The sequence below is a fragment of the Ammodytes marinus genome (assembly GCF_949987685.1).
Source record: "Ammodytes marinus genome assembly, chromosome: 7".
Taxonomy (NCBI): Eukaryota; Metazoa; Chordata; class Actinopteri; order Uranoscopiformes; family Ammodytidae; genus Ammodytes; species Ammodytes marinus.
In genome coordinates this window covers 8,798,417-8,868,687 of record NC_137211.1, presented here as the reverse complement: position 1 = coordinate 8,868,687, position 70,271 = coordinate 8,798,417, and the positions used below count along the sequence as shown (strand labels likewise).

At 40.9% G+C, this 70,271-nt stretch overlaps 5 protein-coding genes across 11 annotated transcripts in view; 2 read left to right on the top strand and 3 right to left on the bottom strand.

The window, feature by feature from the left end:
• LOC307252681 (5-aminolevulinate synthase, erythroid-specific, mitochondrial-like) overlaps window positions 1-7,082 on the top strand; it is an 8,775-nt gene extending 1,693 nt beyond the window's left edge. The window contains exons 2-10 of the mRNA XM_080030418.1: window positions 1-136; window positions 280-375; window positions 814-1,036; window positions 1,440-1,624; window positions 1,806-1,985; window positions 3,846-4,010; window positions 5,064-5,332; window positions 5,932-6,094; window positions 6,477-7,082. The exon at window positions 1-136 is cut by the window's left edge and continues 219 nt beyond it. Of these exons, the coding sequence (XP_079886544.1) occupies window positions 1-136; window positions 280-375; window positions 814-1,036; window positions 1,440-1,624; window positions 1,806-1,985; window positions 3,846-4,010; window positions 5,064-5,332; window positions 5,932-6,094; window positions 6,477-6,640 (1,581 nt within the window). The 3' untranslated portion in view covers window positions 6,641-7,082. The remainder of the gene's footprint in view (window positions 137-279; window positions 376-813; window positions 1,037-1,439; window positions 1,625-1,805; window positions 1,986-3,845; window positions 4,011-5,063; window positions 5,333-5,931; window positions 6,095-6,476) is intronic.
• A 7,572-nt stretch (window positions 7,083-14,654) lies between these two features.
• Window positions 14,655-24,393, bottom strand: LOC307252990 (tumor necrosis factor receptor superfamily member 1A). Its single transcript, XM_080030816.1, has 10 exons — window positions 24,203-24,393; window positions 23,558-23,645; window positions 23,337-23,462; window positions 22,785-22,910; window positions 22,353-22,398; window positions 21,849-21,940; window positions 21,367-21,528; window positions 20,037-20,074; window positions 19,692-19,800; window positions 14,655-16,335 (listed from the first exon to the last, which is right to left on the bottom strand). Exons 1-10 carry the CDS (start codon window positions 24,215-24,217, stop codon window positions 15,959-15,961), a joined length of 1,179 nt encoding a protein of 392 aa, XP_079886942.1. The 5' UTR covers window positions 24,218-24,393; the 3' UTR covers window positions 14,655-15,958.
• Window positions 24,394-31,616: 7,223 nt separating this feature from the next.
• On the bottom strand, window positions 31,617-35,449 carry LOC307252726 (tumor necrosis factor receptor superfamily member 10B-like). Of its 2 annotated transcripts, XM_080030483.1 has the most exons (8): window positions 35,349-35,449; window positions 35,039-35,200; window positions 34,395-34,482; window positions 34,174-34,299; window positions 33,618-33,743; window positions 33,186-33,231; window positions 32,610-32,725; window positions 31,617-32,370 (listed from the first exon to the last, which is right to left on the bottom strand). In XM_080030483.1, the coding sequence occupies exons 2-8, from the start codon at window positions 35,051-35,053 to the stop codon at window positions 32,204-32,206; spliced, it is 684 nt and encodes a 227-aa protein (XP_079886609.1). In that variant the 5' UTR covers window positions 35,054-35,200; window positions 35,349-35,449; the 3' UTR covers window positions 31,617-32,203. The 2 variants fall into 2 exon arrangements, with proteins under 2 accessions (XP_079886609.1, XP_079886608.1); XM_080030482.1 differs by lacking the exon at window positions 35,349-35,449 and having other exon boundaries at window positions 35,039-35,250.
• A 1,435-nt stretch (window positions 35,450-36,884) lies between these two features.
• On the top strand, window positions 36,885-46,716 carry znf362b (zinc finger protein 362b). Of its 3 annotated transcripts, none has more exons than XM_080030424.1 (9): window positions 36,885-36,980; window positions 38,939-39,002; window positions 39,317-39,545; window positions 40,129-40,341; window positions 41,084-41,402; window positions 42,152-42,376; window positions 42,597-42,675; window positions 42,998-43,156; window positions 44,504-46,716. In XM_080030424.1, exons 2-9 carry the CDS (start codon window positions 38,940-38,942, stop codon window positions 44,618-44,620), a joined length of 1,404 nt encoding a protein of 467 aa, XP_079886550.1. In that variant the 5' UTR covers window positions 36,885-36,980; window position 38,939; the 3' UTR covers window positions 44,621-46,716. The 3 variants fall into 3 exon arrangements, with proteins under 3 accessions (XP_079886550.1, XP_079886551.1, XP_079886549.1); XM_080030425.1 differs by having other exon boundaries at window positions 39,290-39,545; window positions 40,129-40,233; XM_080030423.1 differs by having other exon boundaries at window positions 39,290-39,545.
• A 136-nt stretch (window positions 46,717-46,852) lies between these two features.
• ccdc30 (coiled-coil domain containing 30) lies at window positions 46,853-69,983 on the bottom strand. Of its 4 annotated transcripts, none has more exons than XM_080031573.1 (28): window positions 69,918-69,983; window positions 68,944-69,181; window positions 67,703-67,885; window positions 67,439-67,559; window positions 67,018-67,208; window positions 66,599-66,679; window positions 66,365-66,439; window positions 63,490-63,646; window positions 62,925-62,996; window positions 62,240-62,355; window positions 62,026-62,144; window positions 61,501-61,693; window positions 61,174-61,272; window positions 58,874-59,002; window positions 58,531-58,668; window positions 58,115-58,293; window positions 56,420-56,684; window positions 55,708-55,830; window positions 55,107-55,277; window positions 54,702-54,911; window positions 54,167-54,324; window positions 53,908-54,073; window positions 52,674-52,795; window positions 52,132-52,273; window positions 51,883-52,019; window positions 49,043-49,160; window positions 48,681-48,745; window positions 46,853-48,427 (listed from the first exon to the last, which is right to left on the bottom strand). In XM_080031573.1, exons 2-28 carry the CDS (start codon window positions 68,956-68,958, stop codon window positions 48,220-48,222), a joined length of 3,753 nt encoding a protein of 1,250 aa, XP_079887699.1. In that variant the 5' UTR covers window positions 68,959-69,181; window positions 69,918-69,983; the 3' UTR covers window positions 46,853-48,219. The 4 variants fall into 4 exon arrangements, with proteins under 4 accessions (XP_079887699.1, XP_079887702.1, XP_079887701.1 ...); XM_080031576.1 differs by having other exon boundaries at window positions 55,708-55,812; XM_080031575.1 differs by having other exon boundaries at window positions 58,531-58,659.
• Between the last annotated feature and the right edge of the window lie 288 nt (window positions 69,984-70,271).

Sequence of the window (70,271 nt, the reverse complement as noted above, 5' to 3'; positions counted from 1 at the left end):
GTGGACCAAAGGAGGCTGTTTGCTCAAACGGCTACCCAGGTGGCTGTGTCTGCATCCAAGGGCTGCCCTTTTGTCACTAATCAGATTGGGATGGTCCGAGCCAGCCCTGAAGTACAGGAGGACGTCAACGAAGGAGGTAGGAAGATTGAAGCGGCTGTTGGGATGCTGCCTGCAGTGGGCATACACAACACGAGAGTAAATAAATTAAAAAAAACTATGAAAAGGCAGCTAGGACAAAATTAGTACCAACCTACTCTGACATACACTCCTTTTTCACAGGTTTGATGACTTCTCTGTTGAAGGGTTTAAAGGACTCAATCCTCCCAACATCAGTTGAAACCAACCCTGTCACCCACCTTCTCAAAGACAACATGGGTACGTTTTACAGTTAAAGGTAGAGTCAGTGATTCTGGAGAATGCTTCTCATCAAAATAACGTTTCGTCAAAATCAGTGAATATCTCCTCACGATCCGCCACCTGTACTGTGTGTTAACAGAAAAAACAAACAGTATTTATACACAACATGTCACTAGCTTCTGTGTCCTCCTTTTGTTTACATGCCTTTTGTTTACCAGTTTACAGAGATTTATTTTAAGACTTTTATTGGACAGGGAGCGCATTGTTAGGAGATATTCCCTGATGTTGACAACAAGCGTTCTCCAGAATCTCTGCCTCCATCTTTAAACTGAGCTAATTCGATCTATTTGATAGGATGCAGTCTAGTGACACATGTTTCTGTATGAGCCTATTCAGATAGCTATGTTCATTGAGTGCTGCAACTGATTTAAAGTCGAATCATTCCTATTCCCGCAGTTGGCCCCAGCTACGACTATGACAACTTCTTCTCGACGAAGATAGCTGAGAAAAAGGACGACCACACGTACAGAGTCTTCAAGACCGTGAACAGGAACACAGCGTTGTTTCCTTTCGCTGAGGATTACTCCATCTCTGGGCGGGAGGGCTCCCAGGTGTCCGTCTGGTGCAGCAATGACTACCTGGGGATGAGTCGCCACCCACGGGTCCTCAGTGCCATCAGGTAAAATGGTGTTCACGTCAAGTCAGTAAAGATAAGTTTGAGTTAAATCTCAAGGCAAGTGTCAAGAAGGTGATTTGGTCTTCAAGGTGTCTGACACTGCATTTTACTTTCAAAGCTGTGTTGATAGTGGAAGAAGTCCTTTTCATGCATAGGCTGAAACAAGCCAAAGCATTTAGATGTTAGCTATACCTGTACATCTGGGGTCATTCTTCTGTGTTCTTAGATATTTTCTAAATAAAATACCCTTCTATTTTATTTGCTGCTTACTCAAGGTTTTGTAGGACCTGGAGCCATTCTTTTTTGATGTTTTCCAGACTGAATTTGAAAGAAATACATGGATACATTTCATGATATGGTTTTATTGGAGGTGGATGCTTTAACATTTTGTTCTTGGTGATGTCAGAGAGGCCTTGGACAAGCACGGTGCAGGAGCAGGCGGGACCAGGAACATCTCGGGCACCAGTAACTTCCACGTGTCTCTGGAGAAGGAGCTGGCCCACCTCCACCAGAAAGACGCAGCTCTGGTCTTCTCCTCCTGCTTCGTGGCAAATGACTCCACCCTCTTCACTTTGGCCAAGATGCTGCCAGGTAAATACTGACCTCTGGGCCACAGGTCAATGTCCAGCTACAAAATGTCAATGTCACTGTTTATCGATTGCATTTGTAGATGTTATAATCTTGGGATCATATTTCACACAAAGATATTATTATACTGTTTAGAGGGAAGTGATCTCCACTGCCTTCATGGTGTTTTTACTGTCGTGAACAGGTTGCGAGATCTTCTCTGATGCTGGGAACCACGCATCAATGATTCAGGGCATCAGGAACAGCGGAGCCAAGCGCTTCATCTTCCGCCACAATGACAGCCGACACCTGGAGGAACTGCTGAAACGCTCTGACCCCAAGACCCCCAAAATAGTGGCATTTGAGACTGTGCACTCCATGGACGGTGAGTAATATGACATGCAAATGTAGGAGGATTATTTAGTTCTTGTCTTTTTTTTGTTGGTTGTAGATATATTGATTTATTACTCAGACTGATATGAGTAATATGATGTGTAGTGTGTGTGTGTGTTTTAATTATCCTACTTGACAGTAGCCTATATTGTTGGCTGAGTGGATAATAAAATGATCTCCAGCTCACAGTTGAACTGATGTATTTATTGTTTTTAATAATACTAGGAAAAAACTCCCGCACACTCTCTCGTTCATTCGCTGATAGGCCTACATGTATTTAATAAGCAACGTTTCGGTCACAAGGACCTTGTTTTTAAAGATCTCCTATTATACTACTTTTCTGGTCTTAATTTCTTGTTAAAAACTGCCAGAGCAACCTGACACGAATCACATCACAGAAAAACATGTAGATTTTCGGGACCTCTTCCTCTCATCTGAGCGAGCACAGCAGTCTCTCTCTACACTCGGCTTTGTGCTTCTCCGCCCACTCCCCCCACCCCTCCTGCAAACCCCACTCCGTTGTGATTGGTTACCTTCCTTCCGGAATACTTTCAGCAGCGCGCGGGGAGATTTGAGAGCAGGAAGGTGGGGGCATGGCCGGAGCTTGCCTGAGCAGCATTACCATACATGGAAACATCCGCTTTTCGTGACGACAAGAATATCAGGAAATTCTGAACCGATTTGAACACTTGATTTCTCGACCGGCTGCCCTAGTGTTTAGTGCTCTGCACAGCCACCCCAGACGGTCAGCAGGGAATATGTCTAAATGCATGTACGTCATTATTTGATAAGCTAGTATGGTTAAACATGACTATAAATCATTATAACAACGTTTATGGGTCATCAAAGACAAAAAGTATCATAGGTCCTCTTTAATAATAAAATGCACATTAGAGATATAATTCCCAATACTTTTTGATTGTTGTTTTTGAAACAGCAAGAAAAAAAATCATAAATGAGAAGAAATGCCACTTGACATTTGTTATTTCTATACATGTATAATATAAACTCCATCATTCCATCATTCCTTATCACCAAAGCTCATATCATAGCTTACAAAGAGAAAGCCCTGTTTGGAGAATTTATATTTCTATAACTTAATATTATTCAGTCTGCAGTATCTGTCATCCATCACTGTCTCCCATGGGAGGAATCGTTTTCCTCCCCTCAGCTCTATTCTTCTGTGTGATATTACACCACTGACAGCGCCATATAGCACAAACTCAAGTAGTGTTGGAGCCAAATTGCTGTTTATGTTCGTTTTGTTTTGTTTATTTAATTAATGATTGAGAGGTGTGGCCTTGGTGTCTGCACAGGGTGGATATCATAAATACCTGGCAACCTGGGATTAGATTCAGGTGTGTAATGGGGAAGGCCACACAGTTTTTGACTGTGCTCGTGCTCGTGCTAAATGTTTGTATTGGAAAGAGCCTATTTTGTGTTAATACGAAAGAGCAATAACCTTTGGAACAGTATACTTTTTTTGTAGTCAATAAAAGGATTGACACATCCAACTATACGCATCTTTTGGACATTGCATTAATTCACACACGCGTCAGACTTCCGTCTAACCCTTACCCCTCGGAGTAATGCTACAGGAAAAGCCATTACAAGTAGATTGAATAGGTAATCTTGACTAGAGAATAATTCAAACACTAACTCAAAAAGGTTGTTTTAAAATAAAATGTTCTATTATTGATTAGATGTTTGCAAATAGTAAGAAATACTAGTAAGTAACCATTTGCATATCCGTCTCTAACACAGTGATGACATTTGCATTGCAGATTTCCTGCTGCCCAGTTATATTGCACTGCGGTTCTAATTATACCACATGATTCTCTGGGGCTTTCAGGTGCCATATGTCCTCTGGAAGAGCTGTGCGATGTAGCTCACCGTTACGGAGCCCTGACGTTTGTTGACGAAGTTCACGCTGTGGGCCTGTATGGAGCCCATGGAGCTGGAGTAGGAGAGAGGGACAATATTATGCACAAGATTGACATTGTTTCTGGGACCTTAGGTGAGTATCTGTGGAAGAAATAGACACATTTGATTAAAATAGTATTCTATTTCTCTAAAAACCAAAACTAAATGAAAGGCAACGCACACACCGCCAATATGTCATTTTACACTGACATTAAAAGGGCAAGGCAAACGGCTTCAAACCGTCTTAGATTAATTGGCTCCCCTCTTGGCCAAGCTAACATTTACAGCCACTTGCTCTAACTGCCACTGTCATATTGCCAACGCGGCAGTAATAGCTACCACTAATGCTGCTCCAGTGCTGGTTAAATGAGGACAGGAGCAGAGGAAGCAGAAGTTTTATCAGCTGGGTGCCAGCTCTACTCCCTGTCTGGGCGTACTGATTAAAAACCACCGTCATGGTGTCCATGCTGTGTGTTGCCTTGTGACAGCTGTTTGGTTTTGGGAAGAAATCCCTTTCAGGAGAACATAAAGTGTAACATAATCCTGGATTACAACACTGTAAGTGTTCACTTGGCAATACTTAACAATGTATAGGATGTATATTGTATACACACACATTTCTTAACTTTGCACTACATTCAATGAATTAGAGATTTGTATTCAACATTCAGCATAAGTACATCCCTACAAATTGCACAACCATCTAATGTTTCCTATTTGTCAGAAACAAAAATGCCAGAATATGTCATGCATTATTATTGTGGTGGAAATATATCAATCAAGTCTTTATTTTAGTAAAAGTAGAAATGCCATAATGTTAAAAAATAAAAACATAATCAAGAAAAATTACATTACTATCAATTATAAAACTGTTTCTTTATTAAAAGTACTCAATATGCATAATAGCTGTTCCAACTTCAATGTTTATCTGTAACAATGCATATTTCCAATGCTCATCATGTTCAATATATATGCTTATGTGTAAAAAATGTATCTACAGGGTAACATTAGTTGTCAAAAAAGCATGGAGTAAAATCCTCTTAGGAATGTAGTACCACACTAAAAAGTGGAACATACTTCCCATTTCTGATTATTTCCTGTCTCCTGACCTCAGAATACCTCATCTGTCCTGTGTTGCTTGTTTCAGGCAAAGCCTTTGGCTGTGTTGGAGGCTATGTGGCCAGCAGCGCCGCCCTGGTGGACACGGTGCGCTCCTTTGCAGCTGGCTTCATCTTCACCACTGCTCTGCCCCCCATGGCCCTGGCTGGAGCCCTGGAGTCCGTCCGGGTCCTCAAGAGCCCCGAGGGCCAGGTGCTCCGCAGATCCCACCAGAGGAACGTCAAACACATGAGGCAGCTGCTCATGGATAAAGGCCTGCCTGTGATCAACTGCCCCAGCCACATCATCCCCATAAAGGTATGCACTGCTGCTGGCTCTATTATTAGATCTCATCACACCAACAGTCTATGGCTAATCTCTCTTATTGTCACTTATCATCATTGAATAATAGGAACTGGATGAAAACATATTATATGTTACATGATCTGTGACCAACTATGGCAGTTATAATAATATTCTTGATATATGCCCAAACATACCAATTTGTATATGCTGTTTATTAGCATCACTGTATATCCTCTTTTCTTTTTTTTAACATTTGACATGTTATTGTGCCACCGGAATAATACATATTTTTCAGTTATTAATTATGATAAAATTAATACATTTTAACATCAATTCTAAGCCAAGTTGTTATTTAAATAATGATTTTTTATTTGTTTGAATAAAAGATTTAAATTAATTCATCAATTTCTAATCAGTTTATTTTTCTTAATTTGTCATGTGCTTATCAGAAAATAATTCTATAATAATTCCAGTAGCCAAGTCAACCACGGTATTGATTTTTATTCCTACATATTTGACGCGATTGTGCTGTAGAAATATATAAAAAGATGGTATATGCAAAAAAGCAACCACAAAGGGTTCACATCACCTTTCATGATCTATTTTTCTAGGTGGGCAACGCTGAGCTGAACTCCAAGGTGTGTGACATCCTGCTGGAGAATTACAACATCTACGTCCAGGCCATCAACTACCCCACAGTGCCTCGTGGTGAGGAGCTGCTGCGTCTGGCTCCATCGCCTCATCACAACCCTGCCATGATGGAGTACTTTGTGGGTAAGTGTAGAGATCCTCACCGAAACTAGGTCAGAGCTGCTCTAGTAAAAGTCCAATCAAGTAAAGTGGCAACAATGGCCCTGTACAAGTAAGTTATGTTTGTCCTTAGTAAGTCTCTTTGCTTTGTTGGCATTTGTAAGTCCCTTTGCATCCACCTGTCACCTTCTACTCATCTACTGCAATGCAGTGAAAATGACAATACTCTCAGATCTTCGAACTGTTGTACTTCAGCAGCAAATCTAACACCATTACAGTGGTGTGTGCTTGCTAACATGACCAGAGATTTTAAAAAATAAAATAAAATAAAGACAGAGATGTGAAATAGAAATAAATATTGGCATTTAAGTTCATTCTTTTACATTTCTGTGTTTTTCTTTTACAGATAAATTGGTGGAGGTGTGGCAGGAAGCAGGGCTCCCGCTCAACAGCCCGGCAACGGCTTCCTGCACCTTCTGTGACCGTCCACTGCACTTTGACCTCATGAGTGAGTGGGAGAAATCCGTCTTCGGCTGCATGGAACCACAATACATTACTGTGTACGCTTAAGTACATGTAGCGTCTCGACACAAGTTACACATACAGTATATGTATACATGTTATGCTACATTCAACATCCTTTTCATAACGTCCTTCTTCAGGAGAAGCTGACTAAAGTACTGTTTTTGTCCTTGTGCTTTAATATCCTTTAATGTCAGTGGTTTTGACTACATGTCTAGTATTTATTTCTGTTTACCTGTGTTTATGCTCATCAAATTGTTTGCTGTCATGGATAAGATTAAATAAAATTATGCCTCCATTTTAAAAGCATAAAACCTGCACACTGGGCACTTTCTTAAATCTCTTATCTAGGTGTGATGGTTTGAATTAAAATATGCAATTTCATGTAATGTTTGCGTGATTTTCTTTACATTATAATCATCATAACCATGATATTTTGTGTCCATTTTCACTATGATTGAACCACTGACGTTAATTGGTCCATAAAATAAGGGATAAAAAAACATTAAATAAATTTGTGGTGTTGTAAATCTCTACACATGGTCTTCATTTTCAATACACTGCTTTGCTGTTTTTATAAAGACATTGAATACTATAACTAACACTGTTGTTTTTACATGAATTAAGATTGGTTGACATGATATGGACCGAAATATAAATACCAAGTCATTAAGAACCATCAAACTGTCCTATAAAATTGTGGAATGTTCCTCATGAGATGGATCGTTCCTGAGGCACTGACATGGCGGCAATATTATAAAAGCCAGACTGTGTGATTCTGACTATCAGCACTAGTTGACGTTGCAGGGACTGGCCACTTCACGTTTGACCCTTGTTCTCAGTCTGCGGAGCTCAGCATTATCACTGTCCAAAACCAGGCCACATTCAATCAACGTCCAGGCTTTACTGAGCTCCTGCTCCCCATAGTGTTGCAGCGCCCCCCGCAGGAAGCACTCTGCCAGTTGTGGCCTCCCCAGACCCGCCTCCACACACTGGATGGCCTGGTCCCTGTGGAGCTCCAAGGCTTGAGTGAAGTCCTCCAGAGCTGCCCCTTCTCTGGAACACAGCACCAGGCTGCGGCCTCGTCGACACAGGTCCTCTGCACAGACCTGAGGGTCGTCCGAGCAGTTGGAGTTACATCCGCCGCCGTGTCTCCGGATAACCCTGTCCAGGTCAGCTATGGCCCGCTGGTGTAAGCCCAGCTGAGCCAGGCAGGCAGCCCGCTGGCGAAGATACTGGAGTTTGTGATCTCCAACCGCATGTACCGCCACCATTAAGAGTGTGAGGGCCTGATCCCACTGGCCACCAGAGGAGACAATGCTGGCCTCCTGTGCCGCTGCCTGATACAGTATAAAAGGTGCTCAGTCATTTATATGCAACTGAATTAGGGGCAGGGATATATAAGGCACAATTTTATCTGCCTGCTCCTTCTCGGACGCATCCTTTGTTTATTTTTTTTATTCTTCTTGATTTATCAATGTTTGCGTTTTATCTTATTTACTGTGATTTTTTTCTTCTTTTTCTTCTTTTACAGTTTGTTGATTGTTTGAGATAAATACAAATATAAAATAAAATCCACTATCAAAATGCATGAATACTCTTTATCTAAAATAATTTAGCTAGATTAAAGAAAGTTGTGTTGCCCCGTCTTGTGAGTATTCAAATATTCTTTATTAATGTTCTCTATCACCATACATTATGCATAATTACAGATTTTCTGATCTTACTGTCCATTTCAATATGAAATGCTTATTGTGTGATACTTTCATAAAGGACCTCTTTACTTTATTAAGGTGCAAACAACTAAGGCAATTGGTGCTCATTCTACACTGAATCTGGGATCCATGCATGTAGGCTTACCTGTGCCATGCGTTTTCGCTGACCGGATGGGATCAGGGCCAGTAAGAAGTCCAGACTGGATGGATCTTTCTCAGTCAGTTTGCTGAGCCTGCGTGCTGCGCTGCGGTAGTTCTGCTGCCAGGCCTCCACCACACCCACCCTGGCCTGGGCCGCTGCATCTCTCGGCTCCTGACCAAAAACCTGGGACAGATGAGCGCCTGCTGCCTTCATTTCACCTGGAGCAGATGGACAATGAAAGAAGGAATAATGAATACATTAAACAAGGAGCACCAGGTTCAATGGTTCTTTTTTATCAGAGTGGAAAGACCACACAGCCGAAACCTTAAATCTCCCAATGTGGACTCCAACGACAAAGTTTGGCAAAGTTTCCATCTCACCTTTGGCTAAGTGTATGTCTACATAGAGGAGATGCCATCTGGGGTTTCTGCAGTCAGTCTTCATCAGAGCTCCACCAATTACAATAGCCCCTCTGAGCTGCTCTTCGTGGCATGGGACAGGGTTAGCGGCCACAATGTCTGACAGAGTGCTCCGACAGAACTGATGCAGCCAATCACAGACCAGCTTTCGTGCCTGGTCCTTGAGTGACAGGATGTCTTTGGTGACTATGCCAGTGTTAATCTGAAGGGCAGCCAGGATATCATGACTGCATTCCTAAGGGGGATAAGGCATATTTGAAAGGCAAAACACATCTGCCTATCGATCCTTTTGCCCAAATTACTCCTTGGGTGTATTGACCTCTCTAACAACAAGAAATAATTGTTTGGCAATTTTCCTGCCCATTTTAAGCATGATAATGGCGGTGTATTGTGCCTCCTGAAATAAAACGTTCTAAACAGTTAGCCATTCACTGTCAGTTGCAGCCACTAATGAGTAAAGAAAGCCTGATGTAGCCTAAGTCTAGAAACAAATGAGGTAAAGAATAAATAATACTTTACTAGCTCTGAGTTACGGCATTATTTGAAAGTGTTTCAACTCAGAAATACCTTTTGTTGTTTAAGCATGAGATAGGTGAAGCCTCTTCCACAGAGGGCCTGAACATGTTTTGGGTGCTCCTTCAGAATGGCACTGAAATCAAAGATGGCTGTCTTTAGTTGGCCTAGCAATGCATAACACTTAGCCCTCTCCAACAAAGAGTCTGTTGCTTCGCCACCTTTTGGGAAAGAACATTTAATTATTTGATTAGTTACAATATATAATTAATAATGTATCTACAAATTACAGCATGATTATTATTTTAATAATTTTTTCATGTAATCGGCTACTGACGTATTTACCCACAAACAAGCACTGATCTTAATACAAAGTTTATAAGCATGTATTATATGTGGTGAAATGGCTTAAAATTCACAGGCTTCCACTCAGGTTGGCTTTCTTCTTGTTAAATAACACAAAACCAAGCTGTCTGCATTTTGTTTTGAAGGTTATACAACCCCACTGAACAGAAGCCCAAACAGGCTTCTGTTTATCCCTCTAACACATTTCTGCCTACCCATGTTCGTACCTAGATTAAAGTATTACCCACCACTAATTAAGTCAACAATCAGAACCAACAACAAACATTAATATCTCATTCTAATCACCGGAGGCCATGATAGCGATGGAGAGATATGCCACAGCCTCCCTGACAGCGCTCTCCTCTCTGCTGCCATCCAGGATGCGTTTTGCTGCAGAATGGCAGTGCACCTGCAGCAATGCCCGGTCCTTCTGTTTTGCCACTGCCAACAGGGGGCGCAAGCAGCTTGTATCGCTGCACTGAATTAGCTTTTTCAGCAGCTATGGATAAATGAAAAAAATCGTTATCTCTTTCTGTACAATGAAGGAAACAAGTATTAAGCTACCTTTAGAGGAAAAACACATTGAAAATTCTAATTAAATTTAATCAGCTGATTTTTACTATTTTTCTTCACTAGGAAGGATCACAACCCTTATCCCTCTCAAAAAAACATGTTGATGTCTCTATTTCCCCTTTGAACCCAGTGCCACAGTCTAACATACCTGATTGGTGTCATAAAGAAAGCCTCTATGCCGCTGCAGCAGGGCTAGGCGAGCCAGTATGGGGGCCCGAGGACCGGTAGGGCCGATGGAAAGCAGCAGTCGGTAGGCCTCCTCCACTCGGCCTAGCTGGTACAAGGCGTCTGCTGCCAGGATCTGAGGCCCATCTGCACCAGGCTGGAGCTCCATCAGCAGCACAGCAAGGGAATGGACACCAGCGGGAGTCCTAATGCAAATGGAAGGGAATTCAACACTCATTACTTTTATTCATCAGTCCTGTGCTTTTTATTCTGTGACACATCAAACTCGGCCTGTTGCGTAAACTTTATGACAGACATACAACATACCCTGATCTGTGGTTGTCTCTCTTTGATGGGCCCTGGGGCTGATCCCCCTGCTGGGCCTTTTCCTCACTGGAGCTGGACTTTTGGGATTCATGCCCTGCGATCCCCTCCAGCATGACTCGTCCCTGCTCCAGTAGAACAGTAATGAGAAGCCCCCGGTAGTTCCACGGCACCAAGCAGCGAACTGTCAGTGCGGTTTCCTGAGGCTGCAGCCCGCTGGCCGTCACATAGTCTATAGCTGTGAGGTAGTGTGTGCCGCCCATCATGCGCAGGAGCCCCCTGCCACACAGCGCCCGCACACAGCTAGACGGGTGGGGGGCATTGTGTTCAATCACAGCCTGGAAATCTTCTAACGCCCCCTTGTGGTCATCAGAGAGAAGCCGTGAATATCCACGGAGAACCTGCACTGTGTTTTGATAGCTCTGCTGACCTTGGCCGGCAGCTAGCTGGCTACAGATAGAGAGGGCCTCTTTGTGTTCCCCCCTGAGCAGGAGACAGTCAGCCAGTCGTACACGCAGCTTTCTGCCTCCCCCGTCAGGCTGTAGATGGCACAGAGTCCTGAACTGAGCGATCACAGGGTCCAGAACTTCAACTCCTTCAGTGGAGCGCAGGTCTGGACGACTGAGGACCCTTTCTCTGTAAGCAGACAGGCCCCTCTCTGCCTGCTGACTGAGATGGTTGCGAGCGGCCACCCCGGTACCATGATCTGTGAACAGCTTTTGGAAAAGTATTCGGGCAGTGGCAGGGTGAATTTCAAAAGCATCCCCCAGATCCCTGCATGCCTCCGCTGTCCGTCCACTTGCTGACAAGCAGGCGGCTGCTCGACAGGTTAAGAGTTTAGCTCTCCTCTCAGGACTTTGGAATAACTTGTCTGTAGTACTACTCTCTGAAATGTTCTGACAATGATCATGATGCAAGAGAACGGAGTACACATCTGCACTGTCCGCAAACCTGCCTGTCAAAAACAAATATGCTGCTTGAAGTTCCTGCACTTCTCTATGACAAGGTGAGATAGCCAACAAAAAATCAATAATTGTAGAAGATGCCTCTACATCCAGCTCATCATTCTCCTTTGTTGTCACAGTACACTCAATGTCAAAAATCAGTGAGGGATTCATGTGCAATACTTGGTCTGTGAAGGCCTTCACTATCTTGGGTAGGTGCTGAGTTTGTCTGCTTTTAACCAGTGTGACGGTTTCAGATTTGTTTCTCTGGTAAGATTTGAGGTAAAGCTTCAGCCCTTTGATACTGTGAGGCTCTGAGGACAAGCAGGCCAGGGCACGCGTTAGCTCCAACACCATGACATCTTGTGGATGAGAGTGTTGCTTCCCTTCCAGCAGAGCAGTGCAGCGAGCAGAAATCTCCTCAGAGCCATGCCCGCCACTCTGAAGGAGAGACTCCATTTTGAAAATGGTGGCTGACAGATTGTTGGGGCACAGTGTGGACAGGAACACGGCTGCGAGTCCTTTATTAAGACCCTCAGCGGGCTGGTTCTCCATATGATTGTCAAGCCAGCCTTCCAGAGTGGAGACCACCCCACACAGGCTGGACTTCACTTTCCGCATGTGGGACATGGTGGAGGCGGCGTGATTCGTGAAGGCAGACATGTAGAGAGAGGTAGCCCTCTCCATTTCTCCAGCCTCAAGGAACTTGTCTGCTTCCGCACATAGCTCAAAAACATTGACTCCGGGTCGAACCACAGCAGTCATCATCTATGTGTAACCTGATGTTTAAAAACAGTTTAATTTTTTTGTTTTGTTTTTTGCAAATTGTATTTAAAAGCAGAGTTATCAATACTCAGCATATTCTATCAAATGTCTCAAAACGGGCATTTCTAACTAGACACTGACATCTTGGGATGTCAGAGTGTCTAGAATATGAAAACGAATATATGAAAACGAGGCAGCAAAATAGACTTAAGCAGAATGTATTCAATTATTATTTTGTTCAATATTATTTTTTCTGCTGATATTGGCCCATTGTGGAATTGGCATTTTGTGAAATTTAGCTTCTCTAAGTTTGATTAAACTTCTATCCACCACAAATTGCTTATGGTCTTTTATTAAGAAACACATAATTACTTCAAGTCAAGCATGTTTGAAAGTCTGAACCTGCATTGCACGAGCACAAAAAAGAACAGGTTCTAAGCCATTTACGATTTTGGGAGAAGGCCTATTGTCAAATGTAAGGACGTGAAAATGAATGACCAAAGACGTTGCACTACTGTGAAAAAATGTGGTTTACTATACCGCCTTGATAGGCTAAAAAGAAATGACTAATTTTAATAAGATGATATTTTGCAAAGGCTACAGTTGATTTTCCCATATGCATGTCTGGGGGGGATTTCTTGCTTTCTCTGGCCCGTGGTTCACTTACCTGCTCCTTCTGTTGCCAGCAGTCCCACCAAAACTATCACGTTAAAAAACGATCAAAATCCGTGACTTTTTAAGTTTGGTAGCAACACACCGATACGGTCTCTGTCAGTTCATTTGCTGTGACTCAAAGTCCCGACAACAGAAACCCTCGGGCCCATTTTTGTAATTCTATAGCTCTCGGCTCAGAGTTGCCAGGACAACAACACGCTGTGACCGCTCATACAAAGAAAGCTGCAACGAATTTTGTAAGTCTGTAAGTGCAGAGAAAACACAGAAAAAAATATATTTGTTTTAAATGGAAAGCACACAAAAAAGTTTCACTTCCCGATAAACTCCTCTTGGCTATGTCTCTTCCGTTTTCAGAATGGGACATCTGATGCGCGAGCCCGGTTGCCATTGGAAACCACAAACGCTCCGCTCGTGCTCCAAGGGAGACCACGGCTCGTTCATCTGCGATAGCCTATTCTGTTACTTTACGCTAATTTCAGATAGAAGTTGCCGGGTCGAAAGTATAGATAGGTGGAAAATTGAAGGCCACTGTTGTTCACACACATGCCACTAGGGGTAGCACCACTGATTTTGTACCCCCAAGGGTGAGGACTAACATGGGAAAGGATTCCTTTTTTTATACTCGTGCTGCACTTTGGAACAGGTTACCGGGAGCACTCAAGTTGGTCAGGAGTTTGGGCAATTTTAAAAAGGCCCTAAAAAAATGGCTGAGACGTAATTAGGCTTGTCTTAGTGGTGGTCATTGTTGAGTGTGTGTTTTTTATGTATCCTATGTGTAGGCTACTTTTTGTGTAAGTTTTGTTTATAGGGACCACAATGGAAATAAGCCTTCGGGCTTTTTTGTGTTTTTATCCCTGGCTTTTTATAGGCTATATTTTATTGTTACAGAGTGCCGTTCTTGTTTTTATAGCCTATATGCAATGGTCGAATAAAATCAATCAAGGCGAGAGAAACAGATGTGAAAGCGAGATAGCCTAAACCGGTCATTTGAATTAGCCTACATAATTTCCCCCACAGACACGTTTATTTACAAAATGTGCCTAAAGCTGTAATAATTTCAGATGCAATAGCTATCTAGGCCTACATGCCTGAGCATGGTGTAGGCCTAAATGATTAAAAAAAATCTCTTTTAGCTTCTATCAGGGAATATGGATCAAGGATCATGTAGGACAGCTGTTCTTTGTGCTGAAGAAGAATGTGCACTTCCTGAGATTGGTCTAATCCACCTCAAGAATAAAAGCTCCTCACCCTGACTACATTTTCTTTGTAGGCCTACAGTCCCATTTTCTGAACACCAGCTGCTGCTGTTCAAATACTAAGCAAATACTCCCACCTTGTGGCAAATCATTTTATTAATGATACTGTAAGATGACACTTGACGACTTGAGGCTGTTTAATGTAACCATCAATTTACCATTAGGATACCATTCTTAACCCCACCGGTTTCCATATAATAATCCACTCACTGAGTTTTGTAGCCTATAAAAATAATATTCAAGCATCCATTAGTTTCATAAAATTAAAAAAGTATACAGTATATACACACACAAACGGACACACGTCTCAAGGCGCTAAGCCAAAAACCACAGACCTAGATTCACAATAAAACATTCATTAATAAACTCCAATAATTGGAAAGTCCAACTATCAGTAACTGAACTGACACACAAAAAAATCTCAAAGTGAGAAACTTCAACCTGATAACCATCAGTTTTGATGGAATATACGTGTTAAGGAACAAACCCAGCCCACTTCATATTGACACCTTTCATTTGCAGGAAACTGAAAATCTGACGTCCTGGGGGATTTCACTTTTCTTCTCTTGCGAGGTTCTGTAACAAGAAACCGTGGCGGTGTTTCCTTAACAGACTTTCATGAGATGAAAGGAGTTGTCCAACATTGTAAAAGGACATGCAGCAGTGCTGCTAAAACATCATAGATGTACACTGAAAGATTCACACAGTTTGATTAATCAAACTGAACTGTCTAGTTAAATGCTTAAAAAGATCTAGGCTTAACTAACAAAAAGCCAAGCACACATTTTCTTTAGAATTTAAAGAAGGGACTTTCCCTTTCTAAGCACTTACTTCTTTACACACAGTCATACACTAACACACATTTCAGCATTGTTCTGTAAAACCACAGCACTGTAACACTCATGGTCTTTACCCCACACGACAAGCTGGAGGTTAAGTGGTGTGGTTAAAGGGTGTGTTGTGAGTGACAGTATAGGTGACAGTATAGGTAATCGAGGGAGAGTTTTGCCTGTGCGTAGAAATGCCATGATGTCCTTAAAAATGCAACTACTGTTGTTGTTGCATTTGAGGAAGCCTCATTAATAATCCAAGCTCCAGTTCCTCATCTGAGTATGCACTGCAGCAAATCCATTCTTTTCTGTATGTACATTCTGAATTGTCAATTTGGAGGTAAAACCGCAACAAACACTAAATAAATACTTGTACACTTGTCTCGAATGCATTGATGATATAAGAAGAAGTAGGAAAAGAGGAATTACTCAAATTGTAGTTGGGCCTATCAGGATCTTCACAGTGCTCTGTAATGCCATTAAAGCCAGGTTGTAAAATGTGTCTTCATTACTCAGTATGTGTCTTCTGTTAAATCCTTCTTGTTGTCTGTGGTTTGACTACTACCGTGTAGGAGTCACGGTTTGTAATGTCATTTTGAGGAACTTTAAGTTTTTAGCCTACTTGCGCCCAATGCTGGAGCTCACATGTCTCATCTCATTGTATGAAAGTGTGCTACTTGTGTCCCCAGCAGGTGCAGCTTCAGGTATCCTGCATTGCCCCCTTGAAAGCCTGGTATGTGTCATTTGTGCAGGCTGTGGCACCTTGCTTCAGTTCAGGCCTCCACTGCAGCTTCTCCAGGCTTTCCTGCAGCAGCTGGGAACAGCCGCATAAATCCATGTAGCGCAAGGCAGAAAAGACATCATCCAGGCTGGCAGACGAGCACTGGCTCCACAGCCTCAGCATCTGGTACTGCATCTCTATGGAGCCCTGAGCCAAACCGGCTTCCATCTCCACCCGCTCCAGCTGATGGTCGGCCACCGAGAGCAAACGCAAGAACTCTTTCCACCTCCGCAGGGGCACCTCCTTGATAATGGCGTAGAGGACGATGGCGGGCCAGCGCTCATCTTGTCTGGGAGCTGGAAGAAGAGAATCACAGATCATTTTGTATTATTAATTTATTTATTTGTGCAAAATAAACATATACAGTACCCACAAAATGCACAGGTGGGACAAAAGAAACCCCCTGACGGCTTGTAAGAGGTGCCCACCTATAACATTAAGATTAAAACATCTGCAGAAACACTTCACAAATGCAAAATAAAAGCAGATTAAAGTTTTATAGAAAGTCTAAAAGTATGAAGAAAATAATTTACCAAAAAGAAGACAATGAACAAAAAGTCAATGTTTATATACTATTGGGTGAGTGTCTGTGGAGTGAGACAGAAAAACTAGAAGACCAAGACTGGTTCTGTAAAACTGACTTTGAAGGAGATCTACAGAAATGGTCTGATAACAGTGGATCTGAACTAGTAACTAGTAACTACTAGAACTAGTTACAAATAGATTGTTAAGTGTCTCAGTGGACAACGGATGTGCAAGACCCAAAGCTCTGCAATAGAAAGTGTGTTGGCAGCAAAAGTTTTGCGTCAGGCCAATGTGCTACTACTTTGCCACATAAAAATAAAAAATTGTAGTGATTTTCAAATGTCTCAAGACTTTTCCCTTGGTAATTCAATGTACAACTCCATCCTGCTTAATGTAAACCAATATTCAAGCTAAACGAAAGGTCATCAAGACACCGGAAGTGCACAGAGGCATTTGAGCAGACCATATTAGGAAATCAGCCATGTTCTTACTATATTCAGAATTGAATTGGTTATGGTTCACAACAAGAATAAACTATTTTATTGTCAACAAATCAATGGAAAAATGAACTAATCATACTGAACAACTATTGTTTGTGTATGGCTTCTTCTTCTGTCGCCATAGAGCTCCAATGTTATTTAAAAATACATGAAAGAAAGCCACACACACTGTTACACTGAATGACATGTTTGTTTGTGAGTCACTGTTCACTTATTCATTCACATCACACCACGTCCTCCTGATATGAGCTCCAAACTGTTGTAGGAAACTACTTCAAATTAGAATAAAGCTTTATATTTTTCTATAGTTTTTTAAGGTTTACATATTCAGGTGGAACTAAGGGGATGGGTTCGTTTAAGAGAGGGACTAACATTATGTTGGTTTGGGTCTTTCCATGGGATTTGTATTGAGGGAATATAGATTTAATATTGTATAAATGTGTATGAATAGAAACACTTTATGACTCATAAAAACAATATAAAATCTACTGTAAAATATCTAAGCTATAGAGTCAAGTCACTCATCATTATGATACAGAACAACACAACCCACAGGACACTCAACAACACTAAGGTATTAGTATGAAGTTATGTTGTGATTTGTCCACATTATAAAATTCCCCCAATATCAAGTACACATGAAAAGCAAAGCACACAACTGTCATTCTCAACTTTATAAAAAGCAATAGAGAATATCTTTTTCACCACAATGCACACAGCACTGAAACCACAAGGGAGTTTTCAGCTCAGCCACAAATGCCAGACACAACAACATGACATGAGTAATGACAGGAAATGCAGTTGTATTTAGGGTCTTCCTAGAAGCTTCAAGACAGGAGATTGTTTTTTGTAAAAAGCATTTCGGGAAGATGGCCTGACAGCACAAGACAACTTGAAGTGCTATTTCAAGAGTGAAGCATTGGGCTATTGTAATGATGTTGAAAGACTAGAGACCAGTCAAGTTTTATGGACTCAGAGAATTTGCAAGCAAAAATGTGAACAATAACAAAATAACAATAATAATAATAATAATAATAACAGATGAATAAATGAATATTAAAAAGCAGTGGAAAATCTCTGCGGTTTCGTCATCATCATGTTCAAACACGATGCACACGGATGCAAATTGTTCACAGTTGAGAGGCAGTTACTCACTATCTGATTTGCCATTTCCCTTAATGTTGAATTGCTGACTGAAGTGAAAAAGCGAAGGCATCCTGTTTCCCAGTTTCCACCTCCACACCACAGGCCACGTGGCTGATCAGTGATACATAGTATGCTGAACGAGCCGACGTCAAAAAGGCCGTCACTCTGAGCGGGACAACACAGCAGCTTCAGATAATACACCACAACAGTTATCAGATGGGGGAAAGTGCCAACATTATGCATTTTCCACCTCTTCTGCTTCACATGACATTTGGCATAATGACTATGATGCTACATTTTGACCAGAAAACTAGACAAGCTCAAGATCTGCATGCAAGTCTTGACCTCTTGACCTTTTGTCAATTTAAAAATATAAACTGCCAACATCAAGTAGCTTACTCTGGAGTGGTGATGCTTACCATCTAATGTGTACCACAAACATGCTCATGTTATTCAGAATGTATTTTGCTTCATGCTATGCTTATTTATTGTATATATAAATAAATAATAATCCTTTTTGAAAAAAAAGCAATGATTTCGAAGTTTGGATCTTCGGCAAGGCAAGTTTTTGAGATTTATGTTATCATAATAAAGTTTTCATCAAAATCATGCATCAGAGGTTTGTTTGAGAGTTTGTGCAGTTGAGACGGCGACAACAGCAACTTCATACAAATACTTACAGTATAAAAAAATGTGTTAACCCTCAAGTGACTAATTAGGGTTCGATATGGCCCCAGGCCTTTAAATGTATTATTCTCACAAACAAATTATTTTGACCCTTCTTTAAGCTTCTTGAGGTTGTTCATTATCTTATCCTCCATGAAGCCATGTCTTTACTTTCTTTCTTTTTTCTTTACTTTTAGTGATGACATATTTTTAGGTCATCTCTCCCCCTGACCCGTTTACATTGCGCACCTTTGTTTGAGGTTGTTTGTCTTTTCAATGACCAGTTTCTCTGTTTTATTCTCATGCAAATCCAGGCCACCTAAATAATTCTGTTTCATAAACATGCCTGAACACTGAACCCGATGATTATTTTAGACAATTTTATTTATTTATTTTTACAGTTGCAGAGAAAGTAGGCTACGTGCTTGCTTTAATGAGAGCACACTTCCTCTTTGACAATATGAGTCTGGCTTTGCTTCTCACAACAGTACTGAAACTGCTCTGCTTACAGGGTGACAATTTCATTATAGATCATGACACCTCTGGGCTGCCTTTGATACATTGTTTCCTTCTCTATTTGTATCCCATGACTCTATTTACATTGGTATTGGTTGCATTAGCCATTGTAGCAACAGCAGTATCGTTAATGCTATCATGAGATGTCGTTTGACTTCACATTATAATGCAGAACAGTGCAATGTTACATATCTGAGTTCTACCTTGTTCATTTTGATAATAAATAGATGAATAGTTCCCATTCATTAGCTTCCTCAGAGGCTGTGTATTGCAGCCAGGCACCAAACACTACATCTTACCTCTGTGTTCGGTGTGAGGCTGCAGAGGACTGAGGTTGGCCCATGTGGGGTGTTCTGGTGTGGCTGGACTGAGAGTCATCATCGGAGTTTCCTCAGATATTGTAAATGTCTTAGGAGGACAAACAGGAAAGTAGGGGTGAAAACCTTTGTTGCAGTTATTATCTTAAGCATCTTAAACATCACTTGCAATCACACAGTTCACATTTGCTTTTATTGACCTTAATGTGTTTGTCAGTATGTTTTTTCCCCAAAGGGTTTCTCTGACTGCCCACCCACAGCACTGCTCCAATCTACTGTAGATATCTATCTTGACAGAATACAAAATGCATGAAACTGAGCACGAACCTGTGTGGTCGGGCTGCTGCCTTGATGACTGCCTCGTTCTGTTAGGAGGAAAGCAGATAATATCAGTAAGCTTCCTGCTTGCCCACATTCAGCCAAGAAGGCACTTTTTATGAACAAACACACACACACACACACACACAAACTCAATAAAAGTGTTCCAAAAAGACATTTGTTGTGTTCAATAACCAGAAACAATTTATGTGCCAATACATGTCTCTTAATGTTACATTTTAAACATGCACTGTAATTGCATAAGGAATCATACAAGAGGCTTTGTCTCAGTGTATGCTGTGTCACAGCACCTGTCATGTATCTAAAGGAAAACTACACACATTGATTATAAATCTCGCTCAAATACTTTAAAAAAAATAGTGAATTCAAAATGTTACTTAAGCAAATGTGCAGCAAAATGTATTTAAAGTATCAAAAGTAAAAGCACCCATGGGTAGGCACTGGTAGAATGACTCCTGGAGATGTTTAAGAGATAGTTCAGTATTTTAGAAGTAGAGTTGTACGAGGTACATAGGCATATATCCCTTCAATTGTAACTGATATTTTTAAAGCTTTAGTTTGCCGCTAGATAGCCGTTCATTTTTGTATCACTCCGCCAATCAAGCTGCTCGACTCAGAGCTACTGCGGATGGTGGATTACTATTACAGATGATTAGAGTTTAAGCAGCATTCAGTTTGAACTATTTCTACATATTGTTGTATATAGTGATATATAAGACTCATTCATGATCAGAGGCTGATCAAATGTTTTACATGTCAAATATGAATCTGTAAAGTCACTTGAATTTAGCTGTCTAATGAATGTAATATAATTTAAATTTAAAAAAGAAGCATTGTATGTGCTGCTGAAAGACAATGAAGTAAAGTGTCAGGTATCAAGGTATTAGCTGCATTAACTGCAAGGCCTACTTCACCGGTTTGAATATGAAGGTGTATTGAATTCTGAGATCCTATGTAGTATAAATGTGCAAAAAAAATTAAAATCGGTTCATCCTAGCCTGAGAAAAGGCAGAAAGAGTGTTTTTTTAACCCTATATTTCTCTTTCTCGTGACATCACAGAAAGAGAAATATAGGGTTAAAAAAAACGTACTTTGTAAATATTACTGTGATGTCACAGTAAAAGACATCACAGTAATATTTTTTTTTAACCCTATATTTCTCTTTCTGTGATGTCACGAGAAAGAGAACATTTATACTACATAGGATCTCAGAATTCAATACACCTTCATATTCAAACCGGTGAAGTAGGCCTAAGGACACATACAAGCACAAACTTTTTTATCTAATTTAAGTGCAGTACTTCCCCCCTCTGGTTACCGTTGAGTTTGGGGTCTTCGACAGGTGAATCCGGGTCTTTGTTTGCACTCCAGCAGGGAAAGTTCTCAAGGTCTCTGAGTAGATTCTTGGTGAAGAGCAGAAGACAAAAGAGCACCAGAAATGTCACAACCACCCCCACAAGATAGAGCAATTGATTCACCGCTGTGGACACAAGGAAAACACAACATCATTCCACCACTCATCATTTCTGACTTACAGAAATTCTGAAAATCTTTGATGATGACGACATGAATGGCACTCCAGATAACTTGAATAATTTCAAGCCAACCACACTTGCCACAATAAAAGGGGAAACAATTAGGCTCCATTAAAGCCATTAAGCTGCTGATGTGAGTGTACAGTACGTTTGGGCGAATGAGTCATAAAAACTGCAAACCCACAGGCCAGGGAGCCATTATGTCACTTTACTTAAAAGTGTACGTAAAAGTACAGTAAAAGTACAGTACACATTCGAAACTTACAGTTTTTTGGAACTCGATACACAGCAGGATTCAATGTGCCATTTGAAGCAGTGGTTATTGTAGCTGTGGCTGTCGTATTCATGGATACATCCCTGAAAAAAGGAGAAAAACAAGTAGAGGCTATTTGAGACAAGACTGGAATCTGGCAACATCGGTGGCCATATATGAGAGGACAGTGTTACAACCAATCTTAAAACTATATCCTTTATCACTTCTATGAAAATTTAAAGGCAAACACCTTTGCCTAACCAGGATGGTAAAAGCCTCAAATTAGCTTTCTGATGCATTGAAAGGGATCACACTGCTAGGCAGAGGTTGTAAAGGGCCTCAGTTAAACCACAGAGAATCTTGACATTTCTGACAGAATGGCAGAAGTTTCCACCACTCTGCCCACTGACCTGATAATAAGCCTTTGAATGCAGAGACCATTTAAGTCGAGGCTAAGAGGCAGTTGAAAGATTGGTTTAGTGTATGAACTTGTCTCTATAATTTTTGATCTCCCACCTTTGGAATATCTCCTGGCACTTCATGTTGTAGTCACCATTATGCACTGGGAAGAAAAATTAGGGTGTTTATGAGAATACATTAAAAAAAACATAAGGATTTCTCTTGAGAGCATTTTTATTATATTGAAATTCAACATTTATGACTGAATTTGATATAATCAATGCCAGTATATGAATCAATATGGAATCTGTAAATACCAAACTAGGGCTTTAAAGGTGGAGTGAGCAATGTTGGAGAACACTCGTTGCCAAAATCACCATCAGCTAGCTGTAGGCCTGTTGTGTGCGCTTAAACTGTGTTCACCCCCCATAAAATGCGTGCACTCAGTAAGGACTGGTAGCAGAACGTGTGGAGATATTCAATGATTTTGACAACAAGCATTCTCTAGAATCACTGACTCCACTTTTAACTCCCTTTGACTTCACTTACCACAGTTTTTACAGTCGCATTTCCTGCACTCCTTTTCTCCTTCAGTGTATTCATAGTAGAATCCCTCTTTACAGTCACATACCACGTTACTAGTAAAGGAGCAGGGACTTTTTACCACCTCATTATCTGGTAAAAAATCAAAACACAGTGTTTCTGGCGGCCACAGGATTTCATGCCATACAATAACATTTGATTATTTTCATCGATTTCCAAATCCCTTCAGTTTGCACACAGCTCATTTCTCTGACCTCAGATCTACAGTGTGCAGAAGATTCAACATCTCAGACTAAAACATTTCATTGCATTGTTTCCACCAAAATGTTGTCATCTTTACTTTTTTTGCCTTTTTTAACATTTCATACTTCATCAATATGATGTTTAATGTAATTACAAAAACAGGTGTGCTATAAAGGCAACCGATGATATCAGAATTCCATTCAAATAGTCCGAAAATGTCCATCCAATTTATTATTTTGGTAAAATGTTTTACTTTGAATCAAAGGTATTACTTCTTTAACTTTAATCCAACACAATGAACCATAAGATACTTACTGCTGCAAGAGTTACACTTCAGGCATTTCTTTATCGTGTTTTCTATTTCTGTAAACGTATTAGTTTTACATTTCTCACATCTGTGCCTTCGATCGCCACAGTCAGTCCCAGGATATTTATAATATCCTGGGAATAGAGAAGGAGAAAGGGAAATAAGTTAACATGATGATTCCATTGTAACTGTGCAACGCGAGGGCCAATGCATGCTTGTTAGAACTTACCAGCTGGGCAAATGTCATAACAAAAAGTTGGTTCTGCCTTAGCGAAACTCTGTCCAGTGGAAAGGAAGGCAAGTATCAGTGGGAAAACCTGAAGCAGAAGATGAGATTTAATAATCTATGGACTTGTGTGGAAAGGTGCTCACAAACCAGCATGCCTGACACTTTACCACAGCTATCACACAAAATAGGATAGCTCTAGTGGAAACATAGGGCAATGCAACTCTTTAAGCCATCTTAAATGTTCCGACACTGTTTATATAAAGCAGGTCTTTGGGCTATTGAATTTGTTGGCTATATCCAAATATTCTATTGAGCTTTCAGCATACAAATTGTTACCTACATCGTACATACATAAACCTGAACCATCAAGGGAGAATTTTTTTAAAAAAAGGAAAAGAAAAAAAAGAGGGGGATAAAAAGAAATACATTACAATTGCTTACAAATTAGATGGGATTTGTCCAATTTAGAAAATGAAGTGGAATTTTGTTCGTAAGCATTTCAAATGAATCCAACCTTACGTAGCTAATATAGAGACATGGTACCATAAATACTGAGACGACAGTACCTGTAACAATAAAATAGGTACTAAATCACAGCCAACCTGGAACCACTTTAGAATAAGACACCTGAATTGGATAACTTACCAAGACATAGTCCATGTCGGAGGAGCAGACGATAAGGAGGTTTCACCACCAAATTTAGATGAGTGGTAGTTTCACTCATTGGAGAAAAAAATTAAGTTCGATTATCCCCATATATCACCAGACGAAGGCACCACTAAATGCACCCACAGGATAAGGCATTCTCTGTAGATTGATTTTTAAAGTGGAGTCAATTAAAGTGTGAAAGGACGATCTTTTGCATGTTTGTGTGTATGTGGGTCAGAGATGTCAGTTCTTTAGAGTATTCTTCAGAGAAGTGAAGTGCGAGAAACAGGAAACACAGAGAGCTCACGTAGTTGCAGCGTCATCGTCAGCGTCAGATCTTCCAATGATTCCACTGAACCTCTGTGATAATAATGTGGTTCAGACACCTGGGCTGATGACATATACATGCCACTCTTCCATGAGCCCGGATACAGCGGTTGGCTATAGAGGTATACACATATAAGGCTGAGATCAACTTACACACACTAAGAGGAGTGGGCAAGAAAGCAGAAGTGAGGACTTATCAAATATAGAAGAATCCCTGATTAATTTCTCAAACACAAATTGTCTGTCAAAAGCATTTGAACATAGTATGAAGATTATTATTGATTATATAACTTATATATAAGCACTGTACACAATAGATGTTATATATGTCACTGTCTAACAGGATAAATGAATGAATCAGTCATTTAGTCTTCATATCTCAACTGGGTTTCTTAACACTTGTTTCCCATAAATGCTGCCTGAGATCATGTTAAATCAAGTTTGTTGTTGTTTGAAACTCAAGCGGCACTGAAATGATGTGAATAACTGGAGAGTAGAATAATTATATAGCCTAGTATTAGATGTATTAACTGAAGACAATGTTCACATGACATGTTGAGCAGTGATTTGGTCATTTGGGTCCCAAAAGCCATCTGGACATTAAAAAAAAATATGTTAAAATAAAGTTAATGACATAATTTCAATTCAAGTCCTAATATAATAACACTAACCCAGACTTGAGGGGTGTGCCCCACATATTGTTACCAGTCTAATTAACCATCCCTTGTGAATGTCCAGTGCTATAGAGCTGGCTGTGAGAGCTTACTGTATTTACGCTGTTATCGCCAGAATAATAGACAGCAGGGCCGGCGGTAGCCAGGGTGGGTCGTGCCCACCCAAATGTGGGCTGTGGCCACCCAATCTAATTTATTTATTTATTTTAGGTGGAGGTCCAGACTCAAATAAAATTCAGACAATTAATTAATACTAAAGAATATACCATTACCATGCATTGCTTCTAATTGTATTATTGGGTGGGCAGGACAGCCTGCCTCCAAGTTACCCACCCGCTTATAGTGGTCACTGGTCAGCAGAGCCGGCCCGAGGCATAAGCGGAATGAGCGGTTGCTTAGGGTCCCGACTGCCTTTTTAGTTTGTGTGTTTGATATCAACATCATATTATGTAAATGTAAATTATCATACAATAAAAGGAATACAATGTTTTGGTAGATAGTTAATAGCTTAATAATTTAATCAGTTCATCTGGGAGGTAATCCAAGGTTAACTGATCACGTCACGTTCAAGTCCATGGCATGCACAATGTGTATTGAGTTTATTTAAAAATATTTGAAAATGGGGCTGCCCTCAGTTGCCCATGCACTGTGTATACTGTAGTCTATAGCCTATTTCAGCCTCGTCTGTGGAAAAAAAGATAACTGGACAACAGTTATTCTGCTTCGTTCCTCTCACTGCATTTAAATTAATTCATTATATTACAGAAAAATATGTCCCGTAAAAGAAAAAGAGCACCAAGCCCATCCCAGAGGACCCTGCATAATATTTTATTTCAAATTTATATTTCTATGGAAAATCCATGTGTCTTTCTTCAATAGCTTCTAATTCATCCGACCCAGTGTCTCCAAATTATTTGTTCACACAAAATTCCTCAGATTTAGCCTCTTAATTTTCCTCTCAAAGTGCACCAGATTCATGCATTTCACTTAAAAAAGGTAAAAAAAAATCTCCCGGGGGGCATACCCCCGGACCCCCCTAGCAGGGTCGTGACCTCGGCTGGCTACTATTTTCACCCAGCTGGACATCGGAGGCAATAGTGGAAAGACTATGTATCTATATAGTGTGTATAGTATATAGCTCTGGACTACCACCATCCAGGTTGCCCAGTCCCAAAGCTTTCTCTTCAATCAGCTCAGGCTGCCTACAGTTAATACTGCGATTTAAAAAAAAAGATACATTATATGTTGTATATAATGTATATTATATGTTATTCATAAACATTTGAGAAAAAAAACATGCAAGAATCAAATCTCCCACACAGCAACACTCAAAGTTTATTTGCATATTGTGTTCTACACAATTCACAGTAAATGTGCCAAAAAGCAGACGCAGAGATCTTACAAGGGCAAAAAAATTTGGCTCCGTGCGCGCTCGCATCTTCGGTCTCTCTGCCCAGTGTGCCCACCTAAAATTTCTACAGGCCCACCCTAATCTAACTTTCTAGAACCGGGCCTGATAGACAGCAGGTCCATGTCCTCTTCTATAATCACACAACGCATGAGAGAGTACACATATATGGTCTATCTTAACCATCAGCAGTTACACAAATGTGACTTTGAGATTTTCACTTTTGAACCCAATTTCAGCTTCAACTAGCCTATAACACTGTTGAGGTTTTGTGGGGGAAAGACATGTGTCTGGGTGACATGACATCACTGCTTTTTCTTATATCTTTATTGTTTTTACTCTTTTACTCTGTATTTCTGATACAGTTTAATCATCTTGATATCTTTTATACTATTTAATGTTGTGACGATATTTCTTATGACCTGTATCAGATCAATATTGGAGGAAAAGGGGGTTTATACTTTGGAACACCTTCTTCTTGGAATACTGCACTTATTATTTATTCGTGCATGCATTTTTAGACATGTAACAATCCGTAATTGACTTTGGTGACATTTTGAAGGCAGCGCTGTTATTTCAAGGAGTTTAGCTACATTGTGGCGTTGCCATTTCAGGATTCGAGTAGCCTGCTACTTTCACCCCTTGTGGATCTGTTAGCAAAATAAATCCAACCCAAAAGCGCTGAAATATCGTTATTAAATTCATCGTACATGCGCTGCCCAGTAATACGTGGATAAAGTAGGTCATCACGAGGGAGAGAAAAATCCAAAGCAACATTAGTAGAATTATCCCACTGTTTCTGCGTTGTGGAATGGCGCTTTTCCACCGCATGGTATCAGCTCGACTCGACTCGACTCAACTCGCATTTTTGGCTTTTCCACCGCAATTTCATGGTACCTGGTACCACGTAGCGGCTGCTTTTTTGGTATCGCCTCGCTCTAGGTTCCAAGCGAGCTGAGCCGATGCTAAAAGGTGACGTCGGCAGACGGCCGGCCACTGATTGGCCAGAGACTATTGTCTGGCCAATCAGTGGCCAGAGACTACCGGCTTCATTCTGTTGTTTATTCTCCCCAACTCTCCGGGACTTTTGAGTGTATTTACGCCGCGTGCAGCCTTCTCTGGCTCTCTTTCATTTGATTTGCATCACAGATCTGAATTTATTTTCCATATATTCGCTAAGCTCACCCAGTGTTGGTTGTTGGGGAAGTTACTTATCATACGAGAGGAGACATGTAGGGCAGCTAGCAGCTAGGCTAATAGTAGCCAGCTGGGACAGACATGATAGCGAGCAGGGGCGGTTCTACAGGGGGGCAAGGGGGGGCAGCGGCCCCCCCACTGAAGAGCCTTGCCCCCCCAGCTGCCCCCCTAACTTTTGCATTCTCAAAAATGTACTTATAAGAACAAACCGCCACTATGTCAACAAGCCACTCAAATAATTTAAACAAACAATACATTGAACAAAAGTAAATTATTTTAAATCTAATCTTATGCCCTGCCCCTCAAATACTTAGCCACGGCCCTGCATCATATGCGCATATCAGCGATCACACAGTTTGTCACACACAGCGACTCAGCGCGCTGCTGTGCCATGCAGCCCTGCGAAGAGTAACTGACCTGCTCCGAGCATCTTAAGGTGAAGTCAGTTTACCCTTGTGAATTTTAAACACACCAATTTAACTTAAAGTTAAATTTGTAATGAATGTAATGCAATGTAAAAGTAGCTAATTCATCGATAAGAGCACATCCATTCATCGTTGGCCAAAAGGGAAATCACTCGCTTGTGACTTGTAGGAGCATATTGCCCTTTTATTAATTTGTAGGCCTATTGTAGTACAGGCAAGAGCTTGATAAAAATATTTAAAAAAAACTTGCATGTTCGGATCCATACAATTTAACAGTGGATCGCCGTTTCGAGAGAGAGAGAGAGAGCGAGCGAGAGAGAGAGAGAGAGAGAGAGAGAGAGTTGCCGTTTCTGAGGCATTGAGTTACTACGGAGATCGATCATGTTTGTTTGAATAGCCAAACATAGCCTACTAAAAACTCTCACATATCACAGCAAACGAGCGGCACAAATTAAACCAGGTTACATTAGGCTATCACATGTTAAAGACATGAATAAATAAGTGGAGGAAAAGAAGAAATAAATGTGAGGGATGAAGAGGAGGTTTTATATTCAGACAGAGGGACAGAGGCAGGTAGTGATCAGCAGGCAGGTGAAAGGTAGGCAGAGGGTCTGACTGCAGTCCCAGCCTAAACTACTGTATTGTTATTCTCCTTCCATATAAATTCCACTAGACTAGAATGATATGTCATGTCACTCAAAATAACATGTTTCAATGATTGCCTGTTTTCTGTTGTAGCAATGTGTTGTATGGGGTAAGCTATGTAGGCTTAAGACATAGGCTACAAATGTCTTATTTTATCAGAAATGATGATCAATATAATATATATGGGGATTCCCGCTACCGTCCTCCCATGCCCCCATGCCAAGACCTCTTGCCCCCCCTTCGCCACCCCATGTAACATTTTCTAGATCCTCCCCTGATAGCGAGCGATTACATTACAAGCCTCGGACTGAACTGATTACCTCAATAAAATATTCAGGCTGAGACACGGCTTGCATTTGAAAACACGTATCCTGAAACAAGCACTAAACAGTCAACTTTATCATGCCCGTGTTTACGTGCATAGGGATGTACGTGACGCATCCCTACAGCTGACTGTGTGGCAGAGTCACACATCGGGACAACAACCATCCCTTTTAATGGCCCGTAGCAATATTCTTCTACTTCTTTTAGCAAACAGATACAAGGGGGGTATTTCTTAAACATTTTTCATCCGTGTTTTTGGCGGTTGGTTCAGTTAATAGTGCAACAACTGCTCGCAATTTCTGCTCTGCTACTTTGCTCCGGAGTAGGCTTTCAGCCCCTTACGACGACCCCGCCCACGTTCAGCAGGTACTATTTGCGGTGGAAAACGACCCGTGCTGCTACCAAACCAAGTTGAGTCGAGTCGAGTTGAGTCGAGTCGAGTTGAGTCGAGTTGAGTCGAGTCGAGCTACATTTGCGGTGGAAAAGCGCCAGAAGTGAGCCTGCAGCAGCACCCAGAAGTGAACAAAGCGACCCGGAAGCGGTGGTCCGACTGGAGGCAGACAGAAAGAACATCAACCTTTTATATTATAGCTGTACTCGCAAGACAATATCTGCAATCGGGACACAAGGTATTTGTGCATGTCTATTCGCCTCTTCGCCGCAGTGCATTTTTCCGATGAGCGATTGCGTGCATTGTGCACAAAATTGCAACTGCTGCCCTTTGATTCGTCCAAAAGTTGCAGAATGTGGGGGAAAAAAAGGCAGCCCTAAAAGTGAAATTTAGTGAAGAAATTGTATTATTTTGTTTAAAAAAAACATTAAATTCAAAGCCAACAATACCTACATGTGTAACTTTATATATGCATAGGCGGCAGTGGCGAAGTGGGTAGGGAGTTCGCCTCTGGTGTGCAGGGTCGGAGGTTCGATCCCCCGCCTACCCGCCACATGTCGAAGTGTCCCTGGGCAAGACACTGAACCCCGAATTGCTCCCGATAGTTAGCTTAGCACCCTAGTGCTAAGCCTACCCTGCGTGGTAGCTGCTGCTATCGGTGTGTGTGACTGGGTGAATGTGTACAAAAACAATGTAAAGCGCTTTGAGTCTGTGATAAACGGAGATATAGCGCTATACAAGTCCATTTACCATAGGCCCGCTTGCAAGGGCGTGGCACCAAATTCTGGGCCCCTATACAAAAAGTCCTGATGGGCCCCCTGAAAGGCGGTCTTACAATACACATGGCTCTCTGAGCCAGACAACTCCACAATACATTTATTTGAGGAATGACCAAATCATTACTTTTACCGGTGTTTCCCCCAGAAAATGTCTTAGTCAAGGTGGTCACTGGCCAGGGTCACAGGAGGTGCGGCGCAACATGCCGCGGCGAAAATGTTGGGGGTATTTTGCTCAAAGATGCCAATGCGCACTATAGAAATAAACAACTGTTTATTTGAATACAAAAATACAACAGACACTGACCTTACAGTTGTGCAATTTTGTTTGCTATGTGCAGGTAAAATTTTACGGACAGTACAAAACACAATTAAAGAAAACTTCTGCTGTTTTGGTGCAATGCTATGCAGACACACTAAATACAAATAATAGACCATACACTTGTGTATGCACAACAAGTGCAAATTCAACTTTTTAAAGTTCCTTTATGGATGGGGGGCTGTGATTATTGTGGACAATAGGCCTACTGTGATGTGATAGCCTATAATTCATTAATGGTTATTATTAGCCTACTTGCTTGATTTATTTTTAAATACAAAGGTTATTGGTCGTTTTGGAACATGTCTTTCCCAATTTAAAACATAAAAATAAAGCAGCATTGAAAATTCAGAAAATAAATCTTGTTGGCCTACACTAGCATGCTGTTCTACAAATAACTCAATAGTTGAAATAATAAATACAATGTGTTTTCCCCTTAAAATGTCTAAATGCATTTCAAAGACAGTAACAGTGTGGCACTTCTTTAAACTTACTGAAACTTGCAGGGGCCATCACTCTCATGCATTTATCAGACTTTTCTCTGCGCTTTCTGAGCTGATAGATAGGTTGTGTTGCCACAGTGATGTGGAGTCTTAAACTGTTCTAGCTTTGCCAGCACTTATATCTGTACAGCTAAATATCCCCATAGAAACATCGCTGCGTTTATTTTCGCCACCAGTTCAATTTAATGTCGGCTTGCTCCTGCTTACTCTCCCGCACACATGCCTTAGTCATGCGCAGGCCCCTGATCTCCTTGCAAGGGTCAGGGGCCTATCATGAGCCAGTCAATTATTTCTTTTTTTGGAATGGCATTGTTCAGGGCCTTCGAAGATCGGGTCCCCACATTCAGCTTAAAAAAAAAAAAAAAAAAAAAAGATTATTTTATTTTTTTCCTGATGGTCCCCCTCTGCCTTGGGCCCCCCCGTGACTGTCACACTTTCCCCCGCAGTACGTCGGCCCTGCCCGCTTGCCTGTGGCTAGGAAGGTCCTTTCTAGATGAACCCAATTTCCTATAACCTTATTTTAAACAAATGCAAAATAAACTTGTTGTTTGTCCTTTAGGAAGCTAAAACAAATATGCAACCCTTTTTTATAAATACTATATTTTAAAGAGCTGTCTATTGAAAAATCCACCAGTTTCCCCTTTATTTTGACACCCAATGACCCACTCAGCTCATACAATCAGTCCCCCAGATCTTACATTTCTTTATTGTCTTCTTAAAATAAGTTCTGATGTAGCAAAGAAGGGCATGGTAAAGGTAGATGAAACCGAACGTGATGAAAACAAATGCTGATGTATGTATGTTAAGTTGGGGCAAAAATAAAAAAACTCTTTAACACTTCCAACTAAACATGAACACTGTTAGGTGCTTGTGGTTTGGGTGTGATTTAAAAAAGAAGCATTGTATGTGCTGCTGAAAGACAATGAAGTAAAGTGTCAGGTATCAAGGTATTAGCTGCATTAACTTAAGGTGCTAAGGACACATACAAGCACACACTTTTTTTATTTATTTAAGTGCAGTACTTCCCCCTTCTGTACCGTTGAGTTTGGGGTCTTCGACAGGTGAATCCGGGTCTTTGTTTGCACTCTCTGAGTAGATTCTTGGCGAAGAACAGAAGACAAAAGAGCACCAGAAATGTCACAACCACCCCCACAATATAGAGCAATTGATTCACCGCTGTGGACACAAGGAAAACACAACATCATTCCACCACTCATCACTTCTGATTTACAGAAATTCTGAACATCTTTGATGATAACGACATGAATGGCCCTCCAGATAACTTGAATAATTTCAAGCCAACCACACTTGCTACAATAAAAGGGGAAACAATTAGGCTCCATTAAAGCCATTAAGCTGCTGATGTGAGTGTACAGTACGTTTGGGCGAATGAGTCATAAAAACTGCAAACCCACATGCCAGGGAGCCATTATGTGCCATGGGTACAACTTTGGATGTGGCTGTAGTTGTAGCTGAATCTATAGATGTTGGTGTAGAAGTTGCACATTCTGGGTCTTTCAAACACTCATTCCTGAAAAAAGGAGAAAAACAAGTAGAGGCTACTTGAGACAAGACTGGAATCTGGCAACATCGGTAGCCATATATGAGAGGACAGTGTTACAACCAATCTTAAGACTATATCCTTTATCACTTATATGAAAATGTAAAGTTTTTTCTTGCTGTAATAATTCTTCTTTTTCAAACACCTTTGCCTAACCAGGATGGTAAAAGCCTCAAATTAGCTTTCTGATGCATTGAAGGGGATCACACTGCTAGGCAGAGGTTGTAAAGGGCCTCAGTTAAACCACAGAGAATCTTGACATTTCTGACAGAATGGCAGAAGTTTCCACCACTCTGCCCACTGACCTGATAATAAGCCTTTGAATGCAGAGACCATTTAAGTCGAGGCTAAGAGGCAGTTGAAAGATTTGTTTAGTGTATGTACTGTCTTAAATTGTCTAATTTTGTTTCTATAATTTTTGATCTCCCACCTTTGGAATATCTCCTGGCACTTCATGTTGTAGTCACCATTATGCACTGGGAAGAAAAATTAGGGTGTTTATGAGAATACATTAAAAAAAACATAAGGATTTCTCTTGAGAGCATTTTTATTATATTGAAATTCAACATTTATGACTGAATTTGATATAATCAATGCCAGTATATGAATCAATATGGAATCTGTAAATACCAAACTAGGGCTTTAAAGGTGGAGTGAGCAATGTTGGAGAACACTCGTTGCCAAAATCACCATCAGCTAGCTGTAGGCCTGTTGTGTGCGCTTAAACTGTGTTCACCCCCCATAAAATGCGTGCACTCAGTAAGGACTGGTAGCAGAATGTGTGGAGATATTCAATGATTTTGACAACAAGCATTCTCTAGAATCACTGACTCCACTTTTAACTCCCTTTGACTTCACTTACCACAGTTTTTACAGTCGCATTTCCTGCACTCCTTTTCTCCTTCAGTGTATTCATAGTAGAATCCCTCTTTACAGTCACATACCACGTTACTAGTAAAGGAGCAGGGACTTATTTCCACCTCATTATCTGGTAAAAAAATCAAAACACAGTGTTTCTGGCGGCCACAGGATTTCATGCCATACAATAACATTTGATTATTTTCATTGATTTCCAAATCCCTTCAGTTTGCACACAGCTCATTTCTCTGACCTCAGATCTACAGTGTGCAGAAGATTCTCAACATCTCAGACTAAAACATTTCATTGCATTGTTTCCACCAAAATGTTGTCATCTTTACTTTTTTTGCCTTTTTTTAACATTTCATACTTCATCAATATGATGTTTAATGTAATTACAAAAACAGGTGTGCTATAAAGGCAACCGATAATATCAGAATTCCATTCAAATAGTCCGAAAATGTCCATCCAATTTATTATTTTGGTAAAATGTTTTACTTTGAATCAAAGGTATTACTTCTTTAACTTTAATCCAACACAATGAACCATAAGATACTTACTGCTGCAAGAGTTACACTTCAGGTATTTCTTTATCGCGTTTTCTTTTTCTGTAAACGTATTAGTTTTACATTTCTCACATCTGTGCGTTCCATTGCCACAGTCAGTCCCAGGATATTTATAATATCCTGGGAATAGAGAAGGAGAAAGGGAAATAAGTTAACGTGATGATTCCATTGTAACTGTGCAACGCGAGGGCCAATGCATGCTTGTTAGAACTTACCAGCTGGGCAAATGTCATAACAAAAAGTTGGTTCTGCCTTAGCGAAACTCTGTCCAGTGGAAAGGAAGGCAAGTATCAGTGGGAAAACCTGAAGCAGAAGATGAGATTTAATAATCTATGGACCTGTGTGGAAAGGTGCTCACAAACCAGCATGCCTGACACTTTACCACAGCTATCACACAAAATAGGATAGCTCTAGTGGAAACATAGGGCAATGCAACTCTTTAAGCCATCTTAAATGTTCCTACACTGTTTATATAAAGCAGGTCTTTGGGCTATTGAATTTGTTGGCTATATCCAAATATTCTATTGAACTTTCAGCATACAAATAGTTACCTACATCGTACATACATAAACCTGAACCATCAAGGGAGAATTTTAAAAAAAAAGGAAAAGAAAAAAAAGAGGGGGATAAAAAGAAATACATTGTAATTGCTTACAAATTAGATGTGATTTGTCCAATTTAGAAAATGAAGTGGAATTTTGTTCGTAAGCATTTCAAATGAATCCAACCTTATGTAGCTAATATAGAGACATGGTACCATAAATACTGAGACGACAGTACCTGTAACAATAAAATAGGTACTAAATCACAGCCAACCTGGAACCACTTTAGAATAAGACACCTGAATTGGATAACTTACCAAGACATAGTCCATGTCGGAGGAGCAGACGATAAGGAGGTTTCACCACCAAATTTAGATGAGTGGTAGTTTCACTCATTGGAGAAAAAAATTAAGTTCGATTATCCCCATATATCACCAGACGAAGGCACCACTAAATGCACCCACAGGATAAGGCATTCTCTGTAGATTGATTTTTAAAGCGGAGTCAATTAAAGTGTGAAAGGACGATCTTTTGCATGTTTGTGTGTATGTGGGTCAGAGATGTCAGTTCTTTAGAGTATTCTTCAGAGAAGTGAAGTGCGAGAAACAGGAAACACACAGAGCTCACGTAGTTGCAGCGTCATCGTCAGCGTCAGTTCCTCCAATGATTCCACTGAACCTCTGTGATAATAATGTGGTTCAGACACCAGGGCTGATGACATATACATGCCACTCTTCCATGAGCCCGGATACAGCGGTTGGCTATAGAGTTATACACATATAAGGCTGAGACCAACTTACACACACTAAGAGGAGTGGGCAAGAAAGCAGAAGTGAGGACTTATCAAATATAGAAGAATCCCTGATTCATTTCTCAAACACAAATTGTCTGTCAAAAGCATTTGAACATATTATGAAGATTATTATTGATTATATAACTTATATATAAGCACTGTACACAATAGTTGATATGTGTCACTGTCTAATAACAGGATACATGAATGAATCAGTCATTTAGTCTTCATATCTCAACTGGGTTTCTTAACACTTGTTTCCCATAAATGCTGCCTGAGATCATGTTAAATCAAGTTTGTTGTTGTTTGAAACTCAAGCGGCACTGAAATGATGTGAAGAAGAGAGTAGAATAATTATATAGCCTAGTATTAGATGTATTAACTGAAGACAATGTTCACATGACATGTTGAGCAGTGATTTGGTCATGTGGATCCCAATCTGGACATTAAAAAAAAATATGTTAAAATAAAGTTAATGGCATAATTTCAATTCAAGTCCTAATATAATATCACTAACCCAGACTTGAGGGGTGTGCCCCACATATTGTTACCAGTCTAATTAACCATCCCTTGTGAATGTCCAGTGCTATAGAGCTGGCTGTGAGAGCTTACTGTATTTACGCTGTTATCGCCAGAATAGACAGCAGGTCCATGTCCTCTTCTATAATCACACAACGCATGAGAGAGTACACATATATGGTCTATCTTAACCATCAGCAGTTACACAAATGTGTCTTTGGCATTTTCACTTTTGAACCCAATTTCAGCTTCAACTAGCCTATAACACTGATGAGGTTTTGTGGGGGAAAGACATGTGTCTGGGTGACATGACATCACTGCTTTTTCTTATATCTTTATTGTTTTTACTCTTTTACTCTGTATTTCTGATACAGTTTAATCATCTTGATATCTTTTATACTATTTAATGTTGTGACGATATTTCTTATGACCTGTATCAGATCAATATTGGAGGAAAAGGGGGTTTATACTTTGGAACACCTTCTTCTTGGAATACTGCACTTATTATTTATTCGTGCATGCATTTTTAGACATGTAACAATCCGTAATTGACTTTGGTGACATTTTGAAGGCAGTGCTGTTATTATAGCTACATTGTGGCGTTGCCATTTCAGGATTCGAGTAGCCTGCTACTTTCACCCCTTGTGGATCTGTTAGCAAAATAAATCCAACCCAAAAGCGCTGAAATATCGTTATTAAATTCATCGTGCATGCGCTGCCCAGTAATACGTGGATAAAGTAGGTCATCACGAGGGAGAGAAAAATCCAAAGCAACATTAGTAGAATTATCCCTCCGTTTCTGCGTTGTGGTAGTGAGCCTGCAGCAGCACCCAGAAGTGAACAAAGCGACCCGGAAGCGGTGGTCCGACTGGAGGCAGACAGAAAGAACATCAACCTTTTATATTATAGCTGTACTCGCAAGACAATATCTGCAATCGGGACACAAGGTATTTGTGCATGTCTATTCGCCGCAGTGCATTTTTCCGATGAGCGATCGCGTGCATTGTGCACAAAATTGCAACTGCTGCCCTTTGATTCGTCCAAAAGTTGCAGAATGTGGGGGAAAAAAAGGCAGCCCTAAAAGTGAAATTTAGTGAAGATGGCACAGCGTGTTTCGGGAGGCAGGGCATTGTGCGCTGGTTGTATTTTGACCTCAACGCCTTTTTTTAAAAATCGTGTGTGGTGTTTGGGTCGAGCCTGCATCTTGTCCGTTTCCGTGCATTTTTTTTCGCAGGGCATGGTTGTTGTAGGAAGTGTCAGTTTTTTTAAGAGGAGGGGAGGCCGGGCTATTCAAACGTGCATTTCACCGTAAACAATCATTCATGCCTTTGACATGATAAACACACCTTTGTGTCCGCCTCGGCCGCTTCTTGTCTCCCAGCACCGTCCTCGCGACACCACTACATGCTTCTAGAAAAAATTGGGGTCTGCAGAATATGGCGTCCCGCCTTATAAAAATAAGGCTGCCATTTTTGTTTCTCTTTTGTCTGGAAATGTTTAAAGAAATACTGTCTGAGAATGTCTGAGTCGCACCGGGAGGGTCGAGCAGCAAAATACACCCTGTACCGCTTTGTGTCCGGAGATGCTATCACAAGGCCGACATGTCCGAAAAGTCAAAGGATGGAAAGTTTTTTCCCCCATTGCGTTTATGAGGAAATTTAAAGCGACGTGCACTTATTTTCAGGAATTCACTCAGACAAAAGGAACAAGGGGGGGCTAAATGCCTGAGCTAAGCTAATATACGGCTAAAGCTATGTCAGAATGGGACGTATTTTAGAGAAGGAGCAACACATTTATTGGTGACATTTAGGCGATATGTCGTAATTTACAGAGCGTTATTAGCATACATGTAACATGGCAAGTTAGAACACTTTCAAAGAGCTCCCTTGTTATCTTTATTTAAGGTTCATGAAGCTAGCATTTAACAAATGTTTTAGGCCTACATTTAATTTATCTTCAACTTGAATATAGGCCCTTTAAAAGGTTGGCATATCAAATCCAGTTCTTGGACAACATGTAAGGTCCACTTTCTAAAACTATCCCACCTTTACTCTGGGTCATGGTCTTCATTAGTGGGCGGAGTTTGATCATCTTCATGATAACTGAACAAACCCCAAAATACAAAGATAGAAAATTATAGTAAGTTTACTTTTCACAGTTTAACATTTTCAAATACCAACATACAAGACATTAAATTGTCTTCAAATTATCTTTTTTTTATTTTTTTTTCAGAAATTGTATTATTTTGTTTAAAAAAAAACATTAAATTCAAAGCCAACAATACCTACATGCATAGGCCCGCTTGCCTGTGGCTAGGAAGGTCCTTTGTAGATGAACCCAATTTCCTATAACCTTATTTTAAACAAATGCCAAATAAACTTGTTGTTTGTCCTTTAGGAAGCTAAAACAAATATGCAACCCTTTTTTATAAATACTATATTTTAAAGAGCTGTCTATTGAAAAATCCACCAGTTTCCCCTTTATTTTGACACCCAATGACCCATTCAGCTCATACAATCAGTCCCCCAGATCTTACATTTCTTTATTGTCTTCTTAAAATAAGTTCTGATGTAGCAAAGAAGGGCATGGTAAAGGTAGATGAAAGTGAACGTGATGAAAACAAATGCTGATGTATGTATGTTAAGTTGGGGCAAAAATAAAAAAAACTCTTTAACACTTCCAACTAAACATGAACACTGTTAGGTGCTTGTGGTTTGGGTGTGATTGTTTCCGCGTAAGTTAAAGTTTCTCACGTTATCACTCTCTGCCCACACAATTTATTCAGTATATTTGAAGAGTTTGCCGTTGGAAGAACAAAAAAACAAATAATTCTTTGCATCACTAACCGCTTTCTGATATGTGTAACCTGACTTTGCTAATTTAAAATAAATCTTATTTGTTTCAGGATGGCGGAGCCTCGATTTAACAATCCGTATTTCTGGCCACCCCCTCCATCCATGCCAGGCCAGGTAAGTCTGCTAGCAACATGTAATTACTGCAACATTTCCATCTTTTGAATTGCCATTTCTTGCCATGTGTGAATATATTTTCAGCCATTCAGCAACAGTCAGTGAAACTAGACCAGAGTCAGTATCTGTCACCATATGTTCTTGTAGATTCAAAAAATAAAAATAAATCAGAACTTGTGCTGGTCAGTGTTTCCTGTCCCGGGGGTGTATTTTTTTTTTAATGGGCATGAATGACATTCACACACGGTGGCTGTTTTCTCTTGAGCATGACCCGTTAACCCTTTCAGCTGGATAACCTGGTGCTCATTAACAAGATCAAGGAGCAGCTGATGGCCGAGAAGATCCGACCCCTGCATCTGCAGCCTACCTCCAGCCCTTCCCAGCAGCCCTTGCTGGTGCCCACCTCGTCCCCCGACAGTAACGCTCATCACATCATGGCGGTGCAGAAGCAACAGCAGGTGCCGGGACACCACTCGCAGCAACAGGGCTCTGGACAACCGGACATTGCTCTGCACGCTCGCCCGGCCTCCAGCTCCGGACAAGGTACGGCCCTCACTTTGTTCTTTGTACTGGACTGAAACACATTTCGAAATATAAATGTGTCAGTGGCATCAGATATCAACACTCTTGTTTACTTATTCAGTTTTGGAATCTTTTCTGTTTGAATTAGGAAACTCGGCTTAGTTTCATCCAGGCAAAATAATTGTTAAGCTGCCTGTGTCGAGTCAACATTAAACACTGGTGCACAGAGAAGTTTAGCATGTTTTATTAAATGAATAACAGTTTTAAAAAGTAACATATTTATAGTTAGGTAATTACAAATTATAATTTGTGTAATAGTACCAAAACTCAGCTATCACATAAGCATAAGAGTCAAACAGTTACCAGCCCTTGATTTTCTTTCAAATAACAAATCAGTTTGAATGAGGTGCTCCATATTTTTGCAAGTTTGATGCAGCAATAGAGACAGTGAGGTTGCATTGGTCTCTATAGATATACAATTGTTCACTTAACATTGTGTGGTATCCCTATACATAAACTTAACACAGTATGAAGTCCGTCAATTTACAAGACACAATCAATTGCCCACTTACTAACCAAATTGCCTTCACCTGACACTTTGCAGACGGAAATATGGACGACAAATCGGCGGTGAAGGCCAAGGGACTGTGGGAAGACTGGCACATGAGACAGCTCAGCGAGCAAGCTGGCCGGGTCAACCATCGCTCAGGTACTACAGCAGTCAGCTGGTCTCCGTGGTCTGTGGACGAGGAGGAACAGACAGTCAATCTGTTTAATTGGAGATTGAGATACACTGAACACACACAAGCAGCAAAAGGTACAATGAAGGAAATACCACAGCTGGTAAATAGCCCAAGTGTATTTAATGTACTGTATTGACATTCGGTGTTCACTTTGCATTCATACAAGCAGCTGCTAAGATACTCAGTGTGTCATTAGTCAGGTAATTTAAAAGTTTGAAAATAATAAACAGTTTAAGTTAGTTAAAGAAACATTATTTCCTGGAGGTAAAAGTGGGTAAATAAACAAATAGACTGTGAATTGTACAGGCTGAGTAGCACAGTCATTGTCAACAATGTTAAGGGACAAACGCATCGAGACAGTTATTGGTTTCCAGGCACATGGCTGGTGATGATGGTGCACAGATATGGGTTTTTTATAAGATTAGTGCTAATAATTTTCAGACGGATGCAAACCAAAACTGTGAATCTTCCAGATGCCTTGGCTTGCGGTAGACCGACTTCAAATGAAACCAATATGCTAGTCTAACCCCAAGTAATAACACACGCCAAACACACTCAGCAGAAATATAAATCTGAAGTGGATGGAAATGAATTGCGCTTTGGAATATATTGAAAATAAATGTTGAAAATCTAAAACTGTAGCATTCATTCAAAATCGATTAATAATTACCAAAATGTATCCGTGTTCCAAAAATGTCAAAACTTTAGTTTAGAGCTACAACTCACAGAAACAATGATATGGTTTCAGAAGCCTCTCAAGTCATTTGTTGTATGGTGTTTGTGTCTAAAAACCAGTCGTGGTCTCTGCTTCCACAGGTCTGGCTCCTTCATCCCGACCCGACGGCCACAACACTTCAGAGGCCCTGACCCCCACCACTCCAACTTCCAGCAGCCAACACCGCCTGGGCGGGGCCCCCTCTGTGAACATCATCTCTGGGCTGGCCAGTGGCCCGGGCATGGACCACATGAAAATTGGGGGCCTGGCTGGACTGTTGGGCCCCCCACCCAAGGCGCCACGGGGACGGAAGAAGATCAAAGCTGAAAACCAGACAGGTCCTCTGCTGGTGGTGCCCTACCCCCTCATCAATGACCATGGCTGCATCACTGTCGGACCCAAAGAGGGCAAAACCTACAGGTATGACACAGGAAGCGACTACTTCGGTTTTTGCTGCATCACAGGGGGAAGGGTACAAAGCCACTGTGAAGATTTAGAGTTTGAGGTGCAAAAGATCACTAGGCATGTGCTGGACAGGAACTCATTCTTTAACCTGATTGGTTGAAAGCTTAACTCACTGGACTGTCATTTGATCTTTGCCCCCTACCACAACTGGAAAAACATGGCAATCCTATTCTTCTTATCATTATTCTTTTTTAAGATTTTCATGAGTGGATCAAGAATTTTCAGAGGTAGTGAGTCGTGTCACAATCAATCCAGTGTGAATTCTGACTGCCAGACTTAATTCATTCTCAGTAGTTATTTTCCACAAGGGAACTTGGTAGCAAAACTGAGCTTTCAAGGATATGAACTCAGGTGAGAACACTGCAGTTCTGTAGAAAGTCTTGCTACCTATTGGAATCTTAACCTTTACCTACTTGATTTCAATTATTTAGGGATTCAATTCTGACTTTGGCTGGGTGCTACTGCTAACCCTGATATAGATTATGACTCAGAGTTGGTCATGATTTGCTTGATGTGTCTTCAAAATGAATGACTGAGTGGTTTGTAAATAACGTGTATGTAAACATTGGGGCCCACCTTGGCTAGCAACATGCTTGTTTACAGAGCCTAGAATAGCTGACTCCACTCTTTAATTTAACCAGAGTGATACAGTCTGATTTCATTACATTTATGCAACTATTTTATTTATTTTTTTTGTCACCAAGATGCAAAGTGTGCCCGCTCACCTTCATGAGCAAGTCAGAGATGCAGATTCACTCCAAGTCCCACACAGAGGCCAAACCACACAAGTGTCCCCACTGCTCCAAGACGTTCGCCAACGCCTCATATCTGGCCCAGCACCTGCGCATCCACCTGGGCATCAAACCCTACCACTGCTCCTACTGCGAGAACTCCTTTCGCCAGCTGTCACACCTGCAGCAGCACACCAGGTCGGTCCAGCTGTGAGAAGTCAAGTTAGTTGGGGGTGGGGGGAGCCATACCTTGTGCCATATTTCTTCATTTTCCTGGCTTCTCCTGATGTAGTTAGATGCATCAATGCTGCGTATGTAGTTTTTGGCGAGATGTTTGAAATGTCATGCATCTCATTGTAGTCACTAAAGAAACAAAACATTTTGGGTCACTTTTAACTTTTCGTTTCCTTTGCCACAGAATCCACACTGGCGATAGGCCTTATAAATGTGCTCACCCCGGATGTGAAAAGGCTTTTACCCAGCTGTCTAACCTCCAGGTCAGTACAGGATCACACAACTTATCCCTGCTACACTATTTATTAAAATAAGAAATGCTATTTTACAGAGGTACACAAACTACACTTTCCAAAATGCTTTAAAAAACATATAACGGTTAGTTGCCTTAATTGACTATCATCACAAAAGTGTATAATTAAACAACGTGTGTGTGTGTGTGTGTGTGTGTGTGTGTGTGTGTGTGTGTGTGTGTGTGTGTGTGTGTGTGTGTGTGTGTGTGTGTGTGTGTGTGTGTGTGTGTGTGTGTGTGTGTGTGTGTGTGTGTGTGTGTGTGTGTGTGTGTGTGTGTTTCTCCCCCTACAGTCTCACCAGAGGCAGCACAATAAAGACAAGCCGTACAAATGTCCAAACTGCTACCGTGCCTACTCAGACTCCGCATCATTGCAGATCCACTTGTCAGCGCACGCCATAAAAACCGCCAAGGCCTACTGCTGTAGCATGTGTGGCCGGGCATACACCTCAGTGAGTAGACCTGTTTAGCTTACCTGTTTGTGATCTTTATTGTTTGTCAGATATTTTTCCAGCGTGCAGTCAGACTGTTCATACGGCAGATAAGATAGCGGTCTTTTTATGAGACCAAGTCTCTTGCTTGGCCTCATATTTCGACCATAAAGATAAGATTGATTTCTTCTTTTCATGATTAGACGGATCAACCTCTCATTTTTGGCATACAAATACCAGTTATTTGAATATCTGGTTAATGCTTAAAATGGGAATATTTGTAGTGGAATCAGCGAAACCAGTGTTCTTATACATTTATCCAGAAGATGGTCATGTTTGTATATTTATATGTATATGCGAAAAAGAAAATGGTTGAGGGGACGCCCTTAGCTCAGTTGGTATGGCGTCCCCGCCCGGTCCCAGCAGCAGACCCGGATTCGATTCCTGCCCGCGGTCGTTCTCTGCATGTCACTCCCCTCTCTGCCCCATTTCACCTCTGTCTCTCTGCACTATCAATAAAGTATAAAAATGCCCAAAAAATATCTTGAAGAAAAAAAAATGGTTGAACGTCTTTAAAGCCTCTGGAAACCTGGTCTAAAATAGTAAAAATCAATATGATATCAAAGTCAGTTTTTTACTGTTAAGAACGTTTGACAGAACTGTGTGGGCGTGGTCTGATTTGTGTTAACAGGGGCTTTAAAGGTGCTGTAAGCGGAATGGTTCTTTTAGCTAACTTCCTGTCAGTTACTGCAGTTAGCAGTCCCCTCGCTCGTGCCTACGTCACCACATTAATGCACTGCGGTCTTCAAGCAGCGAGTTATCTAGCATCATCTCAGATCCATAAGTGTGATAAAACATGATAAAAAAACATCAAAACAGACATTGGGAAGGATTTTTACCTGCTCCGCCATTGTAGGCGCATACACATTCACCCATCTGTTGCTCTGGCGTGCATCGGCAGTGAGACGGGTGTCGGTTTGTAGCGTTCTCTCTTGTGATTGGATATTAATTTCTGGATCCCCAAAAAGTTTATTTGCCGATTACATGTAGAGCAGAGCAGCTGACTGAGAGATCGGCTTTATAAAACGTGCACATTATGTAAGTGATCAATGTACGATTTAACACTTATATTAACATAAATAAACCGCTTACTTCACCTTTTTAAGTTACAAATTCAGTAAAAAGTAATTCTAGAAATTCAACGCAAATTCAATGTATGATCCCTGAAAGCGATTTGAAAAAAGAATAATAATAATTTAAAAAAAATGGAAATTGGGGTTATACAGTATTAGGCTTTTTTCCAATGTGTTGTTTTAATGTCAGTGATCTCACTCTGGACCACTCTTTGTGTGTTTCATGTCCTTGTAGGAGACCTACCTTATGAAGCACATGTCCAAACACACGGTGGTGGAGCACCTAGTGAGCCACCAGTCGCCTCAGAGGACGGAGTCCCCCAGCATCCCCATACGCATCTCCCTCATCTGAGCTCCCCCAGCTGCTCAGCAGCAGGTTTGGATTGAGAGTCTATGTCAGGCCGGGGCTCCTGAGGCCCCTGCACCCACAGCCATCTACATAAGGCTTACATTAGCATTATGACAGCTGACATAAGCATTCAGAAAACAGGCCGCCTCCATCCAATCTCGACACAGGCCGTCTGTCAAAAATGAGCACAGCGTTATTTTGTGAATGTAACAATACAGCTAGATGTTGTCCGGAGGATCGAGTGGCAGAGAATGTCTTGCGTCAGATTTAATAAGCACTTTCGTAAGCGTCATGTAAACTGCCGGATGCATTGGCCATGAGAAATGTTTTAGTTAGTTTTTTTGTTTGTTTCCTACTTCCATGAAATGGGTTCCCAAAATGTGCCAGATGATATTTGCCCTTTTAAAGAATTGAGAAAGAAAAGAAAATACAAACTATGTTGCTGGGTGTATTCTGGAGACATCCAAAGATAATCTTAAAGCACTTTTAGGCCTTATGGTTTTTGCTCAAATTGTTTCAATCTTGTAAGATGGAAAATGCCAAATGGCGTTATACTTGTGGCAGCTAAGAGTACTGACTGTATAAATAACAGTCTTTTTTTCTGTTACTTTCTTTGTTTTCACTCACATTTACAGGGTCATCTAAATCTAAATTCAAGAAAGGCAATCGGTAGATGACAATTTAAAAAAATGTATGATTGTATTAAGAAGTTGTATGATTGACTTTGAGAGACAAAAAATAAAAAGAGCAACATGTAAGGGAAGAAAGATGAATGTTATTATTTTTTAGAAAATCTTTCACTCCAGATTTGATGTTCACCTTTTTATGGCACCTTTTTAATGATCATAACTCATGATCAAAACATTGCTTTTGCTTTTATGCTTTCCTTACGTCTCATTAACTAGTGCCATATATGAACCTTGTTGGGGGTTTTCAGAGAAAGTGAATCTTGTCATAGTGTGTGTGCGTCTACTTTCTCTGCCCAGATAAGATTTGACTATTCTTTTCTTCTAAGTATTAGAGGATGAATACATTGCACATGTATCTAGTGCCAGCTCTTCTCTATTCATCCCAACTTTTAAATACACTTCAGCTGAAATGACAGTTAACTCGAGTGTTAAATTTTAAACCTAAACATTGGACCAAAATGTGAAGTTGTTGTACGGCTACTCTGACCCGGTTACGAATATATTTTTCTCTCTATTCCTTAATAAGCTTTACCCATTTGGAATAAACTGCAGTATAAGTCATATTCCATGAGTCTATATTATAAGTTCGTGTGGAGGTGATGCTTCTCCTTTTGACTTTTTTTTTCTTCTCCTTTTGGTATTATTTTATTGTACACAGTATTGGTTGTTGTATTTTTACTGTAACTTTAACCTCTGGATGGTACTAATAGGGTACCCTGTATTCTTCAGGGCACTTCAGAAAAAGGTGCTACGGCTACACGTTATGTTGGAGATAAAACTGAGAATAATGTAAAATACATATACAGTATATAGTATGTTTTCAAAAGAATAGAAACTTATTACTCAAGCCACTGGCCTGAAAACAGACATTTACGCCAACAACAGACCCTGCCTCTTCAACTTACTCTCTCTTCTGAGATAATGGGAAAATGTACATGTTGCTGTACTGTAAAACATGTTACTCATTTATAGTACCTATTTTTAAGTTTTCATAAACATGTTTTTGGTTTTGTACAAGTTTATGTATGAACTTACTGTAATTATTTTAGTTTACCTGTATCCTATTAATATTCATGTTTTATATCAGTTATTTACATGTAAGCCTTAACTGTTTTATCATCCCATTTCCATTACTCTGTATTGTGTTCTGCAGTATTCAGTCATGTAAACATTTTAATTTTTCTTTTCCTTCCGCATGGGGTTCCTGAGCTGTAACCTGTATGATAACTGTTTAACCATGTTCTCTATGAAAAGATATTGCGTAGATTTATTACACTTTTTCCTGTCTTGCATTGTGGTTTCATATACAGTTTCTAGACGACTAAATATGCACAGCCAAGACTGAGAAGTTAAACTAAGGTTATCAATGTTTAAAAAAAAAGGAAAAAAGCTTTGTATCTTTACCTTGTTTAATAAACAGACTGTTATAAATTCATCACCAATTGCTTGGTTCATACTGTGAGAACGAGATGAAAAAAAAAAGAAAAATCAAGCATTAAGTTTGTTATTTATTCACTTTTATTTAGGAAAATATTTTGATGTTTAAAAATGTATTTACACAGATAGAACAAAAGTCAAAGTCTCCTGCCCATTAGCGCTCAGTTTACATATCTATTGCAAATAGGCTCTTGTTATTTGATGTGTTCTTGCAGCAGCAAGATAAAGCAAAACACTTCATCATTTCAGGCACATTGAAGACAAGATAGACAAAAGGTATCCACAGTGTTTCACAACTATCATTGACAAGTGATAATAAGTGGTTTTAACTAGTTCAGGTATTTTATTCCCATGCCACACGTCTTTGTACAAGAGTATAAGTACTTTATGTTTGAGCTTACCAAAATGGGAACCATTGAGGTTGACCAATGTTAAAAATAATAACAGCCTGCTTGAAATAGACACAAGAAAAAATCCTCTGGAATTCTGTGGCTTTTCCTGACATTTTGGCTAGTTCTCTTTTTGAACTACAAGCAAAGCTGCACATTGTTAATACTGGAGTGGCTATAGCTGACAAGTATAAGGAGAGACCGAACTTAGAAAAGGTCCCCACAGTTTAGACTCTGTTTACCACACAGTCTCTTCTTCCACATGAAGTGGATCTACAATATTATCAATGTTATACATGATATGATGCAATATTGTAAACTTTGTAAAAAGTGATCCAAAGTGATCAAAGTAAAACCATAAGTATACGACACCATTGGTGCTTTTTCGTTGAAAACACTGCCTAAAGACTAAAATGAACCGGGGAAAAATACGTACCATTGATATACTTTCATGCCCGCTGTTATACTCCATTGTCTGCTACATTTTCCCAAAATGTAAACACAGGTACAACTTTTAAAGTGCTCAGTTCGAACTAATCTCAATCAAATCTCCCTCATGAAATGTCCTGTGAATAAACACTACACTCCGATAAAGTACATTGTAAAAAAAAGACAAAATTGCTAAAAGCCTACATGAGGCTTTGACGCATTCAGACTTTCTTTGGCTTGCTGATGCAAAAAACTTCCTACAAGTAGAATTGTGCTTCCAAACCTAATGTCCCCATTTAATCTTGTGTCCTTTTGTTACATATATCATCATAACAAATATTTGATTGACACTTGCACAGGCTTTTTTTTTTATATAAATCTACCAAATTCATAATTTAAAACAAATTTAAAAAACAGTGCTGGCTAGCCACACATAGGAATCTGCTTTTACAAAACAAAATACATATCACCCTGAGCAGAACTGCAGTGGAAGCTCCCTTTCATTATTACTGACTTTAAATTATTTGCATTCTCCTGTACATATTTTCTTCACTCCTTTATTTTTTTTTTTCACCATTCGAAGTAACACCCAATGCAACTTCAATGGCATTTCGCTGTTGCAATGGTGGACAACGATCTTGCCAAAAGCTTCCACCTCTCATACCTGATCACCGTTATTTGAGCTCTCCTCTGGTCCTTTGGTGACTGGAGGAGCCGATGGGGAAGTGAGATTCAGATAGCTCTGCTCCAGCGGTTGGTGTGTGGAGACGGACGCTAGAGATCCATCCATCACCATACGGTCACCCACCTTCACACGGCGGATTGCGTCCAGGATGTCCAGTGGGTCACAGGAGCCTGACGTCAGACTGGTGACACAGATGTAGTGAGAAACAGCATCACAGTTAGTCCAATGTATTGCTGTTTCAGCCTCATTCCCTCTCAATAAATTTGAGTTAATATTATTATTTCTGTGACATTAATGAATTAATATGACAGGAATTATTTTAAGAGCTCAAATAAGCTTTTAACCTCTAACAACACATATTAAGCTAAACCACAAATTTACAAATATCAATCAATACATCATTTATAAAGTTAGTTCTCTCCAAACTGCCTTACCTTAGTGTGGATGTATTTAGGAAGCCATCACAAAGGCTTTCCGAGGGTAGCATTTTCTTGGCACTCTGTTGATCATTTGAACCAATTAAGATCACAAAACATCAACACAAAACACTAAGTTTTTTTTTCTTACAATAAAAGAAGAGACGTGACCATCTTACATCAGGTTAAGCCGCTTATCTTACCTTTGAAACACACAGCTTCAGCAGTGAAATAAATCCACCTTGCACCATTTTCAGCCAACACTTAACTTTCTTCAAATTCTTCATCTCCCATCTTTTATGCAGTACGAGCGGTTTTTATATCAATAAGGAATGCCTATGAATTTTGGGGTTGGCATAAAGATCTGTGTGGTGTGTTACCTCCAGGCTGTAGAATGACTGGACGTTCCTCAGGGCACGGTCTAAGGAGCTGACTTGATTGGAGAGCTTCATGGTTCGATCCTGAAGTTGTCGGTTTTCCACTTCTAACACGTTGACCCTAAAACACAGATTATTGTTCATATTCATTCACAGCAACACAGAATTTGTTTCTCAATTTCTTAAATTATTCATATACAGTCATATGAAAAAGTTTGGGAACCCCTCTCAGCCGGAATTATAATTGACTCTGCTTTCACACAAAAAAGATAAAAGTGGTATGTCTTTAATTTACCAGGAACAGCTAAGTACTGGGATGTTTTCCAAACAAAGATTTTTTGAAAAGCAGTATTTAGTTTTATGAAATTAAATAAAATGTGAAAAACTGGCTGTGCAAAAATATGGGAACCCTTGTGGTGTTGCTGATTTTAATGCCTGTAACAGCATGTAAAACTGAGGACTTTAAACACAAAGTTGGTTGGATTATGTTGTTAAGCCTTGAACCTCATATAAAGGTCTGTTTAATCATGATACAAGGTATTTTAGGTGCCTAAATGCAAGTTCCACTTCTCTTTGACTCTCTGCAGAAGTGAGACAGAATGCGATCATCAAAACAGCTCCCAAAAGATCTTAAAAACAAAGATTATTCATTGTCATGGTTTAGGAGAAGGCTACAAGAAGCTTTCCCAAAGGTTTCAATTGTCAATTTCTACTGTAAGGAACGTTGTCAGGGAATGGAAGGACACAGGCACAGTTGCAGTTAAACCCAGGTCTAGCAGACCAAGAAAAGTACAAGAGCAGCATATGCGGCAGATTGTGAGAATGGTTGCACACAACCCAAAGATCACCTCCAAAGACCTGCAAGAACATCTGGCTGCAGATTGTGTATCTGTACATGGTTCTACAATTCAGTGCAATTTGCACCAAAACATCTGTATGGCCGGGTGATGAGAAGGAAGCCCTTTCTGCGCCCACGCCACAGATACAGTTGCATGGAGTATGCAAAAGCTCATTTAGACAAGCCAGCTTCATATTGGAAGAAAATGCTTTGGACTGATGAGACAAAAATTAAGTTATTTGGTCTTTATAAAAAGCAGATGTTTTGGTGCAAATTGCCAGATGTTCTTGCAGGCCTTTGGAGGTGATCTGTGGGTTGTGTGCAACCATTCTCACAATCCTCCACCTATGCCGCTCCTGTTTTTTTCTTGGTCTGCCATGCCTGGGTTTAACTGCCACTATGCCTGTGTCCTTCCATTTCCTGACAACGTTCCCTACAGTCGAAATTGACAATTGAAACCTTTGGGAAAGCTTCTTGTAGCCTTCCCCTAAACCATGACAATGAACAATCTTTGTTTTTCAGATCTTTTGGGAGCTGTTTTGATGATCCCATTCTGTCTCACTTCAGCAGAGAGTCAAAGAGAAGTGCAACTTGCATTTAGGCACCTAAAATACATTTTCTCATGATTAAACAGACATTTCTATGAGGTTCAAGGCTTAACAACATAATCCAACCAACTTTGTGTTTAAAGTCATCAGTTTTACATGCTGTTACAGGAATTAAAATCAACAAAACCACAAGGGTACCCATATTTTTGCACAGCCAGTTGTTCACATTTTATTTTATTTCATACAACCAAATACTGCTTTTCAAAAAATCTTTGTTTGGAAAACATCCCAGTACTTAGCTGTTCCTGGTAAATTAAAGACATACCACTTTTATATTTTTTTTGTGAAAGCAGAGTCAATTATAATGCCGGCTGAGAGGGGTTCCCAAACTTTTTCATATGACTGTATGTAGTTTGAAAATTGCTTCTTTCTTGTGTTACAGTTCAAGTGGCATCCACACAAACTCTTGAGAACATCATCTTATGCTGGGCTTACACTACACGACTTTTCACGTGATTTGACAGTCGCAGACAATCTTCCAATGTCGGACTGAAATCACGGGAGTCTTGCTGGAGTTGTGGCGCGCGCACGTAATCTCAGTTGTTTGGTGTATGGTGATCTTCTGACCCGATTTCAGCCAGTCTTCTTCCTGTCTTGACGTTCCGACATTATCAAACATGTTTGATATTATCGCTAGTCTTAGGGGGTTGGCTCAAGCGAAATGACGTAAACACTGTCACACTCTCGCATGCACCAAGCACGACACAGGAGGAGCGGCATTAGTCGCGACCTGTGTCCGCCTGGTGAGGCACTTATTTCGGATACTTTTTCATAGAAGCCTCGGTGGAGAACCAGGCTGACAGTCACGCAACCTGAACACTCTACCGTCAAATACAGGGTTAGGAGTTAAAGTTATTGGGGGATGAGATCAGCAAATAAAGCTGGTCAAATAACTAAAGGAAGTCCCCCGCTCGGAATATTGAATTAACTTGTTTTTAATTAAATAATCACAATCGCGTTTGCGGAAATAATATTAATCTCAAAAGGAATTCAGTTGTAGTCTTGCAATATGAGACCCCCTGTTTTTTCAAAATCTCACTCTGTGACTGAAAACTAATGACTAGTTGTCTTCAGGTGTGAGTTGATTGTCTTTAGATGTGAGAGGGTTTCAGTCTTCAGTCTTTTCAAAGTCTTTTAAAAGTCATCTAGTGTAAGCCCAGCATTAGTAGAACAAACATGAATCACTGGCCTTTTCCTATTAATAATTTGACTAACCAAGTCGTTTTTCTTGACAATAATATTTAAATTCTTGGTTGAGAGAGAACATGATCAACGACAGTAGCATTGAGACCTTCAGTCAACTTTAACATACATAAAGAGATTTGATACACAATTCTTATACACAGCAGCAGGTGTAAGTGTAAAAAGAAATGTATCAGAGTAATTTAATGGGATACCTGTGTTGGACAGTAGAGGCAGTCCTCATGCCTTTGCTGCCCATTTCTTCTGCCTCACTGATCTGCCGCAACAGCTCCCTCTTCTCCTCCAAAATCTTCTCATTCTCATTTGTCACTGTATTTATTCTCTCCTTCTCCTGAAAACCACCGGGGAAGAGACGAGTGGAAGAAACATAGACATTTAAAAAAAAAAACATTTTCCTGGCACTTTCTAAAGTAGAAGGAATCGGACAGCATCATGAGAAAGACCTTCTGCGAGAGGCTGGAGGCTAGCACCAGGTCGTTCTCCAGCTTCTGGATGATACTGTCCCTCTGTGCAGTCGCCTTTTCGAGGATCAGCTTGGCCTGACGTAGCTTCGTCTTGTGCTGACTGTGCTTTTCATTGTACTTCCTGGTTGTAGGAGCAGAGGAAAATAACCATAGGGAAAGACAAAAGTTCACCACGTGTCTTAATGATAAGAAAATACATAAAGTAGTGATAAGCCCCTTTTCCACTGCAGGAACTATGACCATGAACTAGGTAGACTGACACTGTCAAAACTGTACATTAATTAAATGTTTAAAAAAATGTTGTGCAGAGCAGATACATTTACTGCTTTTTCATACGTCATCAGACAACACAGTGCTACAGGAACCTTTAAGCTCCTGGAATAGGAGTTCCTGGAACTTTAAGTTCCTGGGACATTCGGTGAAAAAGGGGCTATAGTGTTAACCCAGGGTACCAGAGTTATTTTTATAATAGTGCGTTCAGTGTCAATTGTCCTATTGGTGCATGTGTGTGTGTGTCTCACCTGACTTGTGTGTCCAGCTGGAGGAGAACTTGCTGCAGCTCCCCATGTAGTCTGTCACACTCCTGCTGACTGGACATCAAGTCCTCCTGCAGTCTGTGGCTTGACTTCTGGCTGTCTCTTACCTGGAAGACAAATGTAAGACACATTTAAATGTAAATGAAATATATATAAACAAAAACTATAGCCAGCAGTCTAATGTGAATACTGTGTACACTGTTTTAGGATGGCATTTAAAAAAGTCAAATAGTACTAAATAATAAAAGAAAAACATGATAACATATGACTACAGTTAAAATAGTTCTATCGACCTGCTTGTGGGAAATGAGTGGGTTGTAGAAACAAATTGGAATTATTGAGATCATTCGAGATTAGAAGTCGAGATAAAGTGACAGAGTTCACAGATTGTATAATATAGGTGTCACAATGTTAAACTCTCTTCACTGTCATTGTTTATGAGAAAGAAATTCAAATTTGAATCATGTGGAACTGAAAATTACATTTTATAGGCCTTTCACACCAAAATGAACCAAGAGTCAGTTCCAGGCTGGTGTTGGGGTCAGTTCAAAACTGGTTACAGCCTTATCCCAGTTATGAACCGGTTGGTTTCACATCGACCGGAGACAGCCATGGAGCCGGCAAGAGAGCAACGTCATGACGTCACTGTAAACGTGTGTGTACGTCACCCGACGCCGCTGCTCTTGTGGCTAACGCTAAAGCTACCGCTAGCTTTAAGCACAACAACAGCGGCGAATACGTCTTATTTTTACACTTGTTGGCTCTCGCTTTGCTTTCTTAAGCAAACAGGACCCATACAGCGTATTCTCGCCGGTCAATTTGATCGCTACGTTCGGTAATTATGTTATGTTTACGTCTCGTAGTAGCGGTGTTTTTAAATATGGCGGGCATGAGGTTTGAGTTGCTCTGGTTGGTAAGGATAATCCCTCCCCCAGCCGTTCGCGCAAGCAGTTCTTATCAAACCCTGCTCAATCCTGGGGTATGAGTTCCCCCGGTTTTTACGGCCCGGAGCAGGCTCTCTGGCGGTGTGAAACCAAAACACTGGCTCTAACTCCGAACAAGCCCAGAACTAGTGCCGATTTTGCGGCGGTGTGAAAGGCCTATAAGAGAGTAAATGCTGAGAACAATTCAATTGCTATAAACTGGGACTGTCGAACATGCCTCAGATGTACAGAACTCTTCAGTACCAATGCCATCTGATGTGTACACTGTGCCTTACCTCCTCTCTGGCCTTGCTTAGCTCTGCTTCCAGGACAGCCAGACGGGTGTCCAGCTGCTGCAGACGGTGGCTGAGCTCTGCATTGGTCCTGGTCATGGTGGCCTCCTTCTGCCTCAGGGAGCGCAACTGCTGCTGCAGCTCCTCCTCACGCTGCTCCAACAGCTTCCTGGGATAGGAATGGAGGAAAAGAGTGGATCAGAATCATGCCCTAAAAGTTGGCCATGACACTATTACTTCTAGAAGTTACAGTGGGTGTGACCTGGTGATGTGTTCCTCCTGCTGTTTGGTTCTCAGTGCTGACAAGGTGTCAGACAGATCCCTGCTGTCTCTCTCCAGGCGACTGTTATCGCCGGCCCGGGCTTCCTCCACACGCAGCTGGTGCTGGGCATTCTTTAGCTGCTGCTGCAGCTCCAACACCTGCCATCAGAACAGAGCCAGCGGCTTCACTCACTGAGACACACATGAGCTCTCAGCCTCCCATCCATTCCCACATTATCTCATGATTCACTCAAGGCAAATGACAGAAATAGTCTGTCATAGAAGTCATACTGCAAATACATTTTAGAAGTATGTTTCAGTATGTAATGGTATCTGTGAAGATATATATTCAAAATTTATATTTGGAAGATGCCTTCTTGTGTTGCGTAACATTTTGATGAGATTGGGTAACAACTGGCCTCACTAAGCCTTAAATTGGCATCCAGGAATAATCAGTATGACGAACCTGGTTACCAAATAGCCTAGTTGGAAGATATGGTGAAAATGTACTGTGGATGAATTGTGCCACCACTGACCTTCTTGTCAGCTGCAATGAGCCGCACCCTCTCTGCCTGCAGTTCCTCCTGCAGACTGCTGTTGGCGCTGCGGCTTGTGGAGTTCCGTACCTGTTCCAACTCCAGTTCCCTGATTTTCAGCTGCTGACGTTCACACTCTGCCGTCTGAGTGTGGAAGCCCTGTTCCATCTGGACCAGCTTGGTTTGGACCTGCTTCAGCTCTGCACAAAGCTGACGGACACAAACAGACAATACAGCTTTTTGTACAGCACTTTTCTGCTTAGTTAAGGTTTAGCCCACAGTTTAACATCTGTCCATGGTAATTCCCATTGACAGTGAGTTGACTGGGTGACTAAAACAGTGATTAGATGATTAAGTGATAATTCAGGAAATTCTAAATGTGCAATTGTGTAATTAGACACCAACCTTGAGTTTCTCCTGCTCCAGCAGGGTGTTGTGTCTCTTCACGTCAGTGTTCTTCTCCTTCTCGTAGCGCAGCTCACGCTCTGCTGAGGAGAACAGGCTCTGGACCCTCTGCAGATCCTGTTTCATCTGTTTAACCTCCTCTGTTTTCTGGCTCAGCACTAAGTCCTGGGACTGAAGAAGGAAATGAGACCAAACGTTTGAATATGTTTACACTGAAGGGAAATACAAATAAATACAGGTGGCAGGGCGCTGAGATGATGTAAATGGCTGTTAGGAATCATCAAGCCAATCCCACATGCTCTCCATTATTTCCACGAAGAGTCAAATTCTGTTAACAGCATGACATACTGCTGGATTTGAAAGACCTAAAGCTTTGTGTTAATCGTCAACTTTTATCATGAATATAAAAAAGAGAGGAAGATTGCCAACGCTGAGTAAGCTATAGAAAATGCTTAAAAATATGCTTTTGATATTATAATCACCCCATTCAGATGAGTTAAGATACTCAACCAAATAATATATCACAAATACTGAAGTCGAATTAATTAATTTAATAGAGATTTTCAAGTTGACTGTCATGGCATATTATGATCATACATACCTTGATGCGTGCATGGGCTTCATTGGCCTGAGCCTGCAGGGCCATCTGGTGCTGAAAGGCCAGCTGCCGCTCCTCCCCCAGTTTAGCCTTAAGATGACTCAGCTCCTGCTTCAGACATGACAGCTATCAACACAACACAAACATATATGAATCATACAAGATCCTTTCTGCTTGCCTCCCTCTACGCGCAGGTCAAAGGTTAGGATCAGTCTCTGTTAAGCTGGTGGTGAATGTGATCCAGTGTCTTAATGAAGGACACAAACACTCTTTTAACCATGTTGAAGTACATTATAATCTGCCTTTGAAGGTGGAGTCAGCGATTCTGGACAACGCTTGTTGTCAAAATAACCTTTAGTCAAAATCAGTATATATTTTCTAACAATCCGCTACCTGTAGCCTACTTACTGTGTTCACTGAAAAAAAAAATCTAGTCTTAATACACAGCCTAAGTTCTGTAAAATGGTGGGTATACAAAGGGTGTGTAAACAAAGCGGACCCACCGTAGCTATCAAAATGCTAGTGTACAGAGCCATGCTGTGTATTAACACAAGATTTTTTTAAGTGCACACACAGTCAGAAAGATAATGGCTCGTTGGGAAAGGGACTCCACATTTAACTTCTGTACATCTGAACTCAACGGCTATATAGGAAGATTTCACATAGGAGAATTTTATATAAAATCAAATGACCAATGGATATGTAATCTAGTTACCTGATCCAAGCGCTCATCCTTGTTCCCCTCCACTGGACTAAGCCTAGATTCTGAAGGAGCTGTGTGCACTTCAGTCCTTTGGCTGCTAAGTGCTTCCTGTGTAGAGGAGAGCTGCTCTTGATGCCACTTGAGCTGCTCTTTGAGGTGCTGTATCTCCAGCTCCAGTCGCTCTCCTTCCCCCTCGGCCATCAGCTTCTCCTGGACACTGCAGCTCAGCTTGGACCGGAGCTCTTGGCTCTGCAGCTGCTCAGACAACATCTCATCCCTGGAAAATATGCACATTGATGCAAAACCAAATGAGCTCCGGTGTTCCAGTGCTGCTATCTTGTGACATGATACAAGACTGGAAGTACCAGTAGCGGCAATGCCTAGCAGTGTAAAGAGTACCTGAAAAAACATACTTGAGTAAGACTAGAGATAGCTTACTAGAGAAATTACTCTATCACAAGGCACCTATCACAATACCACTTGAGTAAAAGAACAAAGTATATGCTTGTAAAAGTATTTAATTATCAAGAGTGTTTAGCTTGTATGGTATGTATAATGCTAAAAGATTCACTAGTGCTTAAGCAATGATGGAGGAAGTATTCACATCGTCCTGCATTGAACACATTAGTGTTGGGTATATAGCCTACTATATTTTCTAAACTCTTCATGTTTTGTGCTCAAAAATCTTAATTAGTAAAGTAACTAGTAACTTAAGTCATCAGATAAATGTAGTGGAGTAAAAATTAGAATATTTCCCACTGAATAGTAGTGGCGTAAAAGTATAAAGTAGCATGAAAAGACAAGATTCAAGTAAAGTATATGTGCCTCAAACTTAAGCAGAGTACTGGGGCCATATTACAGAAACTCCCTATCTTAAGTCCTAACTTAAGATAGGAGAGTCTAAGATAGGATTTTCTCTGATTTGGTATTACAGAAGCAAATCCTAACTAACTTTAGGAATCCTATCCTATCTTACCACATCCTATCCTAAGTCTGTTTAGGAAATCCTAACTGCTAAATCAAACGTCAGTTTGCAGCATTTCTGTCTGTTGCATAGCAACCGACAATGTTCTATCTCAACTGACTCTCAGCCCAGCCTGACAGTATTGTGTAGGCTAACAGCTAACTATGCTTTGTGAACATTGAAAAGGCCTTTGACTTAAAAACAGACAAGTTTGAGCTGTTGGTGACATCTGTGGAAAGGGTGAAGGAAGTTGTCTCCAACAATTTTTTTTCTTTTTTTTTAAGAGTAATTTCAAGTCATTCAATAGCCTTTCAGTAAATACATTAACTGTGTCTCCTTTGACTTGGTTTGAAAAAGAAAACACAGCTAGTCTGGGTCCAACTGAAAAGTTAGGCTGGCTGAAGGGTTATCCTAAAGTTAGGAGACTTTTTTTAAGATTCTGGGCAGTTAGGATGCTTCTGTAATACACTTTTCCTATCTTGACTTAAGATAGGAACATTGACTTAGGAACTGTTCATCTGTAATGGCTATTTTCCTAAATCAGGTCCTAACTCTAATTACCATGGTAACCATACAGTTAAGATAGGAATTGTGAGTTAGGAAGTTTCTGTAATACGGCCCTGGAGTATAAGTAGTTAGTTACATTAAACCAATATGGCAATGCCTTCACTTGTCTCCCAACATTTCAACTACTTCATGAGCCAATACTTTTTCCCCATAGAGAACTCAGGACTGATAAGAACCTCAAGGCATTGTGCGCTGTCTGCAGGCTGCTGAGCTCAGCAGTGAGCCGGTCAGCCTGCTCCTGCAGCTGCTCAACCTGCAGCCTGTTCTCCCTGAGGTCCTCCTGGGTCCGGTTACTGTCCTTGTAGCGTTCCAGCTCACTCTGGAGGCGGCTGTGGGCACGCTCCATCTGCCCCACCTGTCAGGCAGAGAGGCAAAAAGAGAAGGGTAAATAGATGGGAGAAGCTCATTTTAGCGGTGGGAATGCCAAAATGACACATGCTGTAAATTCCTTTTGACATAATTGAAAGTGCTCAAGTTAATGCAGATCTATGTTTTGCATAGACTGGCGCATTAAAGCAGTAATTTATACTGGATATCTTAATTTCTTTATATAATTTCACTTAATTATTTTCTCTATTTAATAACACTTTACCTTTTCCTCAAGAATTGCTTTTTCCCCCTTGACCTGGGTGAGACTTTTGATGAGCGTTTTCCCTTGTTGGCATTCTGTCTGAACACTGTTGACCTCAAGTCTCAGCTTCTTCAGCTCTCGCTCACCTATCTGCAAAGCCTTTGGTGTGAAAAATGATGGAAATATACGCAGTTTATATTTGACATATGTAAATATTGCATTTTATTTTATATAGAACAGTAATAACTCTTTGCTTCAAGAATAAACCTCTTGACCTGTTATTAGGCTTTTTAATGTAGCTCTGGTGTTTGTTCCTTCCGTCAGATTAAGCATTATAAATGTGCCTTTTTTAGTTTTTTTGTACCTCTTTGTCTTTTTTGAGGGCCGCCTGGGCAGCGCTGAGGTCTATCTCAAGCTGTTTTCTCCAGTCCTTCTCCTCAGTCAGACGAGCCTCCAGAAGTGCCAGTCTCTCCTGGCTGCTGTCCCTCAGATGCTTTGTACATGGTGACAGGGGAACACAAGGCAATCATAGTCAAGTCACAGTTATTGTCATGTTGATTCTAATTATATATATATATTTTTAAACTAGTAGGGGAAGGTGGGGTGATTTGTGCAACTTTTTACTCAAAGTGATTTTAAAGTGAGGCCTTGACAGTTATGTCTCCAACTCAAATATGTACATATATTTCAGGATGTTGTGCATCCCTGGCAATAAAAACTTTGGATCTGGAATAAACTGTTTAAGAAATATAGCTTTCGGAAAAAAAGTTGTCTTGACGCACAAATCACCCCACTACGTGGGGTGATTTGTGCGTCATTGTGTCACAATGACAAAGTCACCATCATCATCTTTCTGGCCATCTGAACTCTCATCAGTGGTGTCGTTAAGTGGAATTGAGATGTCACTCTCTTCTGAGCTACTGTAGACAATCACTTTCTTTTGGTGACCAGCGTATACAGCCATGCCACTGGCACAACTCTCAGAAATGTACTTTGCACTAGTTGCTCCGTGCTTGTGGAACCAACTGCCACCTGACAAATGTGATTCCCCCTACATTTCTGCCTTTAAATCAAGGCTCAAAACCCATATGTACACCCTGGTGTTTCCTCCCCATTAACTATCTTACCTCTGCACTACTATCTGTGTTTATGTGGATGTATGGGCTTTACGTCTTTTATTTTGGTTATTGTTATTGTACCTTCATTGTTTACCTACTGAATGCACTATGTACAGCACTTTGGACAGTGCAAACTGTCATAAATGTGCTTTTATAAATACATTTTACTTACTTACTTACTTATAACTCACCCAGGCCCTTGCGCACAAATCACCCCATCCCCAGAATTTTGGATAATAGGCATGATGCAGCAATTTAGGGTTGACATTGTGCTAACTATATAGACTCAAAGTGTAGCATACCAAAGCACTAAAACATGTGTCAAATGTTTTCAAACGTGTCTATAATTGTTCAGACACAATAATCAAAAAACCTTGATCATGGAAATTTTACTTTGAAAGGCAAAACACAGTTTTTTGAGCTTAAATGTGCTTATATCTTATTCCTTGTGTCTCCCTTCTTTACAGGATGAGTCAAATGGATGGCTCTTCTTAAATATGTGGTCACATTTCCAATTTCTTCCACGGTTTTCTAGAAACAAGGGGTTTTGCAACTTCCAAAACGCACATATCACCCCACCTTCCCCTATATTAATTGATATTAAGGTGCGAACACACTACACGCGTTACACGCGTACAGACGTGTATAAAATCGTCAATTTTTCCATAGGGAACCATTGGTTTACGCGCGTAAATGCGTTACTCGCGCTAAAGCAATATTTTAGCCGCGTAGTTCAAAACATTTTACTTTCTACGCTCCTACGCGTGACGATTAGCCGCGTTGGCCAATTAGCGTTGGGCTTGACCAGACGTCACATACATTGGCACGGTCAGAGAACAGTATACACAGAGGCTGAGAAACACCGAGGATGAAAATGTATTGCAGGCGGCCCGGTGCTATATGACAGCAGCTCGGGAATAGAAGACGTGGGCAAAGTAAACCAGGAGAATGGACTTCCTGGTTAATTCTGGTTAAAGTACAGCGAAGCACCGGTGTTGATCTACGCCAGCCACGGTCCCCTGTCACAGCCAGGTAGGGTAATGTTGGCTACTTGCCTTTATGTTGTGCCGCCGTGCACCGATGCTGCTGTAACTGTTTGTTATGTAGCTGCCGTGAATATGAAATGCTGTTTTAATGCTAGGCTATTTGTGCTGTTCAGTTTGTCTTTTGGCACAGTTGTTGGCCGTGTTGTTGTTGTTTTTGTGCGGACATGCACGCTGTTGTGTCGGGTCTGATCGCAGCCATGGTTGATTAGGGAAATACAATATCGGGAGGGAGACTAGGCACGTTATGCGCGTAGAACCATTTTTGGCACAAAATGATCAAGCAACATTTTAGCTGCGTTACGCACGTAAAGCTTACGCGGGTAACGCGTGTAGTGTGTTCGCACCTTTACATTTTAAGCATTAGGGTTACACCTCTTTGTGCTTCAGAAGGAGCTTCGTATACATTTACGTAATCTATTTAAATGTGTGTAGTTGAGGTCCTCCTGAACCTTAGTGTGCAGGGACATGAAATCATTTTCCTGAGGTTTGTTATGCCCTACCAGCTGTAAGTAGGACTCAGAGGCTTTGACCTCTTCTCCGTTCTTCAGCATTCTTTCTTGGACATCCTGCTTCTTCAGCTCTGCCTCCAGGCCTTTCATCTGTAATCATCAGTCAATAATATTACTCAGCCATGAGAGAGACGAGAAGAAAAGGCTGAGACTAAATTATACTGTCTGTGTTCTTCCAGTCAGGGACTTGCATTAGTGAAGTTCAGAAAAACTTACTTTCTGTTCCAAAGCACAGTAATGATCAGTCAATATTACATCAGAAAAAGAAAATGAATACAGATTGTGTATTGGGTGCTGCAGTTAAGTCCTGCTCATTACCCTCCTGTGAAGGCCTTCCAGTTCTCCCTCGTGGCGCCGCCTGTCCTCCTTGCTGGCGTTCTGGGCCTCTCCCAGCAGAGCCTCCAGCTCCTCGTTCCTCTCCTCTAGCTCTTCACGTTCCTTGCGCAGCTTCTGTAGTTGCCGCTGCAGCTCCCTCACCTGTACAAGCCCGTCTTCCATGTCCTCGCGACACCTGACATAGAATGATAATGATTTAAGTCAGAAAGGGAGGGGGCGCCCTTAGCTCAGTTGGTAGGGTCCCCCCCCCCCCATGGGCCTCGGCCAGCAGCGGACCCGGGTTCGATTCCAGCCCGCGGTCGTTCTCTGCATGTCACTCCCCTCTCTGCCCCATTTCAACTCTGTCTCTACACTATCAATAAAGCATAAAAATGCCAAAAAATATCTAATATCTTATCTTTATCTTTAAATATCTTAAAGAAAGGGCTGGCGAGACAGTCAACTATATTGTAATTCATAACCATATTAGCCAGGATGCACTTCTGTCGAAATAGACGATCTTCTTACCGTTTGTGAATATAATCCTCTTCTAGGACTGGCAGACTGTTTTTTGGTTCACTGCTATTGCTCTCGTCCTTTTGATCCTCTTTGGCTACAACATCTTGGTCTGCATCGTGTTTGGCCGACTGGATAAACACAACACCAAAAATGCGTCAAGCTGCTGCAAGAACATTTGGAGATAATATATTTAAAACATTGTTTAAGTCAGTCAAATAGCAACCTGGTCCAAGAGATTTTTCTTCTCGGAGTCTAAACTGCGGATCCTCTCCCTCAGTGCTCGGTTCTCAGCATCCAGTCTGTCATTTTGCTCCTTGGCTCGCTGCAGCTTCATCATATCTTAAAGAGACAAAACCATGACCATCAATATCTAAATAAATATATAGAAATTACACATTCATGTTTTGCCTTTTTAAACCTTGTTACAATACTAGACATTATCTTACACATATGCTGATTGTTGAAACAATGATAATAATACCAACAGCGCACCGTGGAAATTAAGGGAAGTTTTCTTAAAGAATAAACATTTGCTTTGATTTGAATTTTCAGTTTGAACTAGATAGATATTACTGTGACTGTCATTATTGAGGAAAATATACATATTTCACACACCCCTCTGCAGTGACTCTTACACCTAAAAATAGGGCAATCTATTATTCCCATTTTTTTCATATCAGATCTGAACAAAATGTTGGATTATGTTGGTGTTCTTGTTGGTGTTTGGCAAGACATTCGACTAGTAAACAATCAGACATTTCCAGACAGATTGACATTGCCAGTATGTAAAATCAAACCCTTCTGGCAGCCCAACCAGAATTTATGAATGTTAAAATAAAAATCTCTAAACAAACGTTGTGGCTGGTGTTAACATCAAATACTGAATTGCAGTTTGTTTTCTGTCTCACCACAGAGTTTCAGTTTGTCCACTTCCTTCCTCAGGTTCTCTACTTCTTGGACCGTTCCCTCGAGCTCAGATCCTGAGTTAGAAGCACATTTTTTATTCCATAAGGCTGAATATATGCTTTCTGCTCATTCTTGTCTCTGTTAACATGTATTTGTATACGTTAATGACTTCTTGCAGTCGGCTTTAACAACAAACCAGTTCTACATTACTGATAAGAAATTAAGCTTGCTAGTTAAAAATAATTTTTAGCCTGACAATGACAAAGTAATGGTAATTATGTTGTCATTTCAGTAGGGGAAGATATTCAAGCTTCTGTATGGACATTAGAACATTTTTGAAAGGACGGAGGCAAACAGCCTGGGACTGAGGCTGGATGTGTACATCTGTGCATTCATTGGTTCCCAGTGCCGCATCATGCGTTTATTACGTTACGACAGCTTATTAACAATGTGAAAAAACAATATACAAAACTGGAAGTGCTTATAGTCCTCAGAATCATTACAAGAAAGTCAAACATAAACTTGCGATTCGTTGAGGGATACAGACTGAGTGTTTTTGCAACATACCACTGGTGTCTGTGTTGTTGTTTTTGGCAGCATCGAGCTCATTGGTAAGTCTGCGGATATCCTGATGAGCCATGGCCAGCCTCCTGGATGCTTCTTCCAGGTCCCGCTCCAGCCTCTGGCGCTCATTCCGCTCCAGCAAAACCTCCTCACTGTGGGCCTGATGTGGAAGAATGACGTGTGGATGGTTAAGAGTGGCAGGAGTGCAGTGGGAAATAAGACAGGTTCCCCGGTGGAGATGCAAGGGGCACCAGCATGCTGTTGTGAGAAACATGCATTCTGAGGGGGAGATTCACCGTCACATCTTATGTGTCAGCATTAACCTGCATGGAGAGACCAGTGGGATAAGAAGTAGGGATGCACCGAATATTCGGCCACCGAAAAAGTTCGGCCGAAAATGGCAAAATAAGTAATTTTCGGTTTCGGCCCGAAACAGTTAAAAAGCCGAACAACATTACCGAAAATTGGCGAACTAAATGACACAAAGGAAATATGTTTTTAAAAGAGCTGCGCGCTTGTAAACCAGGAAATGGCAGTAAAGAGAGACGTAACCGTGTATGTGAGTGCACGTCTCTTTGTGAGCGCGCAGCAGGAGCAGTTTGGAGCGTGCATGAAAATGTCAGAGTCCAGTGTGGGAGAATTTTTTCAAACTGGATGAAACACGGCGCAGACAGTGCAATGCTTAATGCAGCATAAAGTTAAAACGCTCGTCCAAGACTGATGTTTAATCACCATAGAAACACAAAAGTCTTGTGCGAGCGAAGCAGCGATTCACCCGGTGAAACTCTGTGACAGTGTGACAGTTGGTAACGGTGTCACTCACAGTGACACCTCGCCGGTGAGGGCCGCCGCGCAAAAAAAACTTTAGTTTGACATCTAAAATGATAACCGGAGATATCCTGTCCGTTAGCGCTGTTGGGGGAAAAAGGCTCCTATGGTCTGATTGCATTTCTCGAGCCTGAATACACAGAGCCAAGTCGGCAAACTGACAGCGCGACTAAATATATGTCCAGCAAGCCGCCTCCCCCCGTTAGTTTCAGTCTACAGACGAAAAGGTTACAATCACCTCCTAAGAATGGACATCGTTTAAAGCCTCTCATTGTTATGATCAGGGCTTTGAAGCAAATTCTGAAGTCTGAACATTATGGTGGGAGCTGTGGTGTAGTTTTTTTTAGAGCAACTCAACCTGCACTGCAAAAAATGAAGAAAGGCAATAAGTCAATCTTTTTGTAGATTCATCCTCATATAAGTCAAGGTAAAAATCACCTCCGACTTCAGCCACAACTCTGCATCATGCCATGTCCAGAAGTTTGCTGACGACACGGCCATCATGGGGTGTATAAGGGGGGACCAAGAGGAGGAGTACCGTACTCTAGTGAGTGACTTTGTCACCTGGAGCCATGCAAACCACCTGCAGCTCAATATATCGAAAACCAAAGAGCTGGTGATTGACTTTGGGAAGGCAAAGCCACGCCCCCAAGCAGTGGAAATCGATGGGGTAGAGGTGGAAACTGTGGGCAGTTACAAATACCTGGGAGTGTGGCTGGACAAGAAGCTGGACTGTGCAATAAATACCAGCCATCTGTACAAAAAAGGCCAAAGCAGATTATACTTTTTAAGGAGGCTGCGATCCTTCAACATCTGCAGCAAACTTCTGCTTATGTTTTACCAGTCGGTGGTCGCCAGCATCCTCTTTTACGCTGTGGTGTGTTCGGGAGGCAGCGCAACTAAGAAGGACTCCTCCAGGCTGGACAAGCTAATCAGGCGGGCCGGCTCTGTGGTCGGCATGAAGCTGGATGGTCTGGTGACAGTGGCAGAGAAGAGAACCGCAAGGAAACTTCTGGCCATCCTGGAGGACACCAGCCACCCTCTGCACACTGTCATCAGCAACCAGAGAAGCTCATTCAGTGACAGGCTGCTCCTCCCCAGATGCAGAACCAACAGACTAAAAAACTAATTTGTCCATCGTGCCATCATACTCCACAACTCCACACATGGAGGGAGGAGGGGGGTGGCTGATGGAACATAACCGCAACAGCTTGCATAATCTATTTATTTATTTATTTATTACTACACACTAAGGTCAAACAGAGATATAAATGAATAACTGTTGCTAACAGCTGCTGCTTCTTTTTAAAATGTATTTATAAATATAAATCTGTATTTTACTTTTTTACCATGTATATTGATGCATTTTAGTGACTTGCTTGTGTCTTGTTGCATGTACTACAGCTGCTGCTGGATTTTTGAATTTCCCTGAAGGAACACTCCCAAGGGATCAATAAAGTGTCTATCTATCTATCTATCTATCTATCTATCTATCTATCTATCTATCTATCTATCTATCTATCTATCTAGTAAAATATTAATTTTACTCTTAGATTTGAAGGTTTTACTGTTTAATTATTTATTTAGGGTTGCTTTTTAGTTGTAGGCTATGTCTGAGGAGAACATTTGGGAGTTCATGTATGCAATGTTGAAAGAATTGACTAAATAATAAACAAAACTGCAAAAGCCTCTTTCGGTATTCGGTTTCGGCCTTTCGGCCAACTGTTTAATTTTATTCGGTTTCGGTTTCGGCCAAGAATTTTCATTTCGGTGCATCCCTAATAAGAAGGACACATGCTGTAACCTTTGACATGCCATTACTGTTCCAGCCATCTCAAGCACTCATCAGTTGTTAGAAACATTCCATTCACCGATGTGTTACTGAGACAAGCAATGTTGTGTGCGTCATAGTGGTCATGCTGATATCAAGGCAAATTATCTGCGTGGAATTCAAAAGTAGTAGCGCTCTGAAGCAAACCAGCGATGCCCTCTGTATCACAACCTTGGGGTTAGTTACTTAGTAAGTGTAAACTGTAAGGTGGAAACCTACAGGGGTAATATTGTGTTTGCTCTGACCAGACTTGCGCAGCCCAAACAGCTTCTTCCATGGGCTCTGGGATGAACACTGTTGAGAAGAAAGACCCATGTGTGCAGAATAGAACAGATACTATATAACTATCGCATGGTACACCTGTCCATTGGAAAACATTAAGTTGTTCATAGAATCCTTAGACTTCATTCAATTTACAGACCTGTAATTCAGCTCAGGAAGAATGAGACCTACCTTTGTCATGTTATCTATGGATTTTTGCATATCCTCTCTCTGCTGCCTTAGCTCCTCTCCCATCGTTTGACAAATACGCTCCTGTCAAAGAGTCACAGGGAGACAGAGACTCATTTAACCACATTTATATGTACTCTGGATTTGCCTTGCATGGCTAACCATTATATTCCACTACTCAAGTATGAAGCATTTGAAAATTCAATATGACTATAGACAGGGCATTAATTGTACAAAAGGCTGTGCACTTTCACTGCAAAGCCTTGAAATACAGCTCAAATAGTGAAAAAAGAATTACGACAAAGTTAATAATATATTAGCGGCTAAAACATTTCAAACACTTCTGTTGTTCCTTTTCACAGAAGAACTGACATTATGACGAAATTAAACAATGGTCTACTGTACGTAGGTTTTTCCTTTACCTGGTGTTGGACTTCCCTCAAGTTGCAAGTGAGACTCTGACTTTCGAGTCTCCTCTCAGCAGCCTCCAACCTTTCCAGTAGTGTGGCCCTCTCCACCAGTAAGTAGGCCACCTGCTCACTGGGGCTGCTCAAGCCAATCTCCCCGAGGTCCTCCTGAGCCAACATCTCTGCCAGTTCCTTGCTCTGACCGTCTGGAAGAAATGACAGTTTGCACTGGTCAGCAGTTTGTCCAGCAGGGTCTAGACCCAAAATAGAATAACAACCAAGCAGTGCACGTGTATGGCTGTGTGGCAGCAGATCTAGAATTAAAATGAGCAAATGTCTAACTCAGGGAATATATTGTGTTGATGCGTAATTCACAAACCAATCCAGGCTAGCAGACAACCCAAAGAAACTAACACCATTCATGTCATGAATTCACCTTGTTGTTGTCTGATCTGGTGAAGTTCTTGCCGCAAGTGTTCATTGTCTCTCTCATAGTCAGCAGTCAGACACTCGCGATCTTCCAGTAGCCCTCGAATGTGGGCTACATAGCCCTCCACCTAACGGACAAAATCCAAAAGTAATTCTGCTGGGACTCATGTCGTAATTGGCATCATCCTGTCGTCATTCCAATTTAAAGGAGTAGCACACTAGTTTTTGTTTGGTTTGTAGCAACAAAACTAAAAGTATCCAAAGTGTTCACCTCCTTCATCTCATTGGCCTGCTGGGTACGCAATACCCGCATCTCCTGAGCGGCTGACTGAAGCTTGGTCTCACTGTCGAGCAGCTGCTGCCACAGGTGGCACTGCCGCTCTTCAACACTCGCCCCCGGAGGCAAGCCATCCTCCTGAAGCCGCATTGAAATCTGGTCAAGCTCTGTCCGCACCTGAGAACCAAGAGAGGGCTTCAGTGACCAGATATCATGCGCGTCAGTAAAGGGTCTAACTGGCATGTTGAACTGAAGTTTCATAAGATTGTATATAATGAAATACATCTCAGTATTGTGGTGAATCAAGAGGACTCCACTAATAAAGCTTCTCCTTAGGTGAGTGGCCTTGGTCATAGTGCCTGTTATTATAGAGCTTTGCTTTTCAAAGCATAACAAATATTACGACCCACTGTCATTCAACTAAAAGCTGGTACTACAATTCTAAATTTTACATATGCTCAAATGACTATATTTTATGTCTGCCGCATGCTGTAGTATGCTGCTGCTATTTTGGATATGTGACAAAACTACACAACCTGGCCCACAAAAAGCAGATTTTTTTTTTGACGTTACTATGTTATTTTGCCCAAAAATGATCCATCAAAATATTCTGCAAACTACAATAACAACAAAAGTGTTTAACAGCAAGGTTGTTAGTCTTGCTGAAAACTGATCCATCTGCGTGACACATAGGAGAGGGCAACAACACCAGAGTGGCATGCCAGCACTAAACACCTGTTGCCGAAATTCAATACTTTGTAGGGTGTGTAACCTGAGCAGGCCCCCCGTGCAGCATTTAAACTACTCCATGAGCGATTGCTGTTCCAACAACATATATTGTCACAAGCTAGGGATCGTGTCTCATGTACCAGTTGTACTTAAACATCAAACAAACTGGCTCTGCTCTTGCCGTTTTAAAACAAATAGTGAAAAAGGATGATGAAAAATAATAACAAACTGCTGCCATCATTCAACAGAGAGTGAAAGAAGATATATTACAACAGGCCCCTTTTGCATGCAAATAACTGACTTTTACGATAGGTAATACTTATAAACTGATGGTATTGTGGCGAGTTAACAAAAAAACAATCACGAAACAATGTCAAAATTGGTTAAGATCAAATGAATTAACACAGGTTCCATTCAAATATGTGTGGTGTTGCACTGGAACAAAGTATCTCACCAGTGACAGGCGCCATGTTATCTATAAACAAATTAACAGCTATGAGTGTTACCTCATCGTGATCCATGGCCACACATTAAGTTAAATGACGCTGCATCTGTGAAGGATGAACTTCTTCCTCAATGGTGAAAGCATGGATCCAAAACGAATATTCAGCCTGCATGGCATCACTTAGAAGACAACAACAAATTGCAATGGTGTGGCAAAGATCAGCAGGTCCTCCAGCTTCATCATTGGCATTATTGTTGTTGCAATTCATCCATGACAACGTCACTTGTCCTTGTGTTCCCCTGCAAAAGATGACATACTTATGAACAATGCTGTCATGTCAGGACCTGCAGCCACACGTTTAGAGATTAGACTAACGGCACACAGTTTAACAACTCAGTTACAGTTTGCATTACTCGAGGCTATGCAAAGCTTTATGAAGTTATGTTTGATATGCTGCTATGTTATCATTGCACATGGACAGTAATAAGGGTATCGTAACACCGCCTATCATTGAAGAAGGCAGTTTCGATTGTTCATGCATTTGAAAACGTCGCATTTTCCAAAAAAAAAATAACTCTGCAAATTCCTTGCATTGTGGACAGTAACGCTTATCGTATTCCCAATATTTAATTATTTGAGGGATAGAAACATCTTTGTTTTCCAGCTAACCATTTACCCAAAATGTCTGACGAGGAGGAGCAAACGTTTTTTTAACTACAGCCACTTGCATTCCTTTTGGCCACGCAAGCTCACTAGTCAGACAGATGCAGTTTGCTCATTATTACATATTTTCCTCTCACGTTGTGATATAATAAGCTTGTTAACGGTGACTGCCCGAAGCGCTAGTTAGTTAGCAAAGTTAGTCCTAAAGTTATCGTAGTTCTGCTAATGCTAGCTCGCTAACGTTAGCCGCAGCTTTCTGCAGTGCCCTCTGCAGCAACAGGTAAACGCCATAAGGTTTTCGTTGTTATAACTAAAGACACCTGTCTTTTGCAGTGGTGATATAGGTGAGTGTGCCGTTACGGTTTTACTCACCTTTCAGCGGGTAAAGGTGAAGAGAAAAAGCAAGTGCTGAGGACAGGCGTGGCGAAGAGAATTGGCTTCTACCAGCACCTAGGCAACGGACCGTACCATTCACAGGATGCAGGGGACAATCGGGACAATCGCCCAGGACATTTGAAACCAGCCAACTGGTGGTGTTTTAAATTTAAGAAAAAAATGCCCCTCAGAATTAAATTTTTGTTAACGACAGCTTTAAACGTTCAATAAAAGTCATAACCCTAATTATTTTGCAAGTAAACTATTTTCAAACGTGGTTTCGTCCTTTGCAACTAGGTAGTAATCCCCATAGAACATTCTATGGTAATCCCCCCAAAATAATCTCTATTT

What these genes read in the sequence shown, in the direction of transcription:
- LOC307252990 (XM_080030816.1), bottom strand. An exon ending in ATGCGACTGTAAAAACTGTG is followed by an intron (nt 22,399 to 22,784) that starts GTAAGTGAAGTC and finishes TTTTCTTCCCAG; the next exon opens with TGCATAATGGTGACTACAAC. An exon ending in GCAGCAGCCCGACCACACAG is followed by an intron (nt 19,801 to 20,036) that starts GTTCGTGCTCAG and finishes TGTCCTCCTAAG; the next exon opens with ACATTTACAATATCTGAGGA.
- LOC307252726 (XM_080030483.1), bottom strand. An exon ending in TTATGACATTTGCCCAGCTG is followed by an intron (nt 34,300 to 34,394) that starts GTAAGTTCTAAC and finishes CTCTATTCCCAG; the next exon opens with GATATTATAAATATCCTGGG. An exon ending in ATGCGACTGTAAAAACTGTG is followed by an intron (nt 33,232 to 33,617) that starts GTAAGTGAAGTC and finishes TTTTCTTCCCAG; the next exon opens with TGCATAATGGTGACTACAAC.
- znf362b (XM_080030423.1), top strand. Translation starts at nt 38,940, where the DNA reads ATGGCGGAGCCTCGATTTAACAATCCGTATTTCTGGCCACCCCCTCCA. An exon ending in GGCCTCCAGCTCCGGACAAG is followed by an intron (nt 39,546 to 40,128) that starts GTACGGCCCTCA and finishes GACACTTTGCAG; the next exon opens with ACGGAAATATGGACGACAAA. An exon ending in GTGGCCGGGCATACACCTCA is followed by an intron (nt 43,157 to 44,503) that starts GTGAGTAGACCT and finishes ATGTCCTTGTAG; the next exon opens with GAGACCTACCTTATGAAGCA.
- ccdc30 (XM_080031573.1), bottom strand. An exon ending in TGGAAGGCCTTCACAGGAGG is followed by an intron (nt 61,273 to 61,500) that starts GTAATGAGCAGG and finishes TGATGATTACAG; the next exon opens with ATGAAAGGCCTGGAGGCAGA. An exon ending in CAGGAGGAACACATCACCAG is followed by an intron (nt 54,074 to 54,166) that starts GTCACACCCACT and finishes TTCCTATCCCAG; the next exon opens with GAAGCTGTTGGAGCAGCGTG.